This window comes from Triturus cristatus, chromosome 10 (genome assembly GCF_964204655.1).
Source record: "Triturus cristatus chromosome 10, aTriCri1.1, whole genome shotgun sequence".
In the NCBI taxonomy this organism is placed as follows: domain Eukaryota; kingdom Metazoa; phylum Chordata; class Amphibia; order Caudata; family Salamandridae; genus Triturus; species Triturus cristatus.
In genome coordinates this window covers 905,704,902-905,776,990 of record NC_140593.1, presented here as the reverse complement: position 1 = coordinate 905,776,990, position 72,089 = coordinate 905,704,902, and the positions used below count along the sequence as shown (strand labels likewise).

At 45.2% G+C, this 72,089-nt stretch overlaps 1 protein-coding gene across 1 annotated transcript; it reads right to left on the bottom strand.

The window, feature by feature from the left end:
- Positions 1-42,357: 42,357 nt before the first annotated feature.
- On the bottom strand, positions 42,358-54,152 carry LOC146796227 (cathelicidin-5-like). The gene is made up of 4 exons (XM_085628731.1): positions 53,944-54,152; positions 51,713-51,817; positions 44,078-44,146; positions 42,358-43,104 (listed from the first exon to the last, which is right to left on the bottom strand). The coding sequence occupies exons 1-4, from the start codon at positions 54,115-54,117 to the stop codon at positions 42,904-42,906; spliced, it is 549 nt and encodes a 182-aa protein (XP_085484857.1). The 5' UTR covers positions 54,118-54,152; the 3' UTR covers positions 42,358-42,903.
- Between the last annotated feature and the right edge of the window lie 17,937 nt (positions 54,153-72,089).

Genomic DNA, 72,089 nt, shown 5'->3' with positions numbered 1-72,089 from the left:
AGCCCGAACCCAGACATCATGAGGCTTACACAACTTGAACAAGGCTTGTCAGGCTGTTTGCCCCAATCCAGACTTTTAATTGTAGGAGATTTTAACAGCACCTTTGAGCCTCTTGGCACAGAGGATATCCTAGGGACAGAGGTAGACAATAGCAAATGGGGCGTTCCACCACTAACCATATACCCGGTAAAGCAATGGTCACAGTTTGTCATCCAACTTAATGCACTCACTGTGGAGTATGGGCTGAGGGCAGCGAACGGCAGGACTAAATCAGACGCCCACGGAGCCTTCACATATAACAGAGTAACCTGTCCATCTCGGATTGACTATATCCTACTAGACATCAGGCTCTGGGAGCATGGTGGTGGGGAACACAACTGACAGTCATCACAACCCTCTCTGTCTGTCCATGAAGCTCCCGTGGGCACTTCCCTGCTCTACATGAAACACCCACATGTACTCTGTGTCCAAAGAGGTGATCCCTTCAAACTCTAGAAGAGCCTTTAAATGTCATAAGGTTGCCCTTAACGAAGCAAAGCTAGAGGCTATTAGGCTAGTTCTGCGCAGAAACACCAGTGAACTACGGGAAGGAATTGCAGTAGGTCCCACTAACGCCCTCACCATACATACACAAACTATCGAAGAGATTAGCACCTACTTCCAAGCGCCCATTAGGCCCACCAAACCTATAGCGCATTTGAGGGGAGGGCATTCATGGTACACTAAAGAATGCAGACTTAAGCGGAAAGCCCTGGCAGTAGCTATGAGAGCCAAGGATGGTGATGCTATTAGTGCAACAAGAAAAGACTGCAAAAAGGCCCTGAACCAAGCAAAGTTAGATTGAGACGAGACCCATTGGCAAGCATTACAAAATGCCAGTTTAGCAATAGACTCTGGTCTTATTTGGACACTAGTGAGGGGGGCAAACAAGGGGGTAGCTGACCAAATCCCTAACCTTATTCCATCTAAGCTTTGGCAGGACCACTTTGGGGAACTCTATTCTGGGACCAATGGCGCAAGTGCAGTTGGGCTACGTGACCATCCCCTGACCAATCTTGGGGGGGGTGAAAGTGACCCATTCACCCTGAACCAAGTTGAGTCTGCTATAGGCAGGATTGTCCCAGCTAAGGCCCCAGGACCAGATGGTCTCCCTGGAGATCTGTTTCTCGCAGATCGCAAAAATTGGGCAGAGTATGTCCTCCTTTTGATTAATTCCATCTCTCGAGGATGTCCTGTCCAAGAATCATGGAAGGGGGCAGAGGTAGTCCCAATTTACAAGAAGGGAGCTAGAGAGGACCCAGCCAACCATAGGCCAATCAGCCTAATTGATGCAATGCAGAAACTGGTAGGCAGGGTCATACTGCAGAGAATTCAATCATGGGCTGAGGAGGAAGACATCCTCTCTCAATACCAGGCGGGATTAAGGGCTAATACGGGAACGGTGGACCAGGTCTTTAGGCTCCTCATGATCTATTGGAAGGTGGCAGTGATAAGCAAAGGCAGTCTTTTTCTTGCATTTATCGACCTAAAGACTGCCTTTGACCTGGTGCCCAGGGAAAGGTTATGGGAAACATTGCGTGATATGGGTATTCCTCCACTAATTCTCAACTTGCTGGTAAGACTTCATGAGGGTAACTACACCCAGATTAGATGGGGGTTCCAGGGACAGCTCACGGAAAAGATTCCAGTAAACAGGGGAGTTTGGCAGGGCTGTGTGATGGCACCCACCCTGTTCTCCTTATACGTGCAAGCATCATCAGCTGATGTACCGGCCCTGGCAGGCGATAAGGTGCCAACTCTCCTGTTTGCCGATAATACATTACTGATCTCCAAGACCCCAGCTAGATTCCAGCTCTTCTGCGACACTCAGGTGTTGGTCATAAATACATCTAAGACAAAATTCATGACATTTAACCCCATAAATCATTTAGAAACAACATAATTCTAGATGGGACACACCTAGAGAGAGTAACCACCTTTGACTACCTCGGGATACGCCTCTCAGGAAAAATGCAGTGGAGGACCCATCTCGATAAAATGCTTCTCAATCACAAGCACGGGGCTGGGGCACTGCGCAAAGAAAATCGCTCATGATTCAGTAGACCTGTTGTCCCGGCTCTCGCTGTGTATGGAGCGAAGGCAGTCAGTTTGGCTCTCTACGGAGCCGAGCTCTGGGGCTTCGAAAACTTAGATGAGATCAGCAGGTCTGAAAACAATTTTCTCAGGGATCTGACCATGCTACCCCAGAGTGTCCCTTTAACCCCCCTGATGTAGGACATGGGCAGGCGCCGTTTCAAAGACATGGCGAAACTTCGTCCATTGTTCTTTTGGGCTCGCCTTAGGAGAACACCGGAACTCGCTAACTATGCAAAAGCCTTTGCAGAAGTATTGAGCCTGGACATCAACAAGGGGGTTAAGTGGATCTCTAATGTCAAGGCACTAATGACAACCCTTGGTCTTAAGGAATCCTTGGATACCCAAAACCCACCAAGCAAGATTGAACTCAAACGCATTTATTGGGGCTGGGTAGATGCCAGAGATCTCAGCTGGTCAAGCATGGGAAGGCTTACGGAAGAATTCTTCCAGCACAAACAATCCTGTAGCCTTGAACCATACTAGGACATAAATCAGATCCCAAGAGAGAGGGCACTCTACATTCAATTTAGAATTGGTTCTCTCCCAGTTCAAGAATTAACTGCAAAACAGCGCCCACCACATCAGACCACTGAAGAATGCCCCTCTTGCGGGGCGCATAAAGAGAGCACTGCGCACCTTAAGTTTGCCTGCCCAGGGTATGCAAACGCTAGGTCTAGGTGGCTTGAGCCAATCTGCAAACAACTAGGCACTCGGGACCATCGAGTAGCTTTACGCATATTAAATATTAAAATCTGACTCGAGAACCCTCTTTGTTTGCGGAGTCACCTAGTTCCTAGGCCATGCCTGGTCTATTAGGCACAGTGCCAAACGAAGGGCAACGTAACTTGATTCAGTACCCTTGTGAGCATGTACAGTTGAGTATAAAAAGTCAGACAATGTAAATCAAATTTCTGTACACGGACCCCTATAAGTGACATCAAATACCCTCATTTTTAATCATATTTCTAGTGTTTTTACCTATTTAATTCAAATTGAAATGTATAACTCATGATGAAATAGCTTTATATTCAGACTGTTTTAATTTACATGCTGATATATTTATAATTTTAATAATTTGTATTCTTTAGTATGGATGGAATGTTTGATGCTTTTATGATACCTGTTATCGAAATGAAGCTATTTGAAATTGAAAATTATTTTTCTTATGATAAATAATTAAAATCATCAATACAAGACAGACCTTGCATTACACACGTGTATCCATGAGAACAAATTCAATTAACATTCCTAGACATTCTGATAATTTCTTTACACAGTATGTATGAAAATACAATATTGACAGGTAAGTAAGTTTACATTTTCTTGACCTAACTCTACATATATGTACCTCTGCAGTACATATATTTCCAAGTTGCATAGATGTGGTGTTAGGAATAGTAAATCTATACTTCCAAGTACGCATTTATCTTCCTATATTTTGCACCTCTATATTCTGTCCTCAAAATGTTTGTACCACAATATTGTAAGTTTTGATATGCAGTAGTACAAATAGTAGATGCTGTTGGTGAAGCTCTACAAGCACCAGTCCTGCTGCTCTCTTAAATAATAATGAAAGACACCTTGCTTTGTGGGCAGGAGCGAGGATTCTTAAACCTACTCTCCCCCTCTTACCCGCAGTATATTGGAGGTTTTTACCACACACATACCACTGGTAAAGGAATGTCAATGGATGCAAATGGCCAAGCTTGCGACTAACATCTGATATATGTCTGGTCTGCATCACCATGAACAGTGGACAGGAAAGTGTGTCTGAATCCATTGAGAATACTCTAGTAGAGTAGCTTCTTTCCTCAAAGATCTCAAAAGGCAATACCGGTGCGGAGGCTGTAGACCCAGGATAGAGAAAGAGAATGTTTAAGTCCAAAATTGCTTCTCGGTTGCCTCTGCCCCAAACAGAGAGGAGTTGGCAAAGGGAATATAGAAGTAAAAATAACCCTAAACAGTCTTCATCTTCTTCTAGTCGTAGGAATAACCAGATTGTATAGTCCCTGACTGAGCCACTTGCCCAGGATCACCCTAATGTGCCAATAAAGCCAAATAACAAGTGTTTTCCAATTTCACAGCCTCTCTGTCTCTTAAGACAGCAGATAAGCTTCAACTGATTGATATGTATAATCATGTAGCTTATCTTTCAAATCATCCTTATCATCATGGATCACAATATCATCTTTATCATCATGAATCACAACATCGTCCACAGAATGAATGCAGAGAGCTTGGGAGCTACTCTTAACGAGCATCATCCTGGAAAGCCCACATTAACTCAAGGATTTCATGGAGCAGTATTCTCACTTTGAAATACATCTCTGACATAAAACCTCTCCTCTTTGTTGCGGATCTCAAAACCATAACACAATATCAGATCAGCTCAAAACCTGTCTACTCTAATGTTATATTAAATGAATGTCAAATCCTAAAGAAATTCCAATCCCTCATTATTCTGCAGAATAAACTTTCACAAATGCCTATGATAAACCATCTTTGCTGGCTATCAGAAAGACTTGTGCAATGCCAAAATGCTCACACTCACTCACAAAGCTTTGCATAAAAACATTGGAGACACCTGATTTGACCTCACTGCTGGGAAAACTCTCGGGACAACATATAACCGTACCTGAAGCAAATCTGAGACATTTTCACAAAAAAAATGAAAATTTGGCAAGGTGAAAAAGCTTTCAAAAATGTATCCATTTAACATAATCTGTTTGTTCATTTTGTCAGCTCCTCGAGGCTGTAGGAACATTAGATGCAGCATGAAATTGTCCAGCTCGGCAATCAGAATCCAAATACTCGTCAAAGATTTCACTTCTCTCGGATAGAAAGGGTTAGAGATCAGGGTTCTTACTAGGGTGACCAAGTGTCCATAAATTTCACGGTTCACCAATTAATTGGGCCTCTTGTCTGTGATGATTTCTTTCACAGATGCCTTTTGTCTGTAATTCTGGACATTGGAGTGATTTGTCCCCCTGTAAGCAGCCTCATAGTTCTCTAATTGTCATTGCAGGGGCCAGCTCGCACTCCTGCTGTAAGCCCCGGGCGGCAGAAGCCACGCCCCGACCTGGCACAGACTACTATCGGTTCATTATCATTCTGTTTGCTGGCCTAATTATCACATACAGAATGTTAATGGGCCTCTCTGTACAGTTACAGCATTTTCTGGGCCTCCTCCTGCCAGAGCCTAAGGCATGAAATGTTGCTTTTGTTCAGAGGTTCCCGTCACCTCACCAGGGGGCAGGCTCTGGGGTGGTGGAGGTTGCATTTTGACACTTCTTACAGGGCTAAGGTTTTTACATGTTTAAAATTCTTATGATTTAAAAACAATTATGTGCCATCAATTAATAGGTTAAAAACATCACTTTAACTCTGGTGATCAATATATCTGTTTGAGAAAAAAAGTGAGAGTTCTGAATTTTCTCTTGTCTGAGTTTTGACTCATCATAAAGAAGCGCAAAGGTATTGTGTGTGCCTCCAGCGAAACGCAATGTGTAACAGAAATATCAAGATTTTATTTATGACGACAGCTGGGTGGGTTACTGTTTTTGTCACAGCGACCCTTTTATTAATTGCAGTTGATAAGATACAACCCTATATAGCTCAGTGAGCTATGAAACTATCAAATAGCAGCATGGAAACTGCAAGGCTTTGGTTTACAGCCCTATTCTCTTTCTCTAATCTTTCATTATTCTAAGTGTGGTAAAAAGGGTTCCTTTGGATAATAATATTGAGGCAGGGTTGAGTAGGTTATGCTGCAAGAAAAGGCAAATTATGTGGCGTAATACAGCGCATCTTGTAATAGTATTACTTAATTATGTTGACATTTTTAAACTTGTTAGCAATGTCTGGGCATAGACTGCACCTGATTAGTACCAGTTTAACACCCAAATTTAGCAAAATGCAACAGAAAGTTGACCTATCACCCTTTACAGAAGGCCTTCCACTGCATGGAAACTTGTTGCTGCGTTCTTAGTCACTTTTGAATAATTTGAGCTAAAATCTGCAGAATATGTGGCAGATGATGGATTATGTGGCAAATGCAGCAAATATATAAATATAAGAAAATTGCAGAGGCTGGACAGTTGAATAATTCTAGTGACTCTGGTCTCAAGTAACATTTCCTATACATTAGCTTACTCACTTATAAAAGCCATTGTGTCTGCATAATATGTGTGTAATATAACACACTACAACACCCTACTATACTCCACATACATGGAATGAGTAGCAGTGTAAAGGAAATGAACCACACAGAAGAGTGGGTCTATGTAGAGATGAGGGGCACCATTGGATGGTGGTACTGATTGAATCTTTGGGGAAGGAGGTCTGTCTGAGGTAAAAGCACTTCAGCAGCTGATTGTGAGACAGCTGGTAAGAAAGTGTAGTCTATGAATGAAGAGATTTAATGTTGTTATAATCAGTGTTTCTATAACAATGTTATTTCAAAACGTAATATAGCCAGACTCTGGGTCTCACAGGGAACACCAACACTCGGTGCATGGAAGAGAGATATATCCTGGTACATGCTAATGGAAAGGAATGAAGGGGCTGTCCCAGAAAGTGGTCACAAATATGGGGAAAGTGGAATGAATACAGAGGAAATGTGTGCGAGCCCCCACATGTGGATTGGTGTCGCAGGGAGCTGCATGACGATTAAGATATGTTTGGGACTTTGTCATTAAATGCTCAAGTAATATAGGATGTGTTAATATATGTCCATTTCAGTTGTACTCCGTGATTTCATATTGCAATATCTGTAGAGTGTTAAATCTGTCATCAATAAAAAGATATATAAAAAAAGTTATTTCAACATTTCAAGTTAATGGAAAACATAGAGCACAAGTGAAAATGCCTACATAACATGATCAGTGTGCCCTAATCCCAGAATCCTCTAGTATCGCACTGTGACCTGCCAGACAACTGCTCCGGGCTGGAACCTTGGAAAAATGACTCCCTTATTCATGGAAAAATAGCATTTTCTTAACAAAGAGTGATTTTCTGTCTGTCTGTGTGTATGTATATGTCATTTCTGTAGCGGGACCCTAGCCAAAAGGCAGCAGAGCACCATACAAGGTCCAAGACAACATATAACTCTGGACACTTGTGCCAAAGCTTTGATGGATATACTTGCCAACATTGCACACAACACACTGCAGTAAGTGAAGTTGTTGTGCTGTGTTGCATGTAAGAGAAAGAGTAGAGTAGCACCATATTTTCAAAGATATGGTGCATTAGAATGGGATTGAAAGGTCTTACATGGAAGTTACAAAATGAACCCTCATATAATCTCTCTGTTCATTCCCTATTCAACCTCTTCATCTCCTGGTTTCCTTTTCTCTATCTGTTCCCTTTTCTCCCCTACCTAGCTCTTCGTTTCTACCTCTTCCCCCCACATGCTTTCTCTCGATTCCCCCTACTTCGCCTTTTATATGTCCCCTCTACCTTTTTTCTCTTTTCAACCTTCTCTCTGTCACCCTCACATCTTTCTGTATCTATTTCTTGCTCTTTTCTCTGCTCCATATTCTTCTGTTGTCGTCTTTTCTCTATTCACCATCTGTTCTTCTTCTCAGCTGGCAAGCTCTCGCTTGCTTTACTCTTCTCTCATTGTTCACGCTCACTGTTCCAACCTTCTGTCTTCGTTCTCAGCATATAGACTTCCCTCAGATATCACCATCATTTCACTTTGTTTTTTACACTCTCTAGTAGCGCTACTGGCTGTAAACTCTATGTCTATGTTCAACAACAAAGCTATGCATCTGGCACCATCATTCATGTTACGGGCTGGAATTGTAAAATCTGCTCTTAAATCGGCTGTCAAATTCTGCTGGGAGTGAATATGTTTACTAGTGTTTTTCATCTTTAAATCTGTCCAGCTATTTGTGAATGTTTGCTCAGCACTCCAATATGCAATACAAACTAAAGAACATGAGCCAGTTCAATGGAATGTTTGAACTTTGCTGGATGAGTGTGAATTGTTATGTTTTTTTGTAGACTGTGATTCCTTACTATTGTGGTTGGAACACTTTTGAGCTTGGTGATGCTTAACTGGAACATCTGAACTGTGTGGAATGTGTGCTCAGTGTTCTGTCTAATGTATTCAATGGATATTTTTGCTGCTTCCCAATGGAATTTATTGTTTTGTACAGAGAAATGTCAAAATGCTGCTTGTCCCATCTGAACAACTATATTGATGTATTTTCAGTAACATCTATCCTTCTATGGTAAGTTTATTAGGACAGTGTCTGGGTAGCTTGGAGTAGAATAATAGAGTTAATACAAAAAACAGATACTGAAGGGAAGTCTTTAAGAACATCAGTATTTGGGAGAGTCTCATGAAGGAGCATGTGATTTAACAGTTTATAGGATAGACTCTTGCTGGCATACAAGAATAAAATACGATCTGGGTACTGCAACGCACATTGGATTGCTTGAGGTCAGACATAATGGAATGGGAGAATACTCATGGATGTGTTATTACTTTTCAAATTGTTCCTGTTGTGTAAGGAGTTAACTGTCTTCCCATCCGAGGACATCCAACCTTTAGTTGTGTGTGAACATGCATCAAGTATCATTGATGAAAGCCCTCTTAAGCTCATTGTGATCTGAAGACCTATCCTAGTACACAGATGGCTTAACCATATTTCATATCAAAATTACAGTGTCTGTGCTAATCCCCAGGTTTAAACCACTCTACCTTCCAATTCAAACATGACTGTATAGCAAGAGGAACTTTATGCAATTTGGAAATAAGGTGTCAGAATGTTAAAATTAGACATATGAGGCACATCAGAAATTTACACCTCACTTTCTAGCCGATGGTGGGTAATGTCCTTAACACAGGATGCCAAAGTTCTGATTCACCTGTAGGCCCACTTGAGACAAGCCAAGCTAATTTCATTTATTTGCAGAGGCACATAACTTGGTCAGATGCTTTCATCCAGTAAACCACCTCTGCACCATATATTTCTTTCACTAAGTTGCAAAGTAGCACATGTGTCTCCATCCCGGTAATGTCGCCTTTAGCCTTCACCCTTTCTAGGTAAAACAAATAGGGGAACTTATAATGGCAAAATGTTCCACTTTAATAGACGTAATGAGATAATGAGCAACAGATCGGGGAACCACCTTTACAACGCAACTTTTACAACGCTATGCTATTACAACGCATTTTTTACAACGCAAAAACTTTTACAACGCATGCTTTTACAACGCGTGCCATTATATGGTAAGTACTGTTACAACGCATATACCTTTACAACGCATTATGTGAAAATGCCTTTACAACGCATTCATTTACAACGCATGGCTTTACAACGCAAGATGTTATATGGTAAGTACTTTTACAACGCATATACTATTACAACGCATTTTTTATTTTTTTGTTTCCATTTAAAAAAATATTTATCTTGTTTAATTATTTTTAAAAAAGCATTTGTAATTTGACAAAAGTTATTTGTTTTTCAAAATATTAATACTTGAGTATTTTGTCTAGTAGAAATGTTTGGATGGATAGCAGTTAAATTAATACTTGAGTATTTTAATTATTTCTAATAAAGCAATTGTAATTTTAAAAAAGAGAGTAGTTTATTAAAATATTAATACTTGAGTATTTTGTCTAGTAGAAATGTTTGGTTGGATAGCAGTTAAATTAATACTTGAGTATTTTAATTATTTTAAAAAAAGCAATATTAATTTTAAAAAAGTGAGTAGTTAATTAAAATATTAAGACTTGAGTATTTTGTCTAGTAGAAATGTTTGGTTGGATAGCAGTTAAATTAATCCTTGAGTATTTTAATATTTATACTTGGCCATTTAGTTTAGTAGGAATGTTTTGTTGGATATTTAAAAAACTAATAGATTTTTTAAATATTAAAAGTTGATACTTAATAATTACAAAATTTAAGAGTTGAGTATTTTTCTAAATTGAATGAGTTTATTAAAAAAAATAATGGAGTATTTAATATTATAATTTAAATAAATATGAGTGAGTACCTAATTTTAAATACTAGAGTATTTTTATCACACATGAAAAGACTAGAGTATTTATAAGTACAAAAGACAGTGCCCTTTTTTAAAGTAATGGAAGAGTATTTTTGGTTTAATTATTATAATAATAATATAATTTTATTTTTTAAATACAAATAAATACTATAAAAATTAAAAGAGTAATAAATTTTCAAATTTATCATTAAAAAAATTTTTAAATTAGAAAAAAAATTTATAACTTACTTTTTGTAATAAATTCCCACGCTTTTCCATTGAAGTCTATGAGCGTCTTTGTCCTTCATTTATTTTGGCAGCCTCAGAATATACAACCCGCGGAACAAGAAAAGAAGGTACAGAAAGTGAAGTAAGACAAAGTTTTGAAGGGAAAAGACAATAGAGTCAAGGTAAGGAACATATTTAGTTAATTTACATTTATTTAATTACAATATTGGAGTTTAAAAAAATTAATTTAAAATAATGACAGCAAACAATTATTTATTTCACATTTTTATTTGTTTTAAAAATCATGAAAAAAAAAGCATATTTTTCATTAATTTTTCAAAGTAAGTTTTATTTTTATAACAAAATATATATATTTTATTTACATATATTAACATTTATTTACAGTAGAATTTAAAAAAGTAGTCCGCCATAAATTGAGATGCACGCGATGACGTAAGGACGTGAGCGTCGACGTAATACGCCATTTTGCAGAGCATCGGAGGAGGAAGCAGCAGGAAGCTGATCTGCGTCCAGGTAGGAAATTTTTTCACTTGATATTATAGATTAAACATTTAAAAGGGATACATATATAGTTAGGAAAGAATAAGGGGAGGTTGCTGGAAAACTAATAGATGTCTTAAATGTTGTTAAACATGTCCACATTAATGTCATTAATACATGCCTATGTCGGGTCGCTTAAAGTAAGTTAGTTATTTAAAAATAGTATGTAACTCTTACAAAATTAAAGGTTACTGTTCAGACAGTTGATTTGTTTATTTACGAAGTAAAAAACGTACTGTCGATCTTCATTTCTAAGTTCAAAAATTATGCGTACTTGTAAATTTTGTATTTGAAAAATTGAAATACAAATGATGATTCAGTTGCAAAGTGCATTTCGGAATATGGTTTGATTTGTATATTATACATCTGTTTGAAATTTGGTGTTTGGTTTTGACGGTATTTAAATTGGATTTTTTCGGTAATTTGGAAAATGGAGTTCCGATAATGAATAGTGGTTCAAATTCTATGGAACAGTAAATTTGTACTAATTGGTTTATTTTGGTGGAAATGAAGATTTGTTTTAAATAATAAAAAAAAACCCGACTTGTTTGTTTTAAAAAATTTTTAGAAAAAAAAAATTTGTATGCCAATTGAATTTTAAAAATTACTATAATTTAAAGCAAAGCAGGAAAGTAAGTAAATTCATTGTTTTAAAAAGAAAGAATGTTAGAAAGATTTTCCAGGTAGTCTATAGCCACACACAACGAAAACTGTTGCAGAATTGCCAATAGTCTCTCAGACATTTCCCTTGTTTTGACTGTTACTCGTGGGTTTAGACTACCTGCGAGTGTTTGTGCTATTCTCATTTCTTGGAAACTTTGCTCCTTCTTCAAAGTTTCCAAAAATGAGTAGAAGTTAGGATGTGGTTTTCCAATTGTATGATTGAAGGAGTTATGCCACCCCTCAATGGCATTGTTTGTTTTGGCCTCTCCCTCTAAACAACTCGTGTAGCAGTTCCACCACTCCACATGGAATCGTGGCTTCCTCCTGCGACCCGATCTGCTTAGGTGTCCAATCCATGTGTCCTCAAAATAATTTAGAATGGGTGCCAATTTTTCCTCGTTACTCGTATAATAAACAGATTCTATAATTGCAGTGTAGTACTCGTCCACACTATCGGGAGGAACAAAACAAAGTGCAGTTAATTTTTTTAGTTCAAACTGTAGTTTGCTATCCCGAGAATATTCTGCAACTAGGGATGTTTTCTGTAGTTTACGCCAAAATGCCTGCGAAAAATGGAAGAAACATCCCTGAATTTGGGTATCCGTGTACGTTTTAGTGATCACATTGATCATGCTCAATTCGAAATCAATAATTATTTTTCGAGGACTTGCAGATGTTTTGCTTTTAATCACTGATAAAAGTTCAGTGTATGTTGCAGAAGTCTTATCAGGTAGCAAACTATACACTAAGGGAATTACACTATTGTTAATTTTAGCATGTATAGTGTAAATTTGAGTGAAAGGATGGGGTGTACTTTTAAACGTCCCATCCATCATCCAAATTTCACTACTTTCTAACTTAGCAAGGTTACGTGGGGTACTAAAAATTAGAATACGTTTCTGAGGGTTTTCGTTGTCATGCAGAAGGAAAGGTTCATCAGAAAAAGAAATAGAAAGATCATGAGGAATTCTAATGTCAGAGAATGTATGTGGTGTAGACAATTGAATATTACTTGCCTGCTTTTGTCTCTGAATAATTCTTCTCAAATTGGGTATTATAGGCATGTTACTAGCAACATGACTGGGGACATGCTGTGCAACCTCCCTTAAAATTGATCCTGTAGAATCATTGGAGGTGCTTGCAATTGCTTTCATCTCATTTATTGTCTCTCTGATTTCTACATCCATTGCAGAGGCAGAGTGGTTATGTTCTGTGGTTTTCACAACCAAATTATCAACAGTAACCGCTCTGCCACTGCAATGGGTAGTGTAGTATTGCACGCACCTCCAATGATTTCTAGTTAAACTTATTCTTTCCTTACTATATATGTATCCACCATGGTTTAACAAATTTTTGCCCTTCCTGGATTTAATGAAGTTGGCTGCTCCAAGGCTAGACATTATCTGAAAAAAGGAAAAAAGATAAAAAAATTAGCATGATATAATTTAATATTTTTTTACAACAAAACTTTTACTCCATCCATTATTTTGCCTACTGATGCACCTACCTGGAGTAAGAATAGTAAATTGTTACCCCTACACTATCCAACACTTTCCCTACTGATGCACCTTCCTGGAGTTAGAATAGGAAATTGATACCCCTACACTATCCAACACTTTCCCTAGTGATGCACCTTCCTGGAGTTAGAATAGTAAATTGATACCCCTACACTATTTATTTATTTATTTATTTATGGGCTTGTAACGCGCCGGCATCACACCCGAAGGTGTATCTCCGCGCGGTGCTGTGAAGGAACAGGTAGAGCAGCGCTCCAACTAGAACAGGGTAGTCTTAAGGTGTTTCCTGAAGGCTAGATGGCTAGGGCAATCTCTGAGGGAAAGAGGAAGACTGTTCCACAGACGTGGGCCCATGATGGAGAGGGAGCGACCTCCTTGTCTGGTCTTGTTATGTCTAGGAACCTGAAGTAATAGCTGATTGCTAGACCTAAGAATGCGGGAAGGGCGGTGGTATACAAATTTCTCGGCTAGGTAATGTGGACCGAGGTTGTGAAGACTCTTGTGCACCACACAGCAAATCTTGAATTCCACCCGTTTCCGGATGGGAAGCCAATGGAGGGACTTGAGGAGGGGCAAGGATGGGGTTCTAGGGGGGGCATTGGTCACCAGGCGGGCCGCAGTGTTTTGAACCACCTGAAGTTTATTAAGCACTCCTTCGTTGGCTGCTAAGAATAGGCCATTGCAATAGTCCAGGCGGCTCAAAACGAGGGCCTGGACCAAGGTCTTTCTTGTATGGTCAGGTAGAAGGGGGAACACCTTCCGAAGGAGGCTAATAATGTGAAAGCAGGAACCCGCCGTGGTGCTGGCATGATGAGCAAGGGTGAGATCATGATCTAGACGGACCCCCAGATTTTTCACCACCTGTTTAGGGGATGGGGCCTGACCCAGACTGGAGGGCCACCAGTCAGGGGTCCACAGGGTTTTTGCCCCTCCGAATAGCATGACCTCAGACTTTCCCACATTACACTGGAGAAAGTTCTGGGCCATCCAGCTGGCGATCGCAGTCATGCCGTTGGAGAAAGCTTGTCTTATCTCCGGGGTAAAGTCTTTAAAAGTGAACAGCAGCTGCGTATCGTCAGCGTAGGAGATAGGCATAAACCCAAAAGACCTCACAATGTTAGCCAAAGAGGAGACATATACGTTAAACAACGTAGGGCTGAGACAGGAGCCCTGCGGGACTCCTCTGGTGATGCTGGCCGAGGGGGAGCTAAAGGAACCCATATTCACCTTCTGGGTACGCTCAGAGAGAAAGCTGGTGAACCACGCCAAGGCGGCTCCATCAATACCAATCTCTTTTAATCTGGTAAGGAGAATTGCGTGGGATATGGTGTCGAAAGCTGCGGACAAGTCCAGCAGCACCAACACCACTGACATCCCTCTGTCCAGGGACAAGCGTATAGCATCCGTGACGGAGAGGAGAGCCGTCTCGGTGCTATACCTGGGCCTGAACCCCGACTGAGAGTGGTCCAGACAGCCGGCCTGCTCAATAAAGCTGGAAAGATGGTGATTCACATGCTTCTCCATCAATTTGCTGATGAACGGCAAGAGGGAGATAGGCCTCAGATTAGTCATATCAGACCAGGGGATGGAGGTGTTTTTCCTGATAGGCTTGACCATGGCCTCCTTCCACTCCCGGGGGACCAGTCCCTCAGAGAGGGAGCGATTGATCACCGTCTGAATGGAAGGGCTGAGGACACTCCCAATGAGGTGCATGACACGGGCAGGAACAGGGTCCATTGGGCTGCCTGATTTAATAGTCCCGATCAGGGAGTTGACTTGGTCCAAGCTAATCTCGGGAATAGAGGACAGCGTAGCGGAAACAGCACCGACTGTTCCGGGCTGGGGGCTAAAAGAGGGGACCGTCTCCTCAATAGGTGGGCTTATTTGGGAGATGTTACGATAAATGGAATCGATTTTATTGGCAAAAAACCCAGCGGTATCCTCACACAGTTTTTGGGTCAGCATTTCAGGACTGTCACAGGCGACGGGCTTGGTAAATGTGCAAAGAACCTGGTACAGTAGTTTAGGGTCGTTGCCAGCCTCAGACAGTTGGAAGACAATGTGGGATTTACGGGCAGCTCTGATGTTTTTATGATAGAGTCTCATGGCTGAGCCATAGCGATCTTTATCGGTCATACTGCGTGAGATTCTCCAGGCTTTCTCCAACTTCCTGCAGGCCTTTTTCTCCGCACGCAGTAGGTCCGAGTACCATGGTTCCTGCCTGCGGTCAGAGCGCCGATTACAGCGTCTTAAAGGGGCAATTAGATTGACCGCCGTGATCAAGGCATCATCGTATTTAGACAGAGCCGAACTGGTGGAGTCAGAGGGGAGAAAATCGGGAGGTACGAAAGTAGATTTAAAAGTGTCAGCGGACACCTTATACCACTGCCTGCGCCATAACGGAAGGGGAGCAGGTTGGGAACGTTCTGTGAAGAGGGCGGGGAGGGAAAAATTAATTACAAAGTGATCGGTCCATTCCACCTGCGTAGAAGGAAAACACGACAGGAGGTGCGAGTTGGACAGGATTAAGTCGAGGGTGTGACCGGCCCGATGGGTCGGACCCTGGTTGCACTGTTTAAGACCAAGGGTAGATAGATCAGCCAGCAAGTTGCGCGCATCTGCATTGTCAGCCAATTCACTGTGGACATTGAAGTCTCCAAGGAGTACAAAATTAGTCCCTATGCTGATATGAGGAGCTAATGTCTCCAGAAGGAGAGTCGAAGCCTCCCCACAAGGGCCAGGGGGACGGTACACCAGTGCTCCCTTCCAGCAAGCTTGTGACAAGGAACCAATTCTGAAAACAAGGATTTCAATGTCCCTAGTACAGCATTGGTCGAGAAAGGTGACAGTGAGAGTGTCTTTATAGATTACTGCGACCCCGCCGCCGGTTTTGACAGGGCGGTCGAGCCTAAGAATCTTGTACCCCATAGGGATCCCCAGGGTGATGGCAGGGACCAGATGGGGTTTGAGCCAGGTCTCTGTACAAAAGCAAAAATCAGGGCGGGCCGAGTGGATTAAGTCCCAAACCTCCGAGTGATGCTTCGGGAGGGATCTTATATTGCATAATATGCTATTGCCCCTAGGAGACCTGGGACACAAGTCCTCAGGGGTCAATGTGCCTGAAAGGGGAGGGCAAGGGTATGACTGGTAACGGCAATGCCTACATGAGAAAGGGCCCTCTGGACATAAGTCAGGGTCCTGAGCGCAACCTTTCAGCGGCGGGTGCCACAAATTACGTAGGTCATTGGAAGAGTACCTAAGTCTGTCGGAACCGCCAGCGGAAGGAGCCTCGATAACAGGGGTCATGGCCCCTGGCCCCGTGCGGTCACGGACGGGCACAGACGGGCCCCTCTCTGGCTCGTCTCAGGCGCGACTAAGGCGCCCCCTGCGCGCAATCGCTGCGCGGTTGGGCGACGAGAGGGCTTAAATGCCCTGCCTGATGCAGTCAGCTAGAGCGCTAGCAGCGCGATAGTGTGGGTGGGGTCACTGGCTCTTCCTGTCCCGCCCTCCGCTCAATCGGCACTGGTTGCCGTGTCGGACCGGGGCGGGGCAGGGGAAGAATCGAGCACAAGCCCTCAAGGAGTCAGAACGTCAGCACAATCTCACAGTAATGGCAGTAAGTATGACAAACGTTTTATAAAATATCGTAGTGACAAATTAAAAGCTAGACTGTGCAAACACACACAAACAGGTACCGGCTAGTGGGGAGCGCAGAGCGCTGTTACAATCACAGCCGATAGTAAAGCGGGTCGGGGAGACTCTGCCACCGTCCTCCCTTCCGCAAGCTCCCGCTGCTCCTCGCCGCCTTAAATGCCCTGCCTGATGCAGTCAGCTAGAGCGCTAGCAGCGCGATAGTGTGGGTGGGGTCACTGGCTCTTCCTGTCCCGCCCTCCGCTCAATCGGCACTGGTTCCAACACTTTCCCTACTGCTGCACCTTCCTGGAGTTAGAATAGTAAATGGATACCCCTACACTATCCAACACTTTCCCTACTGCTGCACCTTCCTGGAGTTAGAATAGTAAATTGATACCCCTACACTATCCAACACTTTCCCTACTGCTGCACCTTCCTGGAGTTAGAATAGTAAATTGATACCCCTACACTATCCAACACTTTCCCTACTGCTGCACCTTCCTGGAGTTAGAATAGTACATTGATACCCCTACACTATCCAACACTTTCCCTACTGCTGCTCCTTCCTGGAGTTAGAATAGTAAATTGATATCCCTACACTATCCAACACTTTCCCTACTGATGCACCTTCCTGGAGTTAGAATAGTAAATCGATACCCCTACACTATCCAACATTTTCCCTACTGATGCACCTTTCTGGAGTTACAATAGTAAATTGATACCCCTACACTATCCAACACTTTCCCTACTGATGCACCTTCCTGGAGTTAGACTAGTAAATTGATACCCCTACACTATCCAACACTTTCCCTACTGATGCACCTTCCTGGAGTTAGAATAGTAAATTGATACCCCTACACTATCCAACACTTTCCCTACTGATGCACCTTCCTGGAGTTAGAATAGTAAATTAATACCCCTACACTATCCAACACTTTCCCTACTGATGCACCTTCCTGGAGTTAGAATAGTAAATTGATACCCCTACACTATCCAAAACTTTCTCTACTGATGCACCTTCCAGGAGTTAGAATAGTAAATTGTTACTCCTACACTATCCAACACTTTCCCTACTGATGCACCTTCCTGGAGTTAGAACAGTAAATTAATACCCCTACACTATCCAACACTTTCCCTACTGATGCGCCTTCCTGGAGTAAGAATAGGAAATTGATACCCCTACACTATCCAACACTTTCCCTAGTGATGCACCTTCCTGGAGTTAGAATAGTAAATTGATACCCCTACACTATCCAACACTTTCCCTACTGCTGCACCTTCCTGGAGTTAGAATAGTAAATTGATACCCCTACACTATCCAACACTTTCCCTACTGCTGCACCTTCCTGGAGTTAGAATAGTAAATTGATACCCCTACACTATCCAACACTTTCCCTACTGCTGCACCTTCCTGGAGTTAGAATAGTAAATTGTTACCCCTACACTATCCAACACTTTCCCTACTGATGCACCTTCCTGGAGTTAGAATAGGAAATTGATACCCCTACACTATCCAACACTTTCCCTACTGCTGCACCTTCCTGGAGTTAGAATAGTAAATTGATACCCCTACACTATCCAACACTTTCCCTACTGCTGCACCTTCCTGGAGTTAGAATAGGAAATTGATACCCCTACACTATCCAACACTTTCCCTAGTGATGCACCTTCCTGGAGTTAGAATAGTAAATTGATACCCCTACACTATCCAACACTTTCCCTACTGCTGCACCTTCCTGGAGTTAGAATAGTAAATGGATACCCCTACACTATCCAACACTTTCCCTACTGCTGCACCTTCCTGGAGTTAGAATACAAAATTGATACCCCTACACTATCCAACACTTTCCCTACTGATGCACCTTCCTGGAGTTAGACTAGTAAATTGATACCCCTACACTATCCAACACTTTCCCTACTGATGCACCTTCCTGGAGTTAGAATAGTAAATTGATACCCCTACACTATCCAACACTTTCCCTACTGATGCACCTTCCTGGAGTTAGAATAGTAAATTGATACCCCTACACTATCCAACACTTTCCCTACTGCTGCACCTTCCTTGATTTCGAATAGTAAATTGTTACCTCTACAGCATGGTACATTTTAAAATCTGCTGCACCTTACAATGTTGGTTGAAATTACCTTTTTTTTTCGAAATTGCTTTTCTTGCTGACTCTTGGTCAGTGGTATTGGTGTGTAGGCTTGTGTAGACACTTACAAGGTGATTTGTTGTGGAATCGATAAATAAATGTCTGGAAAAGTGAAAAAAGAAAAAAATTTGGAAACAGAACGATGTTGAGAAATGTGTTTTTTAAATTTTTTCATCAAAAATTGCACATGTGATATAAGTTGCATCACATAACAATTTCCGTAATGCTAAACCATCCTTTAGACATGAAATATAATTCTGAAATGGGGAAATGTAATCATAATTGCATTGATTTTTTTGGGAAAACTTTAGCAATGTAATAGTTTGTCTAATATTTTGAAGGTTGAGAATCCGTGCTGTCAATAAATACCTTGTTTTGTAGAACTTGCTTTTATGGATGAGGTGGCTGAAGATGATTTTCTTTGTTGGCTCAAGATTTTAGTTGTGAATTAAAATTGTTTTCTTTGGGAAAAAAAAAGAGGTAAAAAAAATAATTAACGGTGGTTACAAATGTAGAAACTGAGTATTTTTAAAATTATACTGACATACAATATAAATAGTACTACATGACACTGTCCTAATCAATGCACCTTACTGCAGTAGAAATAGAGATATGTACCCCTACACTACACAGAAATATCCCAAATGTTGCTCCTTCCTAGAGTAGAAATAGTATATTGTTTCTCTAAAATATCCATTACTTTTCAAATTAGGTACGTTAGAGGAGGAATAATTGCAAAAGGAAGGATTAATAATGTATAGTATTAAAAAAATGGAAAAGGTAACATACCTTTTCCAGTTGTTTTTTTGTTATCGTGCCTTTAACCTGATGCTTGTAGGAGGTTAAAATTTTTTGGGTGAGAAGATGTTCACTGGTGGAAAAAAAAAAAAAAAAAAATTGTTCCTTTGTCAAAGTTGGATAGAAAAAAAAAAAAATTATAAAAAACATTTATAATTTGAAAAAGGAGTATGAGTAACAATTGGTGAGAGTAAACATACTACACATTTGATGCATTTTTCAACTAAAACATAACAGGTAATTTCGAAACTATTACTAAATTAGTAAAATGCTGAACATTCATGGACTTAGAATACAAATATTTGCCCTAGTAATATGAAACGCTTTTGCAGATGTGGTAACTAAGTGAAGTCTTATTTGAAATTGTTACTCCAGCATCATGGTAATTTTTCGTTTATAATGTGTTGAGATTGAGTAATAAAAAAAAACACCTTTGCTATACATGACTTTAGGAAATTTTTAAAAAAAAATTTTACAAGTAAAACCATTACACATAAATAACATTTACCTGAATAATTGAGTTTGTCAGTCGTTAACGTGGTGGGGATGCCAAAATAGGTGCAGCTATTGTGGAATGTCAAAATCTTCAGATTTTCTGGTTGTGGAAAATAAAATACTTGTTTTGATTTTGTGTTTAATTTTATTGATAATATATTGGAAACAGTACATTTGTAAAGTTTTTTTTATTAATTAAAATTATATTTTTTGTGGGTTATGAAAATATAATATTCTAAAAACTAACGTTTAGAAATATATTAATAACTTACTAGTGGTTGTTCTGTTGTTATGCTTTCACGAGTGAATTTCGTGCTCTCTCTGAGGAGGTCGCAGTGCAGGTGACAGAGGGTCAGCTTATTACGTCTGCTCTCTCTGCTAGTTGATAATCAACTGAGTGCAAAATGGTGTCTCCCTTGTATTTATAAGTTTTACTCTGTGTCACTATTAATTTTTTTAAAAACTGCGTTCGATGTGTTTTTTTTAATGCTTTGTTTTACTGTGGAAAATGATAATTTAAAAATGCTTTTTAACAAATATTGTTTTCATTCATTTGCTCCGTTTTGGCATCCATTTTGGAACATGTCTTTTGGTATTGTTTACATAGAAACTGTGGTAGGACAAGTTTTACAAGTCAGATGGGTAAAATGGCGCCTATGTGTATGTGCGTTATGTTTCAGTTGGTTGACTTACTTTGCGATCTAATCATGTAAAAAATGTGTTTGTTCTGTTATTTATTTTTTCGTTATTTTTTACAAACTTAGTAATGTGTGAAAACGGATTTTTATGGGGAATTTAGAGTATTAATTTTAATACTCGAGTATTAATTTTAATACCCGAGTATTAATTTGGTAATGCGTTTCAGTCGATTTACGTACAGTTCTTCTCCACGTTTTAATACACTTCCCCACCCAAAAACCCCTAATTTCCCTGCATCCCGTGCCAGATTTTATTGTACTTTTAATTAAAATTAAAAAAAATCGCGTTGTAATGGTATGCGTTGTAATATACTTCGTTGTAACAGCTCTTTTCAGTATTTAAATAGGTTTGGCGTTGTAAGAGAATTTGTTGTAAAGTAATGCGTTGTAGTAGTACTAGCGTTGTAAAAAATGCGTTGTAAAGGTATGCGTTGTAATAGCATGCGTTGTAAAGTCATACATCCCAACAGATCACCATGTATCTCCTCTACAACACCAAAAGGTACCAACTTCACACCCTTGCACAACCAGCCTAGGACCAAGTGCACAAAGTCTAGCAAACTATCACACATACATCTCAGCTAAGTCATGAGATTAAGTTGAGAAGGTGAATGGGCAATAAAGATGCCTTTACATTTTGTTTTCAGCTTGCCACAAGTGCTATGTGTTCAAAAATAGAGGGCAAATGTCAGTTTGTATCGTCTGACAAATTTCTTCTTATTCCTTTAACATTTAGATTTGTATTTACAAGAGGGCGTGGCTACGGCGCGAGGCGGAATGGCTGCCTGTTGAGGGGGCTCCGCGAGCCAGACACACAAATCCGGCTAGTACCATAGGTTTAAGTTGTCTGTGCGGCTAAAAACTGCATGATGTGATGCCGGCTTACATTCGCGGACATCGGAGAGAATCCTGAGCCTGTAGGTGCAGAGGAACCCAACGAAACTGCCGATTGCGGTTCTGACCCTGCCGCTGAGAAAATGGCGCCTGCCGAAGGTCTCGTCTTCAGGGGCCGCTGCTGACACAGGAGGGGCGGTGAGGTGCGCGCACTGGTAACGCTGATTCTCGAGAGTCAGCGTACTCCCCCCCACATGAATCACAGCGTTACCAACAGAGGTGAAGTGCGGTGTTGAGGCTGAGGCCGGTGGGGCTCGTGCTGAGAAGGTGATGATGCGGGCCCCGGGACTCTGCGGCGACCTCGCTGCGCGGAGCTGAGCCCTGCTGAGCGCAGCCTGCAGACTTGCTGCGAGACGGAGCTCAGCGTGTCGGAGAAACGCTGGAGGTGAGGTAGGTGGAATTGGGGCCGAATGCTGGGTCGGGTGCAGGTCGGACTGTGTGGTCTTGTCCAGGTACCCCCATGTTGGTATGAGGTGGCATTTGTAGGAGCCAGGCTGGTCTGATTGCGTTGGGCACATGCTGGCGGTGCCATCACTACTTCCTTTGTAGGGGTTTGTGCGGGCTTCTTGCTCCGTGGTCTGGGGTGCTGGTTTGAGCACACTGTAGCTGGTTTGAGCACACTGTAGCTTGCCCGACCTTTTTTTCTGAGGATGGGCACACGCGGGGTTCTGCCGGTGCTCTGGGTGCGCGGGGGTTCCGCCCGAATCCTGGGATCGTGAGTGGACACAGACACAGCCTGGGAGCATTCCAGGAGCTGAGGACTGAGCCTGCACATGGCAGAGCAGCTGTGATAGTGCTAGAGCCCTGCTGGAAGGGAAAGTGCAGTTGTGGACATTGCTATGGTGTTACCTGCTACATTCAATCAAAACCCTTGGCTAGCTTGATGTGGAGGTGTTAATAACTGTCCACAGAGTGGTTGTGGCTCGAGTTGCTGACGCTGTGGAAGATGCCTGTAGATTGCGTATACAGTCGAGCTGCACCCCTCATGCTGCATGTGGGGTGTTCTTCTATAAGGTGGCATCTGTGTCGGTCTGTTGTGGCGCTTTAACACAGAGGTGGTACTGCTAGTGGGCCTGCCTGCTTACATACCGGAACGGAGGTGTGGAACTTTGACCACGTGGAAGCTAGCGGAGGTGAAAGTACATTGGGCCCTACCCAGATACAACCATCATTATGGGTAAAACTGACCCCAAACAACCAAAACTCCAGTTCAAAAACAAACATAACACGCATGCAACTGAGGGCATGGGGTACCGGCCGGAGACGCAGGGTGCTTCAGGGACAGCAGAAGGATCGGAGGACGACACCAGGACTATTTTGTTAGAACTACGCTCTGGGATGAAGACCATAGATAGCAAGATAGATGCATTGGCGACGGGCCTGGACGTGGTGAAGAAAAAGGTGGACAAGCATGAGCACAGGCTAGATGTCCTGGAAAATACTCACAGGCGGAATCTCGGACCCAAATTCTACAAATGAAGAAAGTTCTGGAGGTCATTAAGGCAAAAAATGAGGATTTGGAAGCGCGCTCTAGGCGCAACAAACTCCACATCATTGGCCTGGCTGAGTCCACTGCCATCACCAAAATGGAGCCGTTCATCGATGGCCTGCTGCACGAGCTCTTTGGCTCAGTTTTACCCCCAGTAATGATTGTTGAGATTGCGCACCGTTCACTGGGACCCAGACCTAAACCGGGGGCGCCGGCCCGCCCGATCATTGCGCGCCTCCTGAACTATGCTGATAGAGACGCTATATTGAGAGAGGCTAGAGCCAAGGCCCCCGTGAACTACAAGGGGGACACATTGTCCTTTTTTCCGGACTACACCCCGGCGGTGCAGGCAGCGTGTAGAGAATTTGTGCCGGTGAAGAAGCTACTCCAGACTGCCTCGGTGCCATACGCAATGCTGTACCCAGCCAAATTGAAAATCTCTCATGACGGTCAGTCGCATATTTTCACGGACTCGAAATCCGTCCTGAAATTTTTGAAACATATCTGTCAGAACAGGTCCAGACAGAACGGATTGGACAGTTTATCGGCCTCACCAAATTTAGAGGACACGGATTAATGTTGGTGACACTGCTTCAATAATACCAGGAAGTGGTGGAGATATTGCACTACAGGGGGTGTTTACTGCTCTGATAATGTATGATTGGACACTTGTGGATAGAGGATGACTACTTTATAATTATATCATATGTTGATGCATGCAGTTTCATTTACTAATACTGGGTCAGCACATTACAGGCTGGCTATGTTATTGTTTGATGGCGCACGGGTGCGTCACACAGTTGAGAAGTCTGGCAAACTCACCACAGAATGGGTGTTTGCTGTCATTCCCTCCCCCCCAGCGGGTGTTCCCCACTTGTTAAGTTGTATGGTAGAGGGAGTATATGTGTGGGAGGGGGGATGGAGTTCGTCTCAACCAAATTGAGAGGTTGGAGTGGGTGGGAGGAGGTGGGTGGGAAGTCTGGGGTATGTGTTATATTTTATTTTTGAGATTGTCGCATTGTTGTCGTGTGGAGTGAGAGCTGATCATCATGGTGCAGGGATTGAGTATGCCGGGAAGGCTGCCCGTCTGCTGCTAGCTGCATTGTCTATCGAATTGTTAAGATATGCCTGGTTCCGTTATGGGTGAGAGGTACAGATTGCTGACTTGGAATGTAAGAAGGCACGCCAGGTATTGGCTTATATGACGCGCCATGATATACATATTGCTTTATTGCAGGAAACACATTTGACTAAAAACACGGAGCTCAGTATTGCAGGGAGATGGGCGGGATTTAGGTTGGCGTCCTCGTTCTCATCCTATGCAAGAGGTACGATGATTGTGATTAAGCGGGGGTTGCATTTGCGCCTGCCAGCACATATGTAGACGAAGAAGGACGATGTGCAATGGTACAGAGGAAATTGGGAGGCTCGTTGGTAACCATAATAACTATGTATGGTCCCATTGCAGATGACCCTGGGTGTTTTCTACGGATGTATGCCAAGTTAAGGAGCTGGCCAGAGGCAGATATTCTGTGGGGAGGAGATTTAAATACATACTTGAATCCCGAGCTTGATAAGTCCAACCCACTGTCGCACTGTACTCACAGAGTAGCCCAATGTGTGAAGAGTGCTATGGAGGAATTCGGATTGAGTGATGCATGGAGATTACGAAATGCCCTGGCCAAGGAGGGAACTCAAGCAACACCTCATCGCAATAGTTGGTCGCGCCTGGATTATTGGTCTTTGAGTGGGAATGCGATTGAGTGGGTACAGGAGGTGGTAAATATGCCGCGTACGCTGTCAGACCACAACCCAGTACAGATAGACGTAAAAATCCCAACGGCCGTACATCGCCCATATACGTGGAGGCTGCGCTCAGAGGCACTGCTGGATCCGGTTCATGACGCCATGGTGCGAGAGGCCATAGAACAATATTTTGTACTGAATAAGGGCTCAGTGGATGATGTCTCCACTCTGTGGGAGAATTTTAAGGCGATTATTAGAGGGGTGTGCATTGGCAAGGCGGCAGGTATTTTGAAAGATATTAGAACGCAGTTACCCAAAATCGAGACCGCGCTACAGGCACTAGAAAGTCAGTATACAGTAGCACCGTCCGCTGACACCCTGGCCCGCATACATGAGCTGGTTCTGGAATATGATACATTAGCAGAAACTGAAATACGATACCTATCTCGTACGCACACGGCACGTAGATACGGTGAGGGAGGAAGGCCGGGATGCACACTGGCAGGTAAGATAAGGGACCGAATGGAGCAGCCACACATAGATAGGATCACAGATGCACAGGGGCAGGAGCATTATCATCCACCTGACATCACTGAACAATTCCGTGACTTTTATGCGTACCTATATATGTCCAAAGGGGAGGTATCAGAGACAGAATTAGAAGAATATCTTGTGGTCATAGCGTGCGCTTGGCTGTCGGACGCCCACAGAGAATACTTAAGTTTACCTATAGATGTAGAGGACGTTAAAGCTGCTATACTGGCCCTCCCCAACAGAAAGGCACCAGGTCCCGCCTGCCTCACAGTCGAATTTTATAAAACCTATGTGGATCTGTTAGCGCCGACTTTGTTAGAAGTATATGCTGAAGCACACGAGTCGGGGAAACTGCCGCCATCGCTGCGACAAGCCCTGATAATAACATTGCTCAAGAAAGATAAGCCCCCAGACAAATGTAACTCCTATCGCCCTCTGTCACTGATTAATATAGACGCCAAGGTGCTTGTCAAAATTTTGGCGGTTAAACTACAGCCCCTGATGTATTGTCTGGTGCTGTCTGACCAGTCAGGATTCATACCCGATAGATCCACGTCCTATAACCTTCGAACCATATTCTCCATGCTACATATCCTGGAGCCAAGCATGTCGGCCGCGGCGGTGATGCTAGATGCTGCTAAGGCGTTTGACTCGGTTGAATGGAAATATATGTTTTTCATCCTCCGGCGCATGGGTTTTCCGCCTATTTTCGTGCAGTGGATTAGGGTGTTATATGCGGAACCATCAGCCATGGTCCATGTTGGTGGGTTGACGTCCAACCCGTTTGATATAAAGAGGGGTACTCGACAGGGCTGCCCGTTATCTCCGTTACTTTTTGCTATAATACTGGAGCCACTTGCGTGCGTCATTAGGCAGAGACATAGGGAAACAGCACTACATTTTAATTATCGCCCAGTTGCTGTTTCGCTATACGCTGATGACATGGTGCTTTTTGTGCGCGAACCTTCCAGATTCCTGGCGCAGTTGCTGCGGGAATATGTGCGGTTTGGGAGTCTATCGGGCTTTCTTGTTAATTGGGATAAATCCATTGTTATTTCCCTGACGGAGTCCACGGTGCAGCCGGATGCGTACTTCCCGCTGGTTTGGTCTGTGGACCCAATAAAATATCTCGGAGTCTGGGTCCACCGAGACCCGGACATGGTGGTTCGTGAGAATTATGGGAGGGCATGCGCCAGACTGGAAGAACAGGTGGATACGTGGGTGACCCTACCGCTCTCACTAGCGGATCGAATTGCACTGATCAAAATGGTGGCCCTGCCCCGGGGTTTTTTCACACTCTCCAAGGGACTTTGCTCTGGCTGGTTTGGGGGGGTAAACAGGCACGCGTGAAATGATCGGTTCTCACTAGTGATTACGATCAAGTAGGGTTTGGGGCACCAGACTTTTATGCTTACTATTTAAGTGCGCAAGCTCAATATGCTTTTTATTGGACAAGACCACATGCGTTTACTCCTCATGTAGCTGTAGAGGAGGGAGATGCCTATCCGATGCCATTACAGAGCATGCTCACACACCGATCGTGCGGAATCCCTAGAACAGAGATAAATACAGTAGATGCGACAATAGCGGCCTGGAAGGAGATAGGGCGACTGGCGTGCAAGTTGCCATTGTACGCGCCAGCCATGGTCATAGAACATCATGCTGCTCTGTCGGTGAAACACAAGGCTCCATCGATGCGGCTGCTCACAGAGGCGGGTTTTTCATGAATGCAGGATATCTACCCAGAAGGGGAGTTCATTACACAGGACGCCTTGCAATACATCAGTAATCCAAAGTTGCTATTCAGCTTCGCTATACACAGACTGAGGCATGCGGTCAGGGCCCACTACATCACCTACCCCATGGAACCACCCACACTACTGTCCTTACAGTACGTGCTTACTACTTCCACTAATAAAAAATTGGTATCTAGGCTGTATAGATTGATTAAGGAAGAGAGCATATGCCAACAGGAGTAGGGAGAGATGGAACTCCTGCTTGCCTGAACCAATATCGGATGAAGATTGGAAATATGTTTGTGCATTAACATGTACACTTATTATGAACGGAAATTTACGAATCATACATTTCAAATTTATACATCAGGTGTCTTACACTCCGGCACACCTTCATAGGTTTGGTCTGCGTGAGACTGATTCCTGTGCACGGTGCGGATTGGAGGGCGCTGACTTTCTTCATCTTGCTTGGGGATGTAAAAGAGTGGCTGACTTCTGGGAGTCTGTGGTGAAGGATGTAGAGACCATGGCGGAGGTGGAGCTACAGTGCACTCCACTTGTCTGTCTGCTGTGTTGTGTACCTCAAGTCAGAGGAGTGAGGGGCAGATTTGTGCGACTGGCATTGCTTATGGCTGCACGGAGAGTGGCGATCACATGGGGCGGGAGACTTGTACCGAAAGTAGAACACTGGGTAAAAGACTTGGTCTACTGCAAAGATAACTTGGAAACATATGCGGAGGAATTACCCACAATAACGAGGCCAAAAGTTATTTGGGAACCCCTGAGACACTTTCTACAGAAAAAGGCAACTGACACTGAGTAGTCTGCCGTGGACTGGGTATGGCATGATGCTGCAGTGCACGGTCCAGATGGGTGGTAGGATTAAAAAAAATGGGAGATGCTCCATCACTTCTGCACGGCATAATTATACTGATCAAGAATATTGTGGGGGGGGTCCTTTCTTTTTCTTTTTTGATTTTTTCTTATTTGATGTTTTGTGTGTTTAATGTGGTGTTTTTCTTTGGAGTTATTATATTGTTCTTGAGGGGACATTTATGGATATGATCATTTTTGTAAATTGTTTATACGATGTGGGATTATTTACAAGCTTAATGTGGTGGTTTTGTGATGTCATTTTGTTTGTTTTTCTTTGAATAAGCAAAAACAATAATGATTTTTTTTTGTTTTTCTTTAAAGATTTGTGTTTACAAAATTCTCTAACTTTGCAGTAAAGTGAGCTAGTTGACAGTCTTGTTGTGGTGGTAAAGGGCATGTGAAAACCAAGGCTCTAAGCTGTCAGTTTTTTGTAACACACAACTTTTAAATATTTATTTATTTATTTATTTTGCACATTTGTAGAGCGCTCTGATACCCGGAGGTGTCCTGGCGCTAGAAAGATAAACTGGTGTGTTGAAGCGTGCTTACTGAGTGAAGAGCCATGTTTTTAGAGCTTTTCTAAAGGCCATCAGATTCTGGATTTGTCTAAGCGCAAGGGGAAGTTTATTCCAGGCCTCTGCGGCCCCAAGAGAGAAACTCCTGCCTCCCCAGCGAGCTCTTTTAATTCTGGGGACTGTGACCAGCGCCAGTTGTCCTGACCTCAGAGTTCTTGCTGGTTTGTGCCAGCGGAAAAGGGATTTCAAGTGCCGAGGTCCCGAATCGTGGAGGGCCTTAAAGACCATACAGACTGCCTTGAAAATGATTCTTTTACGGACCGGCAACCAATGAAGCTTACCCAGCTCCTGAGAAACCGAGGCAAATTTGGGTGTGTCAGTGATAAGACGAGCGGCTGCATTTTGCAGAAGCTGGAGTTTACTTAATACGCTCTGCTGGGCGTTTAACATCAGGCTGTTACAGTAGTCTAGGCGTGAAAGCACTAGACCCGTAACTATTGTTTTCCTGTGTTTCTTCTCAAGATAAGGTAGTATTTTCCTGATGGTTTTGAGTATGAAATGGAGGGAGGAGGAAAGAGCATTCACCTGGGCTTTAAAGGTCAGGGAGGTATCCACCAGAATACCGAGATTTTTCACTTTGTCCACCGGATCTGGGAGAGGTCCCAGTTCGTCTGGCCACCATCTCGGGGACCAAAAGTTGTCTCTGTCACCAAAGAGCAGAACCTCGGTTTTTGAAGAGTTCAGCTTAAGGCAACTTTGTGCCATCCAGCGGCCAACTTCAAGCATGCAGTTTCTGAATCTGTCAGCGGTATTTTCTGTATTTCCGGGAAGGAGGGACACCACGATCTGTGTATCATCGGCGTACGCCGTAAGTTGAAAGCCGAATGATCGAATCACCGGGGCGAGGGTGGACACATATACATTAAAAAGGGTTGGGCTCAACGAAGACCCCTGGGGAACTCCGCAAGGAAGCACAAAGGAGTGAGATTCGTGGCCGCCCAGCGCCACTGTCTGAGATCTGTCAGACAGGAATGCTTGTTAATTAACTGTGCAAATGTTTCAAAACATGTCAGCAGTTAGGAAACCTCTAATGAACCACTTGTTTGTAATTCAGAAGTGTGCTGGAAACAGAGTTTTAATAGGATCAAAACAATCAAGACACTACTTGGTGATGTTCAAATGATGCATATTTGCTGGCACTACACTTCCACACATTATTGTTTGTGCGCTATATAGTTTTGTCAATAAAAACTGCAATGTTGTCATTTTGCTGCCATTTCAATAGAAAATGTTCTGTATGTAAAAGACAGTGCCTCCTTCTGACCTACAATAATACCTCAACAACACATCATGGTTTCTAGTCTGCAATACACTTCTGTGCATCAATGAGAATCTGCAGACCACAGCTCACAGAAATGAAACAGCCTAATCAGTATACTATTTCCCATTTACAGGTAAAATAAGGAGGGCTGATAAATGGCTAGCCAAGGCATTACATAGTTATGTCAACTCCTATTTAACTGTCCTGGCCCACAATAATGCCATAACACTCAGCGGTCTGTAGCTAATTATAGCTCGTGCAGGCTGATTGATAACTCCTTTTTCCTGCTTAATGCTCTTACCTTCGCACAAGACTTGTTGAATATGGATCTTATCCATCACTCAGTGATGTATCAGCCCCTAAATCCAGGATTTGAAAAGGGCATCAGATCACCCGTGAGGGTCTCAAGGCCCTGAATTGTAGGCATGGGTAGATTAAGTAATTTGCCCAGCCAGAATCACAGGATGTTGACGCTGACGACGAGACTCAAATCTGGGTCGGCAGCTCAGGCCGTTATGCCACAACAAGTCATAACCAGATGAACAGACATGTAATATGTAAAGCTGGGCACTCAGAGGACTTTACTCTAATCCAGCACTGCGGGTCCCCATTAGCTTCATTCTATGTGTGCTGCTTTACAACTCACAATGGCACTCAGATATGAGATGCTAGTAACAAAGTTCATCTAAGCAGATCTTCGCAACCACTTCCCTCACCAAACATGCCCGCTCAAGACCTTGAACTGTAAACAAAACATCAGGCTGGACAACTGGGTGCACTAACCATATAAATAGATTAGGATCCTATAAAATACCACAATAAGACCTGCACTGTTGCTCAATGCTGCAAGCATTCCAAAAAAAAGTGAAGTGCATGATTGTCTCACCCTATTATAAACTTATTTTGACTTGTACTGATGTTGGTTGTCTATTTACTAACTTATATACTATTGTGTGACCTCCTCTAAAGTGTCTGTAAAACGTATCTTTTATTCTAAATTTCTGTTTTGAATTTTGACCTTCTGTCCTGAATCTTTGTAATGAATTTTGACACTTTGTCCTGAATTTGTACACTCACCATCCTAGAAAGGCGGGGCCGGCATCGGACACGCCGCATGTATGGCGGTCCTGCCGGCCCCCGATGACCACACAGGGGCGGGCCTGTTGCGCGCATGGTGACGCGACAGGCGCATCCCACCAATCGTTGGTCTCTACGTTGTTGGGGCGTGACCCGGAAGTGATTGTAATCACTTCCGGGGCACGCATCGCAGCATGGCTAGGGCGCGAATAGATTTTTGGAATAAAAGGCTGGGGAGCGGCGGAGTCTACCTCTTTGCTCGCCGCTCCCACAGCCTGCCCCTTAAGGACAACAGCCTCGCTAGGAGGCTGTATTTTTATTTTATTTTTGTTTGTTTTCAGGTGCCGGCGTCGGGTGGCGTTTTCCAGGCTTTCGGAGCAGCGAAGGAATTCCGGAGGGCAGAGCGGGTCTGGAGCAGCGAAGGAATTCCGGAGGGCAGAGCGACGTTGGTGCTCAATGTCCCGTCGGGAGCAGCGAAAGAATCACAGGGACAGAGCGGCATTGGTGCGCGCGGGACACAGCGCAATTGGTATTTGGTATGTGCGCTCGAGTGGCGGGTATTTGCTTAAAAGCAGACTTGTCCGCGTAGTCATTAATGCTGGTACACTGAGATTTCTCCTTGAACCCAGTGAACAACAGTAACGCGCGTGCTTAGCGTAAAGGAGGTCATTGTTTGTTTTTAGAACAGCTGTGTGAGGTGCACGACCTGGTGCAATCAGCTGAACAAAGCGCGCGCTATATTAAATGCGGTGGAGGCACTGTAAACGGGTGCAGGGAGATTGTGGAGGGCACGTGTGTAGCGCCAATTTGTAGAGAGACAAGCGCGTTGAAAGCGTGGTTGGGGGGGCTTAAGTATAGCTCTCAGTGTCGTTGATAATTCTGCAGCTGACATTCAGTAGTCATCTCGATTAGAGGCACAATCTTGGAAACAATTTCAGTCGCGAGGCTCCGGGGCAATGTAAAGTACAAAGTTCTCGGGACCTATACAGTTGGCAGAAGAAGGTGCATGTGGCTAAAAGCCTCATTAGTTGTGCATTGCAGCAGTTTAGCCCGGTGCGTCACTGTGGCCTAATGGTTAAGGTCTTACACTCTTACTCTCAAGGTCAGTTTTACAATTCCTGGTGTTCTAAGGTATCTGTTTCATCAATTAAAGGTGTAGGAAAAGTAATTTATTTTGCCTCGATTAGAGGCTTCACTCGATTTGTTTGGATTTTATCGTCGCGCAAGGGTTCAAGGGGGTTGGTGAAGGCGCATGTGTAGCGCAAGGGTACCAGAGCCAATTTTAGCAGGACAAAAAAGCATTAAAAGCACGGGGCAAGCATAATTTGGAACATTCTGTGTGGGTGGCGGGATTGGAGCGAGTTAGGCACAAATTGGAGGGGGTTAGCCATGGGGCCTGTACAGTCAATGCCTGCACCGTGGGATTTTGAGCACAGCATCAATCACCATAATGGTGCATCTGGCTAGCGTCGGAGGTGGGACATCTGAGCAGCCATGTTGGGGTGGGGTATTCCCCATTGTGTGAGCACCACATTTAGACGGTTGTGGGGTCAGGGCTGGGCAGATTATGTTATGAAAGCTCTGATGACTTTTGAAAGGTATTTGGTAACAAACCTGGGGAGTGCTATTGGGCAATGTGCTACCCACTGTTTTAGCACCATGTTTTGGGCTCACGGGGAAATCAAGGGCTGTTCATGGAACGTTTACTTTATCATGCCAGTTTTCCTGGATCATGGGAGGCACAGCTTCTCCCAGCCTCTCCGGAGGCGTCACCCGACCTTGTTCTTGCTGTAATCTAGATTACAAGCAACTGGGTTCAACGCGGGGTGCGCAGCAGTTGGAATGTTAAAATTACAAATGTCAAGACACCTTAAAACGAATTAGCTATTGTCAACAATGTACTTTCAACATCGGAAGCGGTTATTGGGTCTGTAGCTCATTGGTGCGTGTTATTATGGCACCGTATTACATGTGCATTGATACTGGGTTGTTCCTTATGGGTTTTACATTTTAAGGTATCTCCAGCTACACTGTGCACTTACTTTTGGTTATGTTGGGCATGGCTGACTTTCCCTGCATGATTTTAGCAACAACTTGTCTTTTAACTATGACTTCAAAGTGAACTTTGGAGCACCTCGAACAATAGGTGATCTTTCCACTGATATCTCACGCATTTGGTGCAAAAGTTATGTACATTTTATCCCCTGTGCGAACCTACTGACTTTTGCCACAACATGTGAAAAATGTGAGGGGGTTACTCTCAGGCCTCGTTTTTATTCAGGCCTTTTTCTGGTTGGTAGTGCCTTTTTTGTCATAAATGGCAGGGCCTCATCATCTTCCCAGAATATATATGTTGTAGTCTATAAGCTATCTATACAGGGAGGCTATTGTTCAGCTGACTGGTGTTAGGCAGGTACCATATGAGAGGGTCCATATATGCCTTATATGATCTACAGTGAGTGAGTGGCTAGGGTAGGATTTAGCACAGGATCATATGGACTGCTCAAGTTAGGCAGCCACAATTGAAACTCACGCCGCCTGGTTCTAAAAGCCCACATTCAGCCAGCGATCACAGAGAAATTATTTGGTCTGTGCCTTAGCTGATGGCATGGGATCGCAAAAACAGTGATAGGTTTAGATCCATCATGTTATCATGCCTGTTTTTAAGCCCAGAGAGAATGCAACTGGTGCTATGCTAAGCGCTCTCAGCGGACAGTTTGATGTTAATGCATGTGGTGCTATGCTAGTCATCATTGAAAAGTCTGATGTCAATGGTCGGCACAGTACTTGATGTTCTGAATAGAAAACTAAGGGCGAAGGTTTGCGCGCCCATGATGGTTTGTAACACCATGCATGGATAAGTGGGCTTTGGCCGCTTCACAAGGAATGCAAGTATGGCTTCGACATTTGTAGGATTACATTGAGTTTGGGCCGCTTCACGAAAAATACAAGTTATAGATGCCGCTTTTGTCATTTACATATTCTTTTCACACTTAGCCTAATCTTGGGGGTTTACCGATTGGGGTAGTTACCTTTAGCGTGGTGAGGGGGGCTGGTGCATCAGAATGCAAAGAGCTCAAGGTTACAGGCCCATGCGTGTTAATGGTCACATTGGAAGTGTGGCAGCGGCAGGTTTTTGGCACTTATGGCCTGGCCGGGGCAATTTGTTGCCATCAGGATGGCCGAATCATTGGCGTTTGTAGTACGAAACGTGATTTGCTCTTCAGTGGCCATTCACATCCAGATATTCCAAGCTGTCATGTGACAGCAACCCATTCCACGGTTGTGAGGTCGGTCCTGCGAGGCGCTGGCCCAGGTAAGGTCACTCAAGCGCATTCTCACCACGAATGATGTCACATCAGTGCGTTCCATGCCTTGCTGTCACGCCTTCATGAGTACTTAAGCACGCGTGTGCAGTTACACATACAAAGTAGGGTACTGCCGAACAGCATCTAGACACCCATTGCAGCGACACCTATACATTTGAAACCCGTTAGGTCACAAGGAGGGTGCAGCAATATATGCTGGTGGTTGTCACATGGTACCGGTGCACCCATGTGCTCTATTGGTATGTATGCATATTACTAATTTATTGTGTCACACTTTATCTCTGCACCCAGGTGCCAGAACACTGGTTCATTGGATGTCCGTGTTGTGGCATACGCTACCGGTCCGCCCTATATACCTGATCAAGCATTAGAGGCATATGGTTTGTCACGCGGTATCTCTGCACTCAAATTCTGCGATACACTGTACCTACAGTTCATGGCTTGTGCACTTATAGTGTGTTTGGATGCCTATTATATCTTGCATTCGTTTTGTGTCACAAATTGTATCACGCTGTATCTTTTACCCAAAGACAAAAACACTATTCATCTGTGTTTGATTCTCATTTATGTATGGCTGGATCCATGACTGTTACATGGGAGGGGCTCCACACCACAATGACTGCAAGATATGGGCAGGCAGGGGGACCGGAAGGTCCGGGACGGGAGTGGCAAGCAGCGGAATCAAGGCTGATGGGCGATCAATGGAAAAGCTCAGGAGGTGCCGGCGTGCAGGGGTGAGATGGTGCTGCCCATGCACTGGATTGGTTGAATAGATGTGTATCAACCATTTGTTGTTGCCAGCCAGGGTATTTAGCAGTACGCTACTTTGCAGGTGTAGGTGTCAACCATTTGTTATTGCCAGATGTGGTATTTTAGCTGTACGCTACTTCACAGGCGTAGGCATGGCCAGCTCGACTGAACCCAGGTTTTAATAGGCGGATCCAACACCCCTGGTCGGGAAAAGGTATTCTGCCATTACGGCACCTGTGCTCGCAGGTGCCATCGTAGGCGAGCGGTTGGGATGCTCCGCAGTAGGGGTAGAAGCTTGCGCAGACCCTTTCCCAGAACATAGTGGTCCAGTGTAGGTTGTGTTCCAAGATATTTTCATGGGGGATCTTGGGGGGCCCGTAGGGGCCCTCCCGGTGTAGCCTTCCAATGGGGCATTTCCACCGGCAATGGGTGTCTGTCTGGGGCATTGTGTCTATTGGGGCACATCGCGCTGCTATCAAGTGGGGCTGTTTAAGTGGCTCCCAGAAGATGTCATTTAAAAGTCAACCCTCGCATTATTATCCTACACTCGGGGTGGGGATGACCGGGTACGCTTGGGTAATAAGGGGGCTGGGCAAAACACTAGTCACAGAAGTAGGCGGGTAGGCACGTCTATGCCCGGGGTACATCCGGGCACAAGGACTGCAAAGATCCCCTAAGGGGAGGCTATCTAGGGCTCCACACCTCCAGACGATAGAGTCGTGCTTCTTAAAAGACGGCATCCATCTGTCTAAGTTAGGGATTTGTACTGCAAAGATCCCATAAGGGGAGGCTATCTAGGGCTCCACATCCCCCGGACTATAGAGTTGCGCTTCTTAAAAGACGGCATCCATCTGTCAAAGTTAGGGATTTGTAATTGTTATGGAGGATGTTCTAGCCGAGTTAGTTGGGTATAGGGGCTGGGCATGACCTTTCGGTGAGTTTTTGGGGGGGGCCTGATAGTCGGTCAACTATGCAGGCCTGTGGCGGTAAAGTCATGATTGGTGAGCAGTAAATTTAAGGTCCTTAGAGGGCGGCGCCATTCTTGAATGGCGTCGCCCAAGGGGGAGGGACAAGTGGTCTCTCATAGAACTCCAGGGGCAGTTATGTATGTATGTATGTATGTATGTATGTATGTATGTGTGTTCTTATATAGCGCTCGACTTACCCTTGGACATCTTGGCGCTTGCATTGGGAACCGGTCCTGGCTTTTTCCCTGTGAGATAACCTGTACTGAGCATCCCCAAGGTGAAAGCCAGGCATCCCGCCGCGGGGGGGGCCGTAGTGGAGATTAAGCAAGCTATTGCCCAGAGTTGCAGAGTGTGAACCCATGATTCGAGTAGGCACCGAAGTGAGAATTATCGAGTCCGTGGACACTTGGGCTCAGACCCTGCCGCGTCAGGAATTGAACCCTGGTCCCGGGTCTGACCTCTGCTTCAGGGTATGCCTTCTCTAACCAGTGAGCCACACTTCAGCCGGTTGGCTGGATGGGTGCGGGGGAGGGGGAGTCACGCTTTTCCAGTAGGATGCTTGGCCACCCCGCACGTGCACAAGGGCGCAAGTAAATGGCGCATAACTGCAAGGGCCCCTTATGGAGAGAATTTACAGGACGTACGGGGGTGACCTGGGGGGGGGAAGTACCCTCATGGGAAATGGGCCCTCTGCGCATGCGCACTCCGGTTGGAGGGTGGGCATAAGGGCGTACGGGGGGCGACCTGGGGGGGAAGTACCCTCACGGTAAACGGGCCCCCTGCGCATGTGCACTCCGTTTGGAGTGCGGGCATAATTTGATAAGGATCTGGCACCAGTTAATGACCTTGCCGTAGGCTCAAAATAGGGATACGCAGAAAATGAAATGTTATTGTTATGATTATTGATTATGTAATGTTTAGATTCGGATAGGAATATCTTTGTATTAGAGATATGTTAAGGTTAGGAAAATTACACTTGTACCTATCCAAGTAATCAATGTAATGGTTTTCTGCGTATTGTTTAAATATTATAATTAAAATTGTTGATTTAATTTTATGTTAATAAATACGGCCGGGGGGTTACGACTCCCTAATCCAAAAATTAAATCCCTTGTGTGAGGCGTGTTACTGTCTTAGTATTGATAAGGGAGGAGGGGGTCTCGGCTGTACCTGCCCATATAGAAAGGCGGGGCCGGCATCGGACACGCCGCATGTATGGCGGTCCTGCCGGCCCCCGATGACCACACAGGGGTGGGCCTGTCGCGCGCATGGGTGACGCGACAGGCGCGTCCCGCCAATCGTTGGTCTCTACGTTGTTGGGGCGTGACCCGGAAGTAATTGTAATCACTTCTGGGGCACGCATCGCAGCATGGCTAGGCCGGTTAGCACCGGCCTGGCGCGAATAGATTTTTGGAATAAAAGGCTGGGGAGCGGCGGAGTCTACCTCTTTGCTCGCCGCTCCCACAGCCTGCCCCTTAAGGACAACAGCCTCGCTAGGAGGCTGTATTTTTATTTCCCTACCCACCGTCCCCTAAAAGCAGGTTTTACAGGGTGTATTGTGAAGAAGTTAATTTTCAGGTTCACATGGTCACGTTTATCAGATGTGTGATGATTTTCTTTCCCATTGTTTTAGGAGATGGTTTTATTGAACAGGTCATGTTTATTGTTGTATTTTACTTCCTTCAAGTTAACATGATAATGTCTATTCATAGGTGTGACAGTTTCTTTCCCATTATTATGGGAGATTGTTTTTTCTTGAATAAATTGTTTATTGTCGTATTTTAGTGCTATTCCTTGGTCAGGCGGTAAGGTCATGATTGGTGAGCAGTAAATTTAAGGTCCTTAGAGGGCGGCGCCATTCTTGAATGGCGTCGCCCAAGGGGGAGAAACAAGTGGTCTCTCATAGAACTCCAGGGGCAGTTACAGCCGGTTGGCTGGATGGGTGCGGGGGAGGGGGAGTCACGCTTTTCCAGTAGGATGCTTGGCCACCCCGCACGTGCACAAGGGCGCAAGTAAATAACTGCAAGGGCCCCTTATGGAGAGAATTTACAGGACGTACGGGGGTAACCTGGGGGGGTAAGTACCCTCACGGGAAATGGGCCCTCTGCGCATGCGCACTCCGGTTGGAGGGCGGGCATAAGGGCGTACGGGGGGTGACCTGGGGGGAAGTACCCTCACGGTAAACGGGCCCCCTGCTCATGCGCACTCCGTTTGGAGTGCGGGCATAATTTGATAAGGATCTGGCACCAGTTAATAACCTTGCCGTAGGCTCAAAATAGGGATACGCAGAAAATGAAATGTTATTGTTATGATTATTGATTATGTAATGTTTAGATTCGGATAGGAATATCTTTGTATTAGAGATATGTTAAGGTTAGGAAAATTACACCTGTACCTATCCAAGTAATCAATGTAATGGTTTTCTGCGTATTGTTTAAATATTATAATTAAAATTGTTGCTTTAATTTTATGTTAATAAATACGGCCGGGGGTTTACGACTCCCTAATCCAAAAAATTAAATCCCTTGTCTGAGGCGTGTTACTGTCTTAGTATTGATAAGGGAGGAGGGGTCTTGGCTGTACCTGCCCATATAAATTTGCACCTATGCCAGTTGGTCCCCCTAGTTCTTACTCCACTGACAGAGGGTTTGCTTCCTGCCCTCCAGCTAGGAATCAAGCCATGACTATGCCAAGCACCTTCATCCTGATCCATTGATATGGGTGCTTGTGGTAGGTGGCTGGATCGACGCTTTCACTATTTTTACGAAGCTCCCATAAATAATAACTGAGTACGACTTGTTGTCCAAAGAGGTTAATCAATAACATTTCTTGTCTATTTAGATGTTTACTAGCATGTTTGTTTTTGAACATACATTGTCATTGTCATTAGTCAGAGTAAAAGCAATGCTCATCAGAATATCCCAGTCTAAGACATTTCTTAGTACACACCCACATGTAAGACTCAAACAATTAACATTTGGGTCTTTAGGCTAATTTATGTCGAGATGATAGTTAATCAATAAACTTCAACACACCTCCAGGGGATGATGTAGTGATCCAGAACCCCTAGCCTTTAAAGAAGGAAGCACTCTAATTTACATTCAGGATGTACTGTTCAAGAACTCCATTTCTCAGAAGAAGTGGGTGTTTAGTGGTTTCTCAAACCTTTGTTATGGTCCAAAAAGCCTCCTGCTACTCCCACCCTGTTAAAGATCTAAAGAAAATCAACTGATGATTCTGCTCCATTGGCTTCGGGAGGAACCTCTTAAAAACATCATCTTGTTAATTTCTTTCATGGAACTATCTACTATAGACTTGGAGGGCACACAATTTTAGAAGTACCCCGTCATCAGAGGTTGTGTTTTATTCTTTCTTCGCAGTGTCACACAGACAATTCCAATTCAGCGAGCTTCATTTTTACCTGGATTGCACACCTCCTGAACCTATGAAGCTGTTGATGCCACCGGTGAAGATTGTTCATGCCGTGTATATAGAAATCTGCCTGAATATGGATGACTGGCTAGGTTATCCCCAAATGTGTAGGAATTTGATACCAGAGAGGTGGGCTATTTTGTCAGATTGAAATGAGTCTGAAGAGATCCACCCTGAGACCCTACAAAGGATAAGGTTCAGTGATATATTGTTAGAAAAACAAAGAGGTGAGGAGAATGTTTCTAGCTCCTGTGAGAGTCATCTCGTAAAAAATATGGCTTTGTCCATTCTTATTGAAGTTAGAGGCTCCATTTCACCAGTGGTTTCAAGTACTTAGAAACAGGAATTATTGTATTTTGTGATGTTCTGGATAAAGCTGCATCTAAAGACCTGTTTTAACTGTACCTGCCTGTCAATTGCCCCAAAACTCTAAATACTATGAGCAGTTGTTCCACATTTCTATGTACCTGATCAGTGATATCCAATGATGAACAGATTTGAACAATCTATCAAGGGGGCAAGCAGATGCCGTCACTTTGCTTGTCTTAATTACAGATGCCAGTCTCAAGAGTTAGAGGGCTATCTTGGAGGTGCAACCACTCAGAGTTGTCTGCTCCTCGTGATGAAAGAATCTCATAAAAGTGAAGAAAATGAAGGGCTGGTTATGTGACTACACAGGCTGTGACTGCTCTCTGAGGAGATGCCTTCATAATTAAGAAGGACATTCCGGTAAAAAAAGCAACATTAATCTACAATAATGGGGGGACCAGGTCCAAAGCATTGTCAGAAGTGAGCAGGACTGTGGCTAGGTCTGAGCTAAGCAGGGCGTGCTCTAAATACATGCTTCCTACATTCCAGGATGTGTAGATGGGCCTTGTCAGCAGAATTTTCCCTTCTTCCGGAACTTTTTCTAAAAGCAGATGCATTCATTCAGATTAGCAGGCGACCCATGTTTTAAGCCGCTCTGTGTTTCACAGTGCAGGAGGCGACCAGCCAGCACTTTGAAGGGGGGAAAGAGATCCCCTAGCAGGTGGGTGCAGTGAGTGATTGCACCAGCCTACAAGGGGAAGTCTGGGTGGTCCATGGGATTTCACCCCTCCAGAGGGCTGCCCTGAGGGGGCACACCTTTTAGGTGGTGCAGTGTCAGTGCACCTCCTGAGAGCTTCTTTGCCTCTGCGCCCGTGTCTGTGGTACGGCGCGAGAGCAGACGCTAAGGGATTCCATCATTTGAATGGGGCCACACTCCCATGCAAATGAGAGGCACGACCTCTGAAGATAGCGCTGGCGCTTTATGTGAGCCAGCGTTATCAGTATTAGAGAAGAGGACGCACAAGCGTCTGCAGCCCCTTCTGTAATACTATAATGTCCGAGGGACGCGCAAAGTGGACTCAAACGCTGTAGCAGCACCAGGCACTTGTATGATACGGCCCCTGATGGATACAGTCATTTTGCTCCAGATCCTGGGTGCAGAGATGGAAAAGGCATGCCTTCTTGTTTTTTCTTTTCCACACTTCTTAGTTTGCAGTCTGATGGTGTCCTGGCTGCGGGTGTGCTGGGAACCATCAGAGATGGTGAGCTTTTCTTCAAGATAAGCAGAGTGCTGGTTGTGACGGCTAAATACCGAGAAATGGCTTTGAAAGATATCCATACCTGGACGGTCGAGGGTGATTTGAGGGGGCAGAAGGCAAACATTACGGTTTGTATACACAGTAGAAGAACTGAGAGTCCAAAGAATGTTTAGCAACAATAGTGTAACCACTCTACAAATATCGAACAAGGTGTTTGCTGGTGTCAACAAAGTACACAATGTGTCCATGAGTGTATGTACACGTAAACAAAGTTCCCATCACCCACGACAAGTGGCTTGCTTCATCATTTGGGAACCGGGGAACTTGACCAAGGAACCATCTTCTACCAGATTGATGTAGATATTGGTTCGATGGATGTCCCAAATGTGTAACTGGATCAAAGGGGCCACAAGCGTAATAATAGTGGGTGATGTATGCAGTGCAAGTGATAAAGAAAAAGTGATTTAAAATTGGTTGTCAAGATACAATTGTGTGTTTATTCTAGTGCTACCTTGATACCAAGTTAAAACTAAACAGTGCTATACAGTTCAAACAAATAACTGTGTTCTTAAAGACTGGTCTACATGTTTCAGCTCTTGGATATACTCTATCCCAGCTTTCGTCAGGACCAGAAAGCTACTGCATATTAACGGTGTAGTGAATACAAAAAAACTCAAAGACATACAACCTGGACCATGATCTTGGTACAGGTAAATACCCGAATTACACTGGGTATGTGCCTCACCCCACCCGGCAACTGCTCAGGTATAGGAGGCACCGCTCTCTCCGTCGGTACCTCTCGCGGTGTATGAGCCCTCCCCTTCTCGCTCAGAGTGGTTACACTATTGTTGCTAAACATTCTTTGGACTCTCAGTTCTTCTACTGTGTATACATGTGCTGGATTAGGGATTGAGAACTGTTTGAGTCGCTAAACTACATCCCTTGGACCCCCACTCTTTTTTAGAAACATTACGGTTTGCCATATTTATTCCTTCGTAAGGACCTTATGATGTCTATTTTTAAGAGACTACAAGATTTGCAGAGGAAAATATAGCAGGCGACATCCACTGCCCAGTCTGTCCCGTAATATTGATTTTTCAGACTCCTGTTAACGCAGAGAAACTCTGTAGGTACATTTTCAGTGATCAATTCACCAGCAAATAAAAGGAGACCTTGGACATGTATAGCACAGCCGCATAAAAGCAGTCCTCGCTTAGCTCTGTGAAACAAACAGCTGCACGTCTCTCGTGTAATTTCTGCTTTATTTTCTATATTAAGTCTGCGAAAGTAACAGGTACTATATCGATGTAAATAAAATAACACACTCAATAAGTAGTCATGCTGCAATTTGATTCTCGATGTTCCAGGTGATTCAAAGACAATCATGTAAATTACATTGCACTTTGCAAAAATAGAAAAAATACATTCAGAAATAGTATAAAAGTTAAATGTAAAAAAGATGGCGCAGCTTGAAAAATAACTACATTTCTAGGTAATGCTGTTGTGTGCTTTCAGCCATTCCATAATGGATTGATTTTGATAGTGAAAGAAATTACGTTCAGTTCCACAGGTCGAAAGCCACACGCAGACAGGGTCTCCTGACAAACACCCCCTCTCTGTGAACGATTTCCCTGGGGCTAGACTGCTGACCGCTGTGCCACGTTGGACTCTTGATGGTAGCCTGAAGGGAACACAATTCGCTCACTAACATTTGCTTGGGTTACTTGAGCGAAATGTCGTTCAAAGAGCCTTGCTGGAGCAGGCCGACCCCAAGAGAGGACGCACCCAGATCTACCGAGAGAACATGTCATCAAAAATGCATTTGAAGCAAAAGGGCTTGTCCTCATCTGCTGCGTCTTTTACCCCAATCCATACTAGAAACTTGTTTAGCAAATTCGTGAACCAGTTGCTCTTTTTATTCTTTCCTGGTTTGCCTTCTTTTGCAGTGTCTTGGCCCTCGTTGTCAGCTGGTGTTGGCCCGTTGTTGGTATCCTAAAGGATCAAACAGACAAAAAAAAGAAAATAGAAAACACACGAGGGGACATTAGTAACAGTGAGAATTTAGCATTTATGAATGAAAAAATAGCAGTCATCATTAATGTTCTACATTTTTGCAAGGATAGGAAAAATGTACAAGTGGGGCATGGCACCTAGGGTAACTTTTGCACATACAATATCAATTTGTATGGGTAATGATGAGTCATGTATGTTGCTATAGTGGTTTATTTGTACCGGTGGTTGAGGGTGGTGGGCACTGGCAGGGTCTGAACATCAGGCACAGAGCAAGGGAGAAAGAAGAAGGAAGGCAAAGATGGAAAACATTGACATATGTAGAACGCCAGAAGACAAACAACCTAGAGGGGTGAAACAGACAAGAGTAGTGTGCTGGAATGAAAAAGGCATGAGGTGGAATCAAGATGAGGCATCTGTGGTATGCAGCAATCCTGCTATTCGGCAGCACCAGCGGTGGGGGAAACCTGTGGCCACCTGCACCTTTCCTTTTTACAAATTAAGAACTTGATCCGAGGATTGGACTCTAGAGAATCGAGAACAAGGATATGGCGACACACAAATATCGTATCCACAATGTAGAGGGACAAAATGTCAACAGGTTAACAGGTTAATGCAGAAAAGCATATAGGGACGTATAGATTTATTTTTCTTAACTCTACAGCTATACCTTGAATAAAGAAAGATATGTATAATATATATATATTTTTTTTTTGTTTGTTTTTTCAAACTACATAGATGTGGAGTTAGGTATTGAATATCTAAACATAATTAACTTTCGAAATTCTGTCCCTAAAAATGTTGTCCTCAGTTTTGCATTCCATACTCAGGATGTACACCGTTCGAAGATATTATCGTCTGTGTACACACAGGATGGGGACTCTCCCTGACATTTCGCACCTATCACCAGGGACTCATGCTCCCCATGCTTACGTCAGATCAGTGGGAAACATACCGTTGATGGAGCGGTTTTACAGTTGACCTTTTTGTCTCCAGTGATGGTCGCGGTGCAGTCTTTTACAATCTGTCAGAGAGAAAAAGTGTTATATGCCTTCATGACATGTCGATACTCGTATGACTTTAATTTGCATTTTAAGAATCAACCCCCGTGAATGAGACCCCTTGTGATGCAAGCAGTTTAATTTTGTAGGCGAAGAGGCATACTGTATATTAATTTCAGAGTTTACGTCATATTCCTGGGGGTCTTCCCTCGTCTAACAGATTTCTCTCAGATGCGCATGGGCAATGGAACGAGGTTTTTGACTGAAGGTTGTCATTGCTAGGCCTGGGTAATTTTGTATTGTTTCGTAAAAAATGCAGAAGGAAAAAATTGCGGGTATTGCAACTCTGCATCCATGCTCCGTGTCAGTGTCTTGTGACAAGAAACTGACAAAACGATGGAACTGCATGCGAAAAGCCTGAACCAGATCAGCGTTTCTTCGTGTGTGAACACCTGCAACTTCACATACCACGAAACACTTCCATGAAACTCTCCTGCAAACCAGAAACATTTCACATGTTTTGCATTTCATCGGAATGTTTCACACAGCACCAAGAATATGCTTTCCTACGGTGCTATTCTTGCGGAAACAAGGACTAGTTTTAGTAGCTTAAGGTCATTTAGGTTTATTCTCTCGCAAACCCATGCAGCTGTCACATTCATCCAGAGATGTGTTTAGTGTAGTGGCTAGATCTTAGGTCGAGCCTAGACAGTGCTTGCGCTGTCTGGAAGATTTGTAGTATGTACTTTGTGGGCTCTGGAGATCAGCCCGAGGACTTGCCTGCTTCCGCTTAGGGGCATTTTTTCTGTTCAACTGCCTCTATTTAACTCTCTCAATAGAAAACGACCAGTAAAGGTCAGTAAAATACCACAATTGCTTTCTGCTTGTTCAACTGCCTCTATTTAACTGTCTTGATAGAAAGCGACCAGTAGAGGTCAGTAAAATATCACGTTTGCTTTCTGCTTAGGGACTTTCTTTTTTTATTTTTCTGGCAACTTCCTCTATTTAATTTTCTTGATAGAAAACGACCAGCAGAGGTCAGTAAAATACCCGAATCACTTTAGGATTCCAAGCCATAGAAACTTGTCTTCCACAAGCACCCGTAGATAATATTTTTTTCAAATCTTGTATTTTCAGTGATATGACCACAGAAGGCCCTGATTTCAAAATAAAAACAGAGCTTTGGACTATACCATTTCCCGCTGAAAGATAATATTTATCTCCATTTGTTCCCATACCTGGCATGTTCTGCAGTTTGGTGCTTACTTTCCCTCCATGTTAAAGAACAGTAGAGGTTTCAGCACCCAAGCTAATGTACTGCATAGCTAAATATATATAAGTTCCTAAAGGCAAGACCAATTGCATTGCAAATGCGTGTTCTTTTTTATGTTAATCCAAAAATCAGGGGCCGGGTCAAACAAACTGCACCTGGTAATTTTGTACAGGTTCCTGCCAGACCCGCAGTAGTTTTTGTAACAATTTTAAGAGCAAATTTACATTTTCTGCTTTTCAGTCGATGCAGATGTTGATTCAGTGTTGGTGCAAAATTGCTAAGAACTAGTGCAGAACTGACTGCCTTTGCTGCACTATCCGTGATCTGTCCCGGGCCGTAATCAAGGACAAAGGATGCAATTTTGGGCAAAGTCTTATCCCAAACCTGATAAAATGGTGACTGGTTGAAAGAGGCCAATACGAGTATGGACCAGTATAAAACGCACAATTGCCAATGCACCAGCAGGATTTACTGTAGATCAACAAACGCACAATGCATGAGACTCAGTCATGAGTTAGGTCGATATTGTGAGGTGTCATCTGCAGCTGGTAGCCTTGTCCCTAGTGAGTCAAAGTCACCCAGCCCACTCTACAACTTTATTGGTCAGTTGTGTCTGTGAGTGCCTCTCTGACTGCACTCTGACCTAAGTCACACCACACCCTTCACAATAGCCAAACATTAAAATCAGACCTGTTTTCTATCACGATTGAAAGTTCTCGAGTGATAGGGAAATGTATTTATGTGACAGGGGGCAAATGACCGATTCAGCGTGGTCATTGGTATAGCTTAGTGTCATATATTTGCTGGCAGATTTACAAGCCCCTTGCGCTGCCAGTACGTCACTTTTTGTGACGGACAGGCAGCGCATTTCTCTGCCCCATATTTACAAGGACAGGAAAAGCCACCCTGCGAGGCTTTTCCTGTCCTTGTAAATACGACCCCTTTACCCGCAGCACTTTGTGTGAAAGGGGCGTTCCATGGGTGTTGCTGTGGGTGTTCCGACGCAACACCCATGGAACCAGACACATTTCCAGATTTACGAGGAATCGTAAACCTGGAAATGCGTCAGTATGCTACTCCACCTTAGGGAGGCACAACGAGGAGAAATGTTTTCATTTCTCCTCGTTTTTTTCCTTTGTCAATGCATGCTGAATTCTATAGCATGTATTGAAAGAGGAAAATGCCTGTAGTGATTGTTTTCGTGCAGGAAGGTGCCCCTTCCTGCACAGAAAAAATCTTCCTATGACGCAGGCATCCTTGCACCATGGTGCAAGGGTGCCAGTGCTGGTGCATGACAGCTGTTTTTGCGCCAGCACAGGGGAGAGCACAGGAATGCGGCATATCATTGTAAATATGTAACATTCCTGTGCTCTGAAAGTTCCGCAGCGTGGCACAGCCAAAGGGCTTGCGGTGCCCCTGTGTGTGCAGTGGTTCCACCAAGCAAATTTTTCCTGCCAGTATTTAAGTCTAGGCCACTAAAAACCCCGAAAAATGAACTAATGAAGGTGTTTTTTCCCCTTTGAAATATAAATTTGCAAGAGGAAGCTGCAGGAAAAAATCAATTCAATTTTTAACTTTATAAACTATTTCTAAATTATTTTTAAAACAAATGTTATTAAATATCATGGTGCATGCAACAAAAAACTGTTTCACGTAGGAATTGCTGTCCCTTCCACATCTCAAAAGAGAAACACGTGGGCAGTAATTTTGTCCGCGAAAAGCGTCAACCCTGTTCACGAAAGCCTTCTTTAACAGCTGACTGACTCTGCTCCGGCTGCTCTGAGCGTTTACAGGCGCCGCCTATTGTGAAATCGAGAAATCGGCCCACTAATGAGTACAATGGGAGACACGTGACATCCTCCTGTCAAGGTGACAGCATTAGCTAGGCCAGGGTGGAGATCCAGAACACTGTGAGATACCTGCCCTACATGAGGAAAAACCCACAGAGGATACACCTATCATTAACTGCTCTTTAGTCTTCACTTTAGTCCATTTTGAAATATAATGTATACAAATTTAATTCACTAATCATTTTCTGCACCCTAAATTAATCTTAGTTGCTCAAAAAGTGACATCTGTGTCCACAAATAGCAACTGCTGATTCATGGACTCAGGACCTACAGATATTTACCAGAGCAGCTTCGGCTCTTAGACCTTCTCTCTGAGAGCCATTTTTTATTGTCACATGTGAGTCCCCTGACTATGCTGAGTTTAAAGATGTATTAAGGGGGCATACAACCTCATGCTTGGTCTATTCATCTTTTCAGGCCTGGCTTGACAACGCAGCTGTCTATATAATTTATAGTTACCAATTCTTCAAACTGTACAGAGACAGGTTCCACCCAGATTATGTAATTCTTTCACACTTCATGCTGTTTGGTATAGGATCATGCCTTTAATGGAGTGATGGTGTGGTAAAGCACGAGAGGCTATTTTAAATCTCAAAAGTATACTCAATCGTCACACGTTACATTTTTATCTTATAGATACATTGTGTAAAGTAATCAATTGCTTATGTTTTGTTTTTTCAATCATGCAGACTTTTCAATAATATTTCAATCGTGATTCTAAATGGAGCCAGTCCGTTTGGCTTTGCCAGTGCTTGTTCTTCTTATGTTCCTTTATCCCTGAAGAAAGATTCATGCACGGTTCTTCTGTATTCATACTTTTTAATTTTAACAAATATTTAATATTTTACAGAATCCATAAAATCTTAAACAGAAACAAAGCTATTAAATTGTTTCAATGCAACATCAACAAAATACACACAATTCAGCAGTGGAGCATTCACTATTTAGAAAGTTCAGAAGATGGAAAAGTAACAATTCTGCGAACAGTGGATAGCAAAGTTACTTTCTTCATCATTGCACGAATACTCTACATCTCATAGACCCCACATAATATGATAAACGTACTTACTCCTTTCTTGACTTACTTCTGACAATAATGCAGGATGTGTAGACTCAGGCAATTCCCTTACAGCCAATAAAGACATTGATCAAGGTAAGTGGCTTCCACTTAACGATTAACTACAGAAAATACAAGGTTCAGAGGTCCTCCTAACACCACGAACCATCGAATCAACACTGTATTTGGGTGTGAAAATCAAGTCTGACTTCGCCAAGAAATGTTGGAAGTAAATACCTCAAATCTCCGGGTGTGGGCTGTCCAGGGTGCTGAAGCGATGGTGTCAGAGTTTTAACTGGAATGAAAAAACTAGGGGGTCTCCAAAGGGGCGTGGCTGATGTAATTAGGTGCATGGCTTAAAAAAAATTAAGCTAAACATATATGCTTTGCATAGTGTGCTGATGAGACACTAAAAGAACGAGTCCCTTTGAAGTAAGATCAAAGGAAGTGAAGGGTGGTTTTGCTGCAGAGGTAAGATTTTTTTTTACCCTGGGGATGAGGGCAAAAAGGGAGATCCTGAAAGGGACCCGTCTCAGCACTTGCTTTTTAGAACTTCCGGACCTGAGCACGTACAGGACCCGGCCCACTTAAAGCCCTGGATAGTGCCACCTAGAGACAACGAGAGTCTGCAATATGGCATATTAGAACATTGGAATGTTGGTAGCTCCATTGAAAACGATGGAGTGCTCCGGGCTTATAATGGCTGGTATAAGCCCGGAGCTCCAACATTCCAATGTTTCTTTGTTCACAGCTCTGGCTGTGAACAAAGGCTTCAGGGAGCCAGAGGGGATTTCAATCCCCTCGCGCTCCCTGAAGGCTTTGTTTTATTTGTTAGAACATTCTGCCCTCTAGTGGCAGAATGTCCTAATAGCCTTATAGCCCTTCGTAGCAGGGCTATACCGGCAATTAAAGTCCCGCTGCTTTGTTAAAGTCCCTCGCCTTCGGCTCGGGCCTTTAACGCTGCAACGGGCCTTTAATAGCCGGTATAGCCCGCTACGGCGGGCTATAAGGCTATAATATTCTAGCACTTAAATGACGCACACTTACAAAAAAAAGTTCTTTGTCTCCATTGTCTAGTGCCTGATTAGAGTAAATTGAGATGGTGGCAGTTTCTTTCCTCGTTATTGACATAATAGATGAGTACAAAAGTATTATTAGAATATTGGAATGTTGGGAGCTCGATTTAAGATAATGTAATGGCTCAGGGCAAATAATGGCTGATACAAGCCTTCTGTGCCGGTATAGCCCTCTGTAGTAGGCTACATGGCTATAGTACAAAGTAGCAGTTTTTTGGCACAGTTTTTCTTGATTATGTTGCTTATCCAATGCCCTGCAGGCAGACCCCCCAGGATATTGTGATTTCACAATTTGCAAAAAAATTGTGAAACTGCACTTTTCTAAAAATCCTGTGATTTGTTTTTACAAAAGCGCCAGCAAAATTTGGATTAAAAAAATGAAAATGGGGTTTACCTTCTATTTACTGGCTCTGCGTTGCCAGTGAGCCAGTAAAGGAAGGGTGAGTAACAGGCTAACCAGGCTAGCCGGCAGCAAAGGTGTTAATTTCCGCTGTTGCCTGCCTTTGAAATGCACAGAGCCCCCTCCTGTACAATTAGTGTGCAGTCCACCTCACAGGTTTTAGTGTGCCCCCTGTGGACTCTGCAGGCCCTTGAAAGGAACTTCTGCTCCCCACCCTCTACTGCACTCTTCTCCTTTGGCCCTCTTTGCCTCCTATTAACCCCAAACCTCCTCCCATGTCTCCTCTTTTTGTGAAATATTTTATACGCCACGCCAGACCGCGCCATCCTGCACATAGCAAGCAATGTAGGGTGTCTAATGTCAGAAAGAGCAGGTTTGACATGTAATCTGCTCTCTATAACATCAAACACCCTCCAGTTCTAAGCGCTGTGCTGCTGTAGACTGTGCAAGGTTACAGATTGAGGCTAACACAGTCTCCAGCAATTTTAGTAGCAGGCACATTTTTTTCCACCAGAAAAATACTGTAAGTCTTGAGGTTTTGGGGTGCGGAGCTTGATTTTTTTGGCTCTAAAAGTAACCCTGGGCGGTGAACTCAGCTCCGCTCGCGGAGTTTTCGGAGTTTTCTGCACTCCGTGTTACCCCGAGATCGCGGAGTTCTGAAAAACTCCGCTTCGCGTTGCGTAGCGTAGTATTTTCCTAGCTCACGTTCGTCAACATCAAGTTGGTGACCGCGAGCGAGGAAAATCAACCTTCTGGCGAGATTTTTCCTCGTTCGCTATCGCCAACATCAAGATGGCGAGCGTGGAAAATCAACATCCCAGCGAGATTTCTCAACGCGGGGGGGGGGTCAGGTTTCTCATTGCAAGTGGTCGCGTATGCTCGCGACAGCTCGTGTGAGAAGCTGCTCGTTCGCGTTGAGAAAGCTGCCGCTCGAGTAAAAATCTACTCGAGCGGCAGAAAAGGAAAGCAGGGGCTGCTTGCACTGTGCATGGTGCCGTTCGCAATGATTGCACAGTGCGGGCAAGCATCGGGCACTGTGCAATCACAGCGAACTGCATTTTTCTATCGTACTCCTCCGCTCACGTAGCTCTGCGTAGTGCGTCGGAGGTTTTTTTTGCACTTCGAGTAGTGCCGCATAGTGCAACTCCACGAACTACGCCCAGGGTTATATAAAAGCCTGTGAGGGGGAGGGGTCTGAGTAGGTTACTTGTCAACTATCTCCTGGCATGACTCAAGGAAGCAGTTCAGGTCCCCTGCTTCACCATCACCTAAATTTAAACAACGAAACTTTATTTCAAATTTGTGAACAATACTGTGATGCACTGTGAGCTGAAATGCCATCGTAAACTTGGATCCTGGGGAACCTGGCACTGATTTAAAAATGATGCATAAAATGTTTAACTATGTTTACGGAGATCTGTGACTTTTTCACTGTCCAGGTTTTCTTACTTGTGACTAATGCAGAATCTCATTATCAGATCTGAATGACTTTGAATTTTGTGCTTTTATAATGCTAAATAAATTGACCAAATACTTGTCTTGACTTAGTACCACAGGAATGCCCACCAAAACCTCAGTAAACAAGAAAGCACCCCGCCAACATCCGTGTCCCATTTTGAAATTACAGAACATGCATTTGGTCGGAGTGCTCTGGTGCGGGTGTGCTTGTGGTATATGGTGGGCTTTCCTCATTAAAGAAGCATCCACATTATGTAATACAGTGACCGGTATGCAAGAAGCCTCAGAAAAATCAATTCCATTTCAGAAAATTGAAATAAAGATAAAAAACTTTTTTAATAGCACCCAGTTCCAAGGAAGAGTTGGCAGTCATCTTTTTGCTACAAGAATCAGGAATTCACCGGATGCACTGACATGTCTCTAGAAAAGCATTGTACTAACACACAGATTTTTTTTAGGGCAAACAATCACTTACCCCGCCCTCTTTGAAGTCACAGTCTTGAGGACGTTTCTTAGATGCCTTGGAGCACACGGTCTCTGCGATTCTAAAGCTCAGCTGAGCAGAGTAGGTGGGTTGCTCCTGCAAGAACATTCACCTGTTATAGTGCTGGTGCTGCACAAAGTCATGCAAAGAACAACAAGTTATGAAAATAGGAGCTAAACTGGCCAGCAAGAGGCTATTATCCAGTAACTGAGTTGAAAAAGCAGCCATCCACACCCAAGCCATGGATCAACCAACGGTAAAACATTCAGCAAATTCATCACTTAGCACAACCAAGGGAAAAAACACCCACAGCTTCTTGGCTAGAATGTGGGGTCGCGGATAAACCAGCAAACCCACACAAATGAAGGGGGCATTTCCCTCCCTCCACAGGTGATCTTATCAGACCCCTTGCGACAGAAGTCTGGGCACCATACCCAAAAAATGCTGCTCTGATTCTAGAAACAGTGTGCCATTCAGACTAGGGGGTGTCCTGCCTGGAACTTTCACAATCTATGTAACATTACGGATCTTTACTGCATTGCCCCGACCTCTAAAGAATCTCTAAAACAACGCATGATCATAGTAATTCCGCACTAAATGAATACTTCTTATCTAATGCGGCTGTGTCTACTGTCTTGGTGTTGCCACATGTTCCATGGAGAAAGTATGAGATTTCCCAGCATGCACTTGGCTCTCTGACAATGCTTTAAACCAGGGTTCTCCAAAGTTGGTCCTGGATGGCTGGATCCATGCCAGATTTTTAGCATATCCCCATTTAGATAAATGTGTTATCTTGAAAATCTGGCATGGATCTGGCCCTCAAGGACCGACTTTGCACATCAGGGCACAGAAAATCAGATGTCAAGCATCCCACTGTTGAAACGGAAAAAAATGACATATAGGAGCATAGCCCCAAGGAATTCCATGGTAACAGCACCCGATCTTCAATTTCTGAGAGTATGGGTGGTCCCACCCCAGAAGGACTTAAGGTGACTCAAGGCTGTCACCAGAGCGCAGCAGCCCGGGCTGTCTGTCAGAGGCCTCGCTCTTTCCAGTTCCCTGCGCTGACACTGCTAGATGTATTTATGTATCACAGAATCCAGCAAGCCCAGCCTACCTTTAGGACATATTAGTGATGAAGCAGATAGTGTACCACCAGAAGGCGCCATATGCTCGGGCAACAGTCAAATGTATCCAACTGAATTGTTTTTATTCTGAACGACATGCTCCTGCTACGAGCGAATAATAGATACCAAACAAACGGCACTTTCAAAAACTCACAATATATAAATAAATACACAGGGCCCGATTCACAGAACTAACTTAAGACAAAATCCTAAACTTACTACCATTTTGGTATTCACAGAAGGTACTTACTCATTTTGGTATTCACAGAAGGCACTTACTCATTTCGGTATTCACAGAAGTTAGGAGTCCTAACTTTAGGACTCCTAAATGCCTTCTGTGAATACCGAAAGTCTTAAAATTTGGATTTTTCTCAGTTTAGTAGTAGTATAGTTAGGACTCCTAACTTTAGGACTCCTAAATGTCTTCTGTGAATACCGAAAGTCTTAAAATTAGGATTTTCCTCAATTTAGTAGTAGTAAAGTTAGGAGTCCTAACTTTAGGACTCCTAAATGCCTTCTGTGAATACCGAAAGCCTTAAAATTAGGATTTTTCTCAGTTTAGTAGTAGTAAAGTTAGGAGTCCTAACTTTAGGACTCCTAAACTGAGAAAAATCATAATTTTAAGACTTTCGGTATTCACAGAAGGCATTTAGGAGTCCTAAAGTTAGGACTCCTAACTTCTGTGAATACCGAAGTGAGTAAGTGTCTTCTGTGAATACCAAAATGAGTAAGTGCCTTCGGTGAATACAAAAATGGTAGTAAATTTAGGATTTTGTCTTAAGTTAGTTCTGTGAATCGGGCCCCCAGTGTGGGTACCTTTCCATTGTCCCTGTGGACGCCGCTCCAGATCTCTAATTTGATTCCACCATTCAAAATAAAGCTCTTCCACGAACATCAATTTGAGAACAATTGCAGTTACAGAAAAAGGTGCCACAGTGTGGACTCAAGTATGCATCAAGCAAAATGAAATGTGATCATGTAGAGGGAGAAGGGGAGGAATGAAGCAATCGTTGAAGTCTTTTGGGTTTTAAATCGAATCTCAGATAGACAATTCCACTCAATTCCACTCACAACAGAAATCAGTTTCATTCTTACCTTCGAGGGGTCCTCTGTGACGCGCCTGTAGACAGAGTCTGTGCTCTGTTGATGGTTGTAGATGTCAACAGCTACTGCAATGGCTTCATCCTGGACAGTCTGCCGCTGCAGAGGAATGGCATTGGCTGCAGTTGACACTACAAGGAGCAGCAAGGCTTTCCACCAGGTCTCCATTCTGTTGGTCCTCTACTCGTGCCCAAGATGGAAGCAAACTTCTGGAGAGGAACTGCTTCTTTTATATCAGGATTGTTCCCTAGGATAAGGTGTGCCTCTTCTCGGAAAGTGTGGGTTCAGATTTTCCTGCTGAACAAAAACCTCCCTTGGTTCAAGACAAGCCTGGGCAGGAAAGAGGAGACAGGCCCTTTCCCTGTACAATTAAATTGGGAAACCATCTTAGCATGAATTAGACGATTCATTTATATTAATTGGAAGGCACTAAATGCAAACAAAAGCAGTGACTAATGTGTGCAGCTTGTGACAGGAGGTGGGAACCGCGACACCTTTTTAGGGACCGGGACTTAATGCTTCTAATTAGATATTGCCCGAGAGCAAGGGAGAGGAAGACATGGGCAAACAGTGAAGAAGAACATAGGTAGACAGTGACTTGGGAGAAAGCAGGGATGAAAAGGAGGCTGCAAGATGGGGTAAAGAAACAGAGAGTGGAGTCCAAACTAGGCAGCCTTGGTTTTCGGTAATTGCGGCGATCAGCAGCAACTTACGTCACCAACACTTAATTCTATCACAAATGAAGCAACGGTATGCCTCAAAACCAGGGTCGCTAGAATTATGAGCCATGTTGCTGCGGTGTTTTATGCATAGTTATGACATTTACACACTTTCCATCTAATTCATTATTTTCTGTATAATGAGCAAGTTTTTTAACCCCAAAAAATTGTTTCTAGCTAAAAAGGGTGATAAGTTGCTACCAAAGGTGCTGTTACGCAGGGGCAGGTTTTTGTCATAGAGGCAGGTCACTTTCAGATGCCAATTGCTGTATTCAGGTGTTGTTAAACTGATATCAATGACGTGAATCCTTTGTCATATACTCCGAACGTGCAAAAATGACAAAATAGTGAAATAATACTGCATTTTCTTGCTGCATAATTCAGCCAACATTGCCACATAAACCCAGTGGCCCAGTAACACCAAGTCACACAAATAAAACTGTGATTATGAAAGGCGTTGGTGTAAAAGGCACTGCCCAAGCTTCCTTCACGGTTTCATATGTAGGTGTGGGAGAACCGTGCCGTGGATAGCGTGTTTAAAAGGACATCTTCAGACTTGACTTTTTTGCCACAGCACACTGAAGAGCATGTGGGTCACAAATGGTCCATATTAGCTGCTACTGCACGCCCTGGTGAATGGTTCTCAGATCCCCTCTAACGAAACTCGTCTGTTGCCTGATCTTTTAAGATCTCTACACATCCATACAACTTGTGCCGGAGTCATTGCAGGGTGCAGGCGAGCTGAATTCGCAGGATATTGACAGTATTTCACGTTTTATTAGATTGTTTTCCATGTTGCAATTTCCTCTGATGCAATATGACTCTAATAATAGTCTTTCTCTCGCTGTGTCCTTTTTATCAGTTTCTCCTTCTCTATGTCTCTCTTTTCTCTTTTTTTTGTCTCTCTCTCTCTCTCCTTTGTTTATCCTGTTTATTGTGTCTCTGTTATAGCAATGGAAAAGGCCTTCAAACCCACCCCAGCCTCCTTCCCACTCTCCTGCCCATCCCGCCCCCCCCCCCCCCCCCCCGCAGGTCCCTCCCACCACTGAGCACCCCTATAATGAAGGAAAACAGACCTGTCTTCGGTCTGTGGTGGATGGAGAGTAGCTGCCCAAACCAGTGGCCAATACAACCAATCAGTGCTAACACCCTATACACTTTACACTCGATCACCAGCAAATAAAGCAGAGAAGTTATCCCTGCGTCAAGTGGAGGCAGAGAAATAGGGGGTAAAAAAAGTGTGTTTCCCAGGTTAACTGCTTTACGGAGTTAAACCAAATTTGTCAAAAAGGTAGATGTTGGTTCACATAATCACGCTTTCAGGTATTTGGTGTAAATCCATTCAGTAGTTGTTGAGACATATAAGGAAATTCAAATTAGGATTTCTGCGATTATGGAGGATTTGCAAATAATGATGAGCTTGTTCAGGGAAAAATCAGAGCTCTGATTGACTGCCAAAACTTCAACCAAGTCTTGTTGAAGCAGAGTCCCACAAAAAAATTGAAAATGAGAAAAGGGGGCAGTGTAGCAATACTTTGACACCAAAGCTTTGGTCTTAGGATCCTCCTGGGACCCCGCAATGGAATGAAAGCATCATTTTTAACTCACACCAATTCTTGTGAAATATCTGCGTTTAGCACCATGAATTAAAAAAATAAGTGTAGGCACACGCATCTGTTTTAATTGTAGCCCCCGGGTGGGCCAGGTCTTAGGAGAATGCATGGTTTAATAAAAAAATAGAGGGGGTGCACAGGTTCCCCTTCAAAGGGCTTAAAATGCCTTGGGAGCCACCACCTCCCCGGGGCTAATTTTAATACTAAGGAGGGGTGCACGTACCCCCCATGCCCCAATGACCACCTCATCCCCGGGGCTATAAATTAAATTTCATATAGGGAGGCTCCGGGGACCACCACCTCCCCGGGACTAACTTAAAAATGAAGCAGAGAGGCAGTGCGGATCCCCCCCCCCGCACACCTGGAACCACCAGCTCCCTAGGTCTTTCTTTTTTTCAAGAAGGAGGGGAGATTTGGCCCCTCTCCCATGCCTTTCTTGGCCCCGGGGACCACCACCTACTCAGGGAAGCCTGTGCAAACAGAAGCAGTGGGGCGTGCTGCCCATAGCTCCTGCTATGTCCCGGTGTGCCCACCCCCAGGACTTAGATGTTTGCTTTTGCTTAGAGGGAGCTTTGATATCTCCCACCAAGCAAAATCAAACACTCCGGTTCCAGCAGGTGGGATCAGTGAAAGGCCTCCCACCCGATGAAAGCGGAGGCTTCATCTCTTTCCTGCCCACAGACATGTGTGCAGGGAAAGAGATGAAATGATTGCTCTTGCGTGTCTTTCCAGCAGCTCCCTCCCTGCAGCAGCAATGCCGGATCCTGCAGAAGGCAAGGAGCGAGCGGGGACCTTGGGGGCCTGGAGGCTCCCCTCACAGTTCTGACCCTGCACACTGGGTGCCAAAGGGCAACCAGGTGACATGGCCAGGTCCTAGGAGATAGGGTCCCCAGGACTGAAATTGGCCCGGGGAGAGGGGCCAAATGGCCCCCATTCTACTGTGTGTGCAGCTAAGGTTTGAACCACCCCTGCTTTTAGCACATTGGTCCTCAGCCCCCTCCACACCTTTATTGGGGAGTCTGAATAATTATCACCCCTAGACTCTCAGCACATACGTACCACTCAAAGAGCAATTAGACCCCCTCCTTCCACATGGCTTCCAGAACCCTTAGCTTTGGAAACTTGGACCTAACAGTTAATTTCCACTCAGATCATGTGGTTCACTCCTATCCTCTCTACGGCAGGGCTAATTTCAGTCTCTCTGCTGGTTCCCCACAGGCTGACACGAGCTTAACAGTCCCACTCTCTGAGAGGCTGTGAAGGCCTCACAGGAAAAGGCCTGGGGCTGCTGGTACAGCACAGTGCCCTCCAGCTCGGCAGTGTGGCCACTCCCTGGTAGAGGCATCCTCATTAGGTGCTCAGAGCAGAGAGGAAAACAGGCCCTCAGCGGCGGCAGCATGTAGTGATGGCACAACTCTGCTTCCACCCCCTCCTCTCTCCGGCTGCTCGAGCTGACTTTATGGAGGGAGAGACCACTGGTCTGAAGAGCTGCTTTTTAAGTGAATGCCGTAGAGTGCAACTTGAGAGCGAGAAATAAAGATACTAATGTTTTGTGAAGTGTCTAGAGAAAACAAAATGAAGAATCCTGGGTCTGTCACAACTGCCTGCTATTCCTGCTAGAAGCAATAACATTAAAAATACTTTAATACGCACTTGGGGCTTTTGAATTGCGGTAAAGACACATTGTGTAATGACCTGAGCGGTGTTATTGTATTTTATTGTATTACCCCACCACCTCATGTTGAACTACTAGATCCAGATTCACTATGGGTTTGCACTGGTGTTTATGTGTCACAAAGAGCAGGGACAGTAAACTTTAAAGCTAAAAGCTATATTAAACCAAAACATGACCATGACACAGCACTAAAACCCCTTTGCCCTGACCCTTGTTAAATGTACGCAAAGGTGGCATTTCTGAGAAAAGGCTGTGCAAAATCCTTAGGCATTGGTGCAATGCCAGAACTGTCATCTGGCCTTTTGCCAAATCCTAACACCCACTCATATATAACATTCTTATACCCACCCACTCACAGATCTACTCGGCCAGTCACATGCCTTCTCACAGACCCATAAAGGCACTCACAGACCCACACACATACCCACATAGGCACTCACATACCCACACAAGCACTCACATACCCACACAAGCACTCACATACCCACTCACACTCCCATGTAGGAGGTACTCACACACCCACTCACATACCCACACAGGCACTCACATACCCACTCACAGACCAATGCAGTCACATATAGACCCACTCACAGACCCATGCAGGTACTCAAACACCCATTCACAGACCCACTCAGGCACTCACACACCTACTGACAGATCCATGCAGACATTCACACGCCCACTCACAGACCCACATAGGCAATCTATTCTTAAGCACTCACTGATCCACACAGTCACTCACACAGCCACTCACACACCTACACATGCAATCTCACACCCACTCACAGACCCACAGAGACACACACACACCCACTCACAGACCCAGACAGACACTCTCACACCCATTCACCACAGAGCCACACAGCAACTCTCAAATGCACTAACAGACCCACACAGTTACACACATGCCCTTTCACCTATGCAGGCACTGACAGACCCATTCACAGACCTACACAGGCACTCACAGGCACACACAGCCACTCATACACCAATTCACAGACCCACATAGCCACTCACACACCTACTCAACTCTCCATAAAGCCACTCAGGCACCCACTGACTGACCCATGCAGCCAGTCAGGCACCTATTCATAGACACACACAGGCACTCACACACTCACTCACACAGGTACTTACAAACCTAATCACAGACCCACACAGACACTCACATACGCACTCACACAGGCTCTTCACAGACACACTCAGAGACTCACCCACTCACTCTCAAAGGTGACAGGTTATAGTTCAGATGAAAAAGGTAAGAAAAGTAGAAATTCACTGGAAAAAAACAAAGGTTACAGGGAAGTTATAGTTAGGAAATAGTTTTTTTTTAAACCCAAAGAAATCCACACAGAAAATCAAACAAAGGTTACAGGGATTGTAGTTAGACTCAGATTTCACTCAGTCAACATCAGTGAAATTCAGCAGTTATAGTTACCCTAGCTAACTATAACCAGGGCGTTTAGAAATATGTAACTGTGCGACCACAGCAACTGTTGCATAATTATACATTTGCTGCATTCTCCACATAATCCATCATCTGATGCATAATCTGTAGATTTTAACTCCAAATAATTGTGTATAGCTCAAATGGTTCAAAAGTTACTAAAAATCCAATGACGCATGTGGAAGGTCCTTTGCCCAGTTGGACTGGTCACCTTTTTGTTGCCTATTGTTATATTTGGATGTGTAATTGGTACTAATGCTGTCCAATCAATGTCCAGCGAATATTGCCAAGTTTAAAAATGATGAAATAATGAAGTAATACTATTACAGCATGTGCTGCATTATGCCTCGTAATTTGCATTTTCTGGAACTCCCGTAGTTGAACAAAAAACCACATTCCACCAACTAGTGCTGAACTATATGCGGGTGCTGTGTGAACATGAGAGTGGATGCTCACTGATAATACATACTCCAAAGAAACTCATGAAGAACTCACTGGGTAATTTGATACTTTAATTTAAAGCAGACATGTTTCAGCCATGATGCTTTCCTCAGTGCTTGTTAGTTAAAACAAATGGCACACAGAGTTCACAATTTTTAAAAGTCCCAATCTCACTCTGATTGGAGGATTTCACACTATTGCCAATGAAAGGGAATTGCCGTGTACTCAATGTTGTTCACTCTGGCCACCATGATAAATTGCTAATGCAAATCACCTGTCAAATGAAAGTCTCTATATTTCCCCACACTGCGCTAAGTTAAGGTTCAATGCTGACATATACCATCTCTTCTGAATAGGCATCGGGGCATGAAGAGACTGGTGGTCATATTTGCATATTGACTGGCTCCCTTCACACAGTCCTGCCATTCCATTCTGTAATGCTAGAAACTCCTCGCTTGCTGCATATTACAAAAATCATTCCTGCAGGTGTCTGTTTGTATAAGTGAACAACCTTGACTTGAATAACTTTCAGCTTTGGGTGAGGACAATTCTTTCAATGCGAGGGTTTGGGCACTTCCGTAGTTAAACAAAAAAACAAATTCCACCAACTAGTGCCTGACTCGAGGCGGGTGCCACCATGAACACGAGAGTAGATGCTCACAGATAATACACTCTCCAAAGAAACTCACTGAGCACTCACAGGGTAACTTAATACTTCAATTTAAAGCAGACACGTTTCAGCCATGATGCTTTCTTCAACACTTACGGGCTGCAGCAGGGAAACTGCCCCCACAGCTGGGAGCAGGCTTTTCATCTGTTTTTCTACCCACTGTTAAGCGGCCCATAACTGATAAAAAAAATTGCTCCCACATGCATGGAGCAGCATTTTTGGCTGCTCCATGCATGTAGTAACAATGCCAGCACCCGCTGTAGGCGAGGAGCCAGCTGGGATCACAAGGGCATTGAGGCTCTCCCCGTGGTCCTCAACGTTGCACACTGGATGCCCTGGGTGGGCTCCGGGGTACTTAGCATCAAGAGGCTGGGCCCCAGGGGATGGGGTTCCCAGGACCGAAATTAGCCTGGTGAGGTGGGCTACAAGGCCTCCCTCCCCTCTATTTTATAAAGTGAAGAGATTAATATTCACTTCTTGTATTTTCATCATCTTCACTTGCTGAGGATTCATGTTATCACAGATTTGTAGATGAAGATGCTTGGGGAACAATCGCATTGCCAAAATTACATGCACACAAGGTCACTGGAGAAATTACCATGTGGTGCTTTATGCAGCTGCAGTGTAGAAAAAGCACTAGAAATTTAAACAACAAGGTAGCACTTACTAATTAACCAGTAGAAAGTACTCCAGTTGGGTAGATTTGTTTGCAAAACTGTGAACTCTTCTTGGAAAAACAAGGTTCCATTATGGCCCTGATGCTCATTTCACAGAAATTAAACCTCAACGGGAAGCACTTACAAATATGAACACAAGAGGTGTCCCAATTGAAGCTGCACTTCTGTAAAGCACAAATGATCCTACTTTCTTGGTCTTGGTGAAGGCAAAGCAAGAGTGTTTCCTCTCGTATTCAATGCTGAAAATGAATCTGAAATCCTTAACTGAGGTGAATGCATCATTGATCTGTTGAAGTGCAATCTGATCTATAGTGACCGTGATGGGTGATGTCTTTCTTGTCTTGAGAGCAGAATCCATGTTTTCCCTTTTAATTAACCCAAGTATGAAAATGCCCAAAATCTTCTACAAGGCTACCCGTTCGGCCACGCATCATTTTCCTTAATAGTATGCAAAGGTCTACCTGCCTTTTCCCATGTTGATGGCCAGCTTAACAAAAGGCTAACAAATGTGTTTCTTGCTGACTTTAGTGATGCAATCTGGATGCACAGGGATTTTGAGGATATCTTCATCAAACAAAGAAGCATTTACTTCATATAGTTAGGAGGAGGACCCTTGTTTGGTGGCGATTCTCCTCTTTGCAGTCTTGTCCTCTTCTCTAGATGAGGATTTATGTTATCACAGATTTGTGGTTCAAGAAGCTCGAGGAACAGTCACTGGGCCAAAAGTACATGCAGACAAGGTCACAGGAGACATTTCCTTGTGGTTGATTACGCAGCTATAGTGTAGAATATGCCCTGGTTATTACCCAATGAGGCAGCACTTCCTAATTAACCAGTAGAAAGTCCTCCAGTTGGGTTTACTTTTCTATAAAATCATGGACTCTTGTTGGATAAGGGGTCAGGTGAGGTTCTGTTCTGGCCCTGTCACTTCCACAGCTACTGACACACTCTGATATAAGAAGGACAACTACGCGATGTAGAATGTCTAACAACTCTTGTTTTATTCCTCCAGCTGATACACTCAAACAGATATCCTTATATCTCCATTCCCCTATTTCTAAGTTCTCGAAGTTTTCCTTCCAGACCAGAAGTATTCTTGGATTCTTCAGTTTCAACCAAAGAAACTTTTTGGGGAATGTCCCTCGGAATAAAAAGAACAACAAAGAGATCGTTTTAAGCGAACAACCTCATTAAGGTACGACTTTTATAGGAAGTAGGTGTGAATGGTTCAACAAAATCATCCGGTTGCACCACCAGTGTCGCACAAGGATAATGGTGTTTATCTCAAGGATGTTGGTGCTACGGTGCCAAGTGCTTCCCTGCAAACACCCACTTTCAACCCCCTCCCTAACCTTAGGTCGTGGGTCTCAATATGCGAGTCCTGTCTTCTAAACAAGGTATGGAGACAGTTCCATACCTCACTGAGCCCTGCTCCTCCAGGAATGTGGCTAGAATTCCCGTCTTGCCGGAATGGGTCCGGCTCCCGTCTTGCTTCTTCTGTTCGGCTGCTGGGTCCATCGTTGTACTCCTGAGTCTTCCCAGGCAGTGCTGTGATGAAGATGTCCTGGCTGACAGGGTTTCAGGGAGTCGGCTCTTCCTCAACGTGTCTCGCGTTCTCTTCCTGGTTCATTGAACGCCTTCTTTCCAGAAGGGGACCGGATATGAGGTCTCTTGCGGTTCTGTCCTGGGTTCCAATAGGTTCACATGATGTGATCAGGTGGGGTGAGTCGTTCTTCAGGAAGTTGAGTTCCTGAAAGGTATCGCCCACATCGTCCACAGCCGTATCTAAGGGAGACTGGAAACATAGGTTAGGAGAAATGTAAGGGGGAAAGACCTCCTCACTTTCTTCTTACCTCTCGATGCGATTACGCAAGTCATTACAAACATCCAAATAGATACTCAGACTCTCACCCACACATCCATTCAGCCATTCTCACATACACTCACCAAACAATACTGCCACTCACACACCCACACAGCCACTCACACAGCCACACACACACACATACAAAACCACTCCCACACACACACAGACCCATACAGCCACTTATACACCCACTCACACACCCAGAACACTACCCACACACCCAGTCACACACCCATACAAGTATTCACCCACTGGCACACCTACCTAAAGATCCATACAGTCACTCACACACACACACTTACAGATCCATACAGTCACTCACAGAGCCATACAGCCAATCACACACATGATCAAAGACCCATACATCCACTCACAAAATCAGTCACACACCCACACAGCTACTCACACACACACTCACACACCCATACAGCCACTCACTCATCCAGTCAATGACCATAGAGCAACTCAGACACCCACTCACAGACCTATACAGCTTCTCACACACCTGCTCACTGACCCATACAGCCACTCACACACCCACTCTCAAAAGCTACATGTTATAGTTAGGAAATAAAAATCTTTAAAAACTTAGAAATTCACTAAAAAGGTTGGGGGTTGTGTCTAAAATGGCACCCGTATAAACATGTCTCCATGGATCTCCACCACCGATGTCACCAGCAGTTGCAGTCCTGGTGCCCCTCAAGGCCCCTTTAAGCATCGGTACAGTGGGGAGGCTCCCCTGCAGCATCCAGAGGCAGGAGTGGTGATCTCGACTAAGGGTGGGTGTAGTGGGCGTAGTGGGCGTAGTGGGGCTAGAGGGTATGAGAGTGGGTTTATGACTGGTTGTGTGAGTGTGTAAGTGGTTGTATGTGTCTGTGAGTGGGTGTGTGACTGGTTGTGTAAGTGTATGAGTGGTTCTGTGGATGATGTCATCAGTGATGTTGCCAGTGATGGCATTTGAGATATCATCAGTGATGTCACTGACCATGTCATGAACAATATAATATATAAGGTGATAAGCAGTACATTTTGGGTGTGTAAGTAATAGTTAGCTCAGGTGATTAGAACTGCTGAATTTCTATGGTTTTCAACGAGTGAAATCAGAGCCTAACTGTAACATCCCAGTAAATTTGGGTTTGCTCAGTGAACTTCTATTTTTTTTAAATCCATTTCCTAATTATAACATCTCTGTGACCTTTGTTTTTTTAGTCAATTTCTATGGTTTTCTAATTGTTAATTCCTAACTATAATGCCCCTGTAACCTTTATTTTTGGAGGCGAATTTTGCAGGTTTTTACATTTTTTATTTCCTATCTGTAACCTTTGAGAGTGTATGCGTGAGGGGCTGTATAGGTAGGTGACTGTGTGTGTAAGTGGTTGTATGGATCTGTGAGTGGGTGTATGAGAGGCTGTATTGGTCTGTGAGTCAGTGCATGAGTGTCTGAGCGGGTGCCTAAGTGTCTGAATGGGTGTCTGATTGGGTGCATGAGTGGGTGGCTGAATGGGTCAGCAAGTGGGTGAAAGAGTATCTGAGTGGGTTTGCAAGTACCTCCATAAGTGAATGAGTCAGTCTGTGAGTGAGTGCATGAGTGTCTGAACGAGTCTGTCAGTGGGTGCATGAGTCTCTGAGTGGGTCTGTGAGTGGGCGTGTGAGTCTCTGAGTGGGTCTGTGATTTGGTGCATCAGTCACTAAGTAGGTCTGTGAGTGGGTGTGAGAGAGTATGAGTGGTTCTGTAAGTGTGTGCAGGGGTGTCTGAGTATGTCTGTGAGTGGGTGTACTTTTCTGAGTTGGTCTATGAGTGGGTGCTAGAGTGTCTGAATGTGTCTCTGAGTGACTGTGAGAGTGTCTGTGAATTGTTGTATGAGTGTCTAAGTGTGTCTGTGAGTGGTTGTGAGAGTACCTGAGTGTGTGAGTAGGTGGCTACATATCTGTGTGGGTGTGTCAGTAGCAGTGTGAGTGACTGGACCACAATGGAATCACACCTGACCCTTAATCCAACAAGAGTCCACAGTTCTGCACAGAATATCTACTCAAGTGCAGTACTTTTCTCTGTTAATTGTAACTGCTATCTCATTGGGTAAATGTCCAGTTGCATTCTACACAATATCTGTCTAATGTACCATTAAGAAATGTCTCCAGTGACCTTGTGTGCATTTTGGCAATGTGATTGTCCCTTCTGCATCTTTATCCAGAAATCTGTGATAACATGAATCCCTCTATAGATAGGACAATGAGACTACAAAGAGGTAAATCTCCACCAAACAAGGGTTTCTTCCTCTTAGCTATATGAAGTAAGTGCTTCTTTGTTTAGTGGAGATGTTCTCCTATTCCTTGAAATGTAGAACTTGCCACCAAAATAAGTGGGAAATGCGCTGGGGCGTTTTGTTAAGCTGTCTATCATCCTGTCAAGGGCCAGGAAGACCTTTGCATACTATTAAGGTGGGAAGGAAGGCCTGCCCTCCCTGGGCTGATTTTGGCCCCGGGGACCACATCCCCCAGCCATAATACAGTGGGGGAGGGGGGCACGCAGCCACCCTCCCTGGGCCAATTTCAGCCCCAGAGGCCCCATCCCCTGGGGCCTGACCACAAGTCAATAGGGGAGGGGGGCCAAATGCCTCAGTCCCCAGGGCACATTTTTGCCCTGGGGACCCCATCGCCCAGGACCCTGCCTTGAAATGCTGGGTGCCCTGGAGCTTACCCAGGGCACCCAATCAGAAGCATTGGGGACCATGCGGGAGCCTGAATGCCCACACGTACCCTGCCAGCTCCCCACCTCCAGAGGGAGCCGGCATTGTTCTCACACACAGGGAGCTGTTAAACCTGCAGATTTCGGTGTTTGAGAGCAATTGTTGAATCTGTTTCTCTGCAGGCTTGACAGTGGGTATGGAAACAGACAAAAACCCTTCTTCCAGCAAGAGTGAGCACTTTTTTACAGCTCCCTCTTGCTGAGAGAGTAGTAAGGGGGCCATTATGATGGTGGGCGGATCGCCACACCCGACCGGCGGTGGCAATCTGCCTGCCATAACTTCCCTCCTGCCCGCCATTTACCCCCTGCCATATTACCATGGCAGGGGTACCGCGGCGGACGCAAAGTCTGTCCGCTGCATTTCTGCTGGTTGGCAATCCTCACGATTGCTGGCCGGGAGGAACTCTACAAAACACAGAAATTAATCAGATTTAGTTCTCTCAAGTAACTAACTTGTGCCCTAAGGGTCCTATTACTTGCGCCCCCACCCTGCACAGTTTTCTCTTCAATTATTTAATTGCTAATGTTGCATTGACATTATCAATGATGTCATAGAAGATATCATGAGTGATCCAATATGTGGGGTAATTAACAGTGCATGGTGAGGGTGCAACTAAGAGAAACCTGAGGGCAAATATTATAGTTACTTGAGATAACCATAACTGGTGAATTTCTGCGAGTTCTAGATATTAAAACGTAATGTTGTTATAGAACATTTCTCCTAACTATAATGTTAAATTGACTTTCAATTGTATTCAGTGAACTACTAGGGATTTTTTAATGTCCAGTAATATTTCATTACTATATGTAAATCTGACCCTGCCACATAGAGCTTTTTAAAGGCTCAGGGAGGGAGGCAGATCAGCCCCCTTTCTTTTTAATTTTACATTTTGGCCTCAGGTGATGAATCCTGGGGGGGGCATAATTAGGCTCAAGGAGGGGGGGCACTTGCCCCTTTCCCTTGGTTTGTGACCTCAGCCCAGGTGATGGGATCTCCGAGGACTCTCAGAGGTTCAGGAAGGGTGGCTACGCACCCCAAAAAATGTATCGCCTGGGCCCTGACCCACTCTGGGAGTCTTAAAAAAAGAATCGTGGAGCCTGCGCTTGTTTTTCTGAAATTAGTTTCCAGTGGATTTGTAGATCCTCACAAATTTGTTGAAAAATAATTTTAAAAAATTTTGTTCTGAAATCCCTAGCATGCATTTTTATAGGACCTGGGCCGGAGTCCTGAGCCCCAAGTGTCACGGTTCCCAGGGATCTTCTCCTCGGGATGACGCCGATGCTAGGTATAGGTCTACCACCCATCCGTCCCCAGTCCGGCATATGTATAACACTCACGGACTCAGAAGACAGGTGGGCGAGGGAAGGAAGGGTAGGAACAGCGGGGAAGGAGACCTGCAAAGAGAGAAGGAGATGGATTACACCAAGGCTGACCCTCTGGGTCCCGCCACCACCCCTTGCCTGAGTCTCTCTGCGTACCTGGGGACCCTTCCTCCCTCCGTATGGCTCCGCGGGACACCAGGACCCCTGGTGCAGATCGGGAAAAATGCTGAGGATGTGGAGAAATGCGGAACGAAGTCAGGGAGCCTTCCTCCGGGACTACCTCGTTACGTCACGGGTAGTAGGGAAGGAGGGCCGAGGTTCAGGAAGAGTTAAGGTTGACTTGCGGAGGCGCTACCACTCGACGCCCCACGGAACCTCCTAGGGCGGAGGAGCACTGGGAAGTGATCGGGGTCTCTTCCGTTCCTGCACGGAGAGACCTAAGGGGTATCAAGCTAATGCTCCCGGCGCTTCTACGTCACGCCCGGAATCCCTGGGCGGAGGAGCGCCAGAAGCCTGAAGGGGTCTCCTCCGTTCTTGGTACGGAGGGACCTGTAGTTCAACCGGTGAGAGTACCCAGCGCTTCTACGTCACGCCCGGAATCCTTGGGCGGAGGAGCGCCGGGAGTGTACTCACAGAGAGGAGGGAGGCTCGCTGGACGGCTGGGAGCCTGTGCGGACTGCAAGGTTGAGGCTGCCCGCTGCCGTGGATGGAAGAGACGGTGGGGGCTTTCCAACGCGGCTGCGAGTCTTCTTGCAGGGATGTCTCACCGGACTGGACCCAGAGAAAACCAAGCGGGAACGAAGCGAGCCGGAGATCGCTTCCGAGTCGTACACGAACCAGACGATGGGAATCATTGGCCCCGCCTCCTGGGTGGTTCCGCGCTTTATGCGCTTCCGGAGGTCCCGTGTTGCCGGTAGGCGCCTGGGGTTCTGGGTGTTGGAGTCCGTTCTTTAGCGGCGGGGCTTCGCGACGTCCCAGATCATGACAGCACACCCCCCCTTACCCTGGCGCCCCCTCGACCACCGGGGTCCCCAGGCCTGGAGGGAGAGCGGCGGTGGAAGGCCGCCACCAGGCGTGCCGCGTGCACTGCCGAAGCCGGTTCCCAGGAGTTCTCTTCCGGGCCATACCCCTTCCACGCCAAGAGGTACCACAGCTTCCCCCTCACCAGCTTGGAATCCAGGACTCGCCGAACAACATGTTCTCGGTCATGGTGGACCCACACGGGAGCGGGGGCCTTCTTCATCGGGCACAGCGAAGGTTTGAGCAGAGACACGTGAAACACCGGGTGAATTCGTAGATGAGGGGGCAACCGTAGGTGCACCGCCACGGAGTTCACGTGTCGCACCACCGGGTAGGGTCCAATGTACTTCGGGTTAAAGACGCTGGGTGTCCGGAAGCGGATATTCCTGGTGGACAACCACACTCTGTCCCCTTTGTGGTAGACCGGAGCGGGTCTACGATGTTTGTCGGCTTGGTCCTTGTACTTCCCCTTGGCAACCCGAAGGTGAGTCCGGGCTTGTCTTAATGTGGAGTGGATGGCGCTGAGCCGAGTCTGGAGATTGGGGAGAGACATGGTCTCTCGTGGGAGTATGAAGGGGATAAAGCGTGGGTGGAACCCGGAAGCGAGGAAGAAGGGAGTGTGGTGTGTAGCGGAGTGTTGTGCGTTATTGTAGGCCACTTCCGCCACCCAGAGCAAGTCCACCCAAGAGTTCGCTGCCTGATCTATATAACAGCGCAAGTACTGTTTGAGGGTCTGGTTGAGTCGCTCGGTCTGGCCATCCGTCTGAGGGTGGAAGCTCGTGGAGAGGGAAGAGCGGATGCCGAGCTGTTCGCACCACACCTTCCAAAACCTGGCCGTGAACTGCGAGCCTCGGTCAGACACGATCCCTAACGGGAGTCCGTGAAGCCGCACAACGTGTCTCAACAGGAGAGATGCCAAAACCCCTGCAGTGGGGACTTGTTTGCAGGCGATGAAGTGTCCCATTTTGGTGAGGTAATCCACCACCACGATAATGGCGGTGCATCCCTGGTCCTTCGGTAGCCCCACCACAAAGTCTATCGAGATCCTTTCCCAGGGGTTCATCGGTGTGGGAAGAGGCATCAGGAGCCCCTGCTTCCTCTGATGGTCGGTTTTCATTTGCGCACAGATCGCACACTGCTGAACCCACTGCAACACGTCCGGTCTGACGGAGGGCCACCAGAATTGCCTCAGCACCCTTTCCAAGGTCTTGGTCCCTCCCATGTGCCCCGCACAGGGCAGATCGTGGCACCAGGTGAAAACGAGCTTCCGAAGCCGGGGCGTGGGTACTAGGAGCCTGGAGTCGCACAGGGGGAGACCCTGGTGGAGGCGCCATTCCTTATGGCTCTTCAACCACGTGGTCCAGGCGAAGGTGCGGACTCCTTGTTTCACCCTCTGCAAGAACGAGTCGGTTTTTATGCTGCCTATGACTTGCTCCGGTGAGACGATGGACTGTTCTGGGGTTCCCCTTGGAAGGCCCTGGGAATTCTGGCGTGACAGGGTGTCGGCTTTTCGGTTGAGCGCTCCTGGTCGATAGGTGACCAAGAAATGGTACTCCGCAAAGAAGAGCATCCACCTCTTTTGTCGGGGAGAGAGATGGCGGGCAGACCGTAGGAATTGGAGATTCCGATGGTCCGTGTACACAGTCACCTGATGCCGGGCCCCCATCAACCAATGCCGCCATTCCAGGAACGCCTCCCGAATGGCGAGCAACTCCTTCTCAGAGATGGTATAGTTGAGTTCGGCCGGGCTCAGTTTCTTGGACATGTAGGCGACCGGGTGGAGCACACCGGTGTCCGGTTGGCGCTGGGATAGAATTGCGCCCACCGCTTTGTCAGAAGCATCCGCCTCGACCAGAAACGGAAGATCAGGGTCGGCATGTCGCAAGATGGGGGCACTGGTGAAGGCTATCTTAAGTTGTTCGAACGCCGTCTGGGCTTCAGGGGACCAGAGAAAGGGAGCCACTTTGCGCGTTAGCTTGGTGAGCGGGGTTACCATGTGAGAGAACTGATGGATGAATCTCCTATAGAAGTTGGAGAAACCCAGGAAGCTCTGGATGTCCTTCACGGATGTCGGCTGGGGCCACTTGGCGACCGCCTGCACCTTGCGCTCAGTCATGATCTGACCCTCTGGAGTGAGCAGGACACCGAGGAATTCCACCGTGGTGACGTGGAACTCACACTTGGTGAGTTTGCAAAACAGCCGGTTTCTTTCCAGGGCCGCCAACACCTTCCGAACGTGACCGACATGTTCCTCTGGATCAGATGAAAAGATCAGGATGTCGTCGATGTAAACAACGACGAATCGGTCCAGGAACTCTCTCAATACTTCGTTGAGGAAGTATTGAAACGCGGCCGGGGCGTTGCAAAGCCCAAAGGGCATCACCAAGTATTCGTACAGGCCGAATCTTGTCTTGAATGCGGTCTTCCACTCATCGCCCGCGCGGATCCGTACCAGATGGTATGCCCCCCGGAGGTCCAACCTCGTATAGATCCGTGCCCCTTGGACCTGCTCCAATAGCACCGGGATGAGCGGCAAGGGGTATTGGTTTTTGATGGTTAGGGCGTTGAGAGAGCGGTAGTCGATACAGCAGCGAAGTTCGCCGTTAGCCTTGGGTGTGAAGAACAGGGGTGACGCCGCTGGGGAACTCGAGGGGCGAATAAACCCCAGTTTCAAATACTCATCCAAGTACGCTCTCAAGTGGCAGGTTTCGGGGCCCGTTAGGGCGTACACTCTGCTGCACGGAATAGCGGCTCCTGGAACCAGGTCGATGCGGCAGTCGTAGTCGCGGTGGGGCGGCAGCTCTTTGGCCTTTTGTTTATCGAAGACCTCCGCATACTGGGCATAGCAGTCGGGGAGAGTCACTTCCTTCTCTGCGGCTGTGGCCAAATGGTGCGAGCCCGCTTTGGCTTTATCCACCGGGGCCCCCTGTAGGTGGCACTGGGCCTGACAAAACGGGGATCGGAACGTGATCGTGTTGGTTGACCAGTGGATGGAAGGCTCGTGTCGCCTTAACATGGAAGCCCAAGGATGTGCTTACATCTCGGTGCTTGGATGATGTTCAGCGCGAGCCATTCGCCGTGGTCTTTTCCTATGGTGATCCACAAGGATGGGGTCACATGACGAATGGGACCGGATTCCAGCTCTTTGCCGTCAACTGCATACACCAGCTCGGGAGTGGTTTTCGTGCGAAGCGGAATCCTCAACCGTTCCGCTTCCTTGATGTCCATAAAGCAGCCCGTGGCTCCGGAATCGATCATGGCCCTCACGTCAATGGGGCCCCTGTCGAGGGTCACCTGCATGGTGAGAAACAGGTGGTCGGGTTCTCTAGTGCCGTCAGCCTCCAGGGAAGGAATGAAATGACAGCTTGAAGGCTTCCTTCCCTGATCCTTCAAGCGCGTTGGTTTTCCGACGCCGTTTCCCCAAGACAGGCCGCCGTCAGGCTGGCCTTTGGCCTATTGGTCTTTGGACGTACCGGGCATTCACGCAAGAAATGGCCTTTCTTGCCGCAGTAGAGACAGAGACCCTGTCTCCGACGGTGGTCCCGTTCGGTAAGGGTTAGGGACGCTCTCACCGTCCCGATCTCCATGGGGTCACCTCGGGGCGATGCCTGCTCCGACAACCGGGGAGGCTCAAACGGCGAAGGGTTTTTGTCCTTTCTTTTGTGGTCCCCTTTTCTCTCTCGGAGCCGGTATTCTAGCCGGGAAGCCAGCTCAATCATGGCAGCACAAGTGACTGGTTGCGGGTCAATCTGGGCTATGACGTCCTTTAGCTCCTCCGTCAACCCTCGGTAGAAAATCGCGGCCTGCTTTGACTCAGGCCAGTTGGTTTCGGCCACCAACCGGCGAAAGCTGTTGACGTACCCCAAGTAATCCGTACTGGATTGGCGAAGGTCAAGGAGGTCACGATCGGCGGAGAAGGTGTCGGCCCGGCGGTCGAAAGCC

Coding starts and splice junctions, on each gene's coding strand:
- LOC146796227 (XM_085628731.1), bottom strand. CDS start 54,117: ATGGAGACCTGGTGGAAAGCCTTGCTGCTCCTTGTAGTGTCAACTGCA. Junction 51,818..53,943: donor TCACAGAGGACCCCTCGAAG/GTAAGAATGAAA, acceptor ATGTTCTTGCAG/GAGCAACCCACCTACTCTGC. Junction 44,147..51,712: donor GTGACTTCAAAGAGGGCGGG/GTAAGTGATTGT, acceptor TCTCTCTGACAG/ATTGTAAAAGACTGCACCGC.